Source organism: Cibotium barometz, chromosome 20 (assembly GCF_041138505.1).
Source record: "Cibotium barometz isolate CiBa-2024 chromosome 20, ASM4113850v1, whole genome shotgun sequence".
In the NCBI taxonomy this organism is placed as follows: domain Eukaryota; kingdom Viridiplantae; phylum Streptophyta; class Polypodiopsida; order Cyatheales; family Cibotiaceae; genus Cibotium; species Cibotium barometz.
This window is the reverse complement of record NC_141065.1, coordinates 40,858,135-40,930,223: the sequence shown is the minus strand read 5'-3', so window position 1 is coordinate 40,930,223 and position 72,089 is coordinate 40,858,135. Positions and strand designations below refer to the sequence as shown.

Below are 72,089 nucleotides of genomic sequence, written 5' to 3'. Positions count from 1 at the left end.
TTATTTATAAAAGAGTGATTTTCATTAGATATAAATTCTATGCATGCAAAGATGCATATTGGTTATTTTTTATTATTATAAAAGAGTGATTTTCATTAGATATAAATTCTATGCATAGAAAGATGCATATTGGTTATTTTTTTATTATAAAAGAGTGATTTTCATTAGATATAAATTCTATGCATAGAAAGATGCATAATGGTTAATTTTTCTTTTATTACAAAAGTGTTACTTTGATCAATATTGATTTTTATACATAAAATGATGCATAAAAGAATATTTTTTTATTATTAAAGTATTACTTTCATCAAAATAGATTTTTTTTGCATAAATAGATGCATAAAAGAAATTTTTTTATTATAAAAGTGTTACTTTCATCAAAATGGATTTTTTGCATAAAAGAATATTTTTTTATTATAAAAGTGTTACTTTCATCATTATTTATTTTTATGTATAAAAGAATATTTTTTTAATTATAAAAGTGTTACTTTCATCATTATTGATTTTTATGCACAAATAGATGCATAAAAGACTAATTTTTATTATAAAAGTGTTACTTTCATCAAAATGGATTTTTATGCATAAATAGATGCATAAAAGAATAAATTTTTACTATAAAAGTGTTACTTTCATCAAAATGGATTTTTATGCATAAATAGATGCATAAAAGATTTTTTTATTATAAAAGTGTTACTTTCATCATTATTGATTTTTATGCATAAAATGATGCATAAAAGAATTTTTTTTATTATAAAAGTGTTACTTTCATCAAAATGGAATTTTATGCATAAATAGATGCATACAGAATTTTTATATCAAAATAAGAGTTCTCTTGAATCCTTGTTTAAATCCCATGAATATGGGTAAATGAATTAAGTAAATACTCTGTGAAAGAAAATTTTACCGTTTCATATTCTCTAGCATGGTAATGAGAAAATTCAGAAAAACTATCGAAGTCGAAATTTTAGATAAATGACTAATTTATTCCTCATAGGAATTCATGTTTAGTTTTGAATTCCCCCCTCCCTACACAACACGGATGCGCCAGCCCCCCCAAAAGAAAAACTCATGCGACAAGCCCCCCCTAAAAGCAACACGCTCCTCTCTCCCCCTTTCTAAACCTATAAAATGATAGCGCCCTCTCGCTCTCTCTGACAGACTCTCTCCCTCCCTAAACCCTAAAAGAACAGTCCTCTCCCTCCCTCTCTCTCACAGACTCTCTTTTTCTCTCTCTCACGAAACTCCCCCCCCCCTCTCTCTCTCTCTCTCTCTCTCTCTCTCCAACCCTTCCCCTTAGTTTCAGATTTGGTGGGTGATTTGAGTGTAGATTACTGAACTGGTCACATCGTCTATTCTTGAAAGTGGACGAAGGAGTTATGTCTTGGTCATAGCTTGATTCAGGGTTTGAGTCTGGAAAGGTTGTCCTCCCTTATCTATCTTTCTCGAGGGTAATAATTCAATTACTACTTTACAGAATTCAAAACTAAACACGAATTCCTATGAGGAATAAATTAGTCATTTATCTAAAATTTCGACTTCAATAGTTTTTTTGAATTTTCTCATTTTACCATGCTAGAGAATATGAAACAGTAAAATTTTCTTTCACATAGTATTTACTTAATTCATTTGCCCATATTCATGGGATTTAAACAAGGATTCAAGAGAACTCTTATTTTGATATAAAAATTCTATATGCATCTATTTATGCATAAAAATCAATAATGATGAAAGTAACACTTTTATAATTAAAAAATTATTTTATGCATCTATTTATGCATAAAAATCCATTTTGATGAAAGTAACACTTTTATAATAAAAATTTATTCTTTTATGCATATGCATAAAAATCCATTTTGAAAAGTAACACTTTTATAATAAAAATTATTCTTTTATGCATCTATTTGTGCATAAAAATCAATAATGATGAAAGTAACACTTTTATAATAAAAAAATATTCTTTTATGCATCTATTTATACATAAAAATCAATAATGTTGAAAGTAACACTTTTATAATAAAAAAATATTCTTTTATGCATAAAAATCCATTTTGATGAAAGTAACACTTTTATAATAAAAAAAATTCTTTTATGCATCTATTTATGCAAAAAAATCCATTTTGATGAAAGTAATACTTTTATAATAAAAAAATATTCTTTTATGCATCATTTTATGCATAAAAATCAATATTGATCAAAGTAACACTTTCGTAATAAAAGAAAAATTAACCATTATGCATCTTTCTATGCATAGAATTTATATCTAATGAAAACCACTCTTTTATAATAAAAAAATAACCAATATGCATCTTTCTATGCATAGAATTTATATCTAATGAAAATCACTCTTTTATAATAATAAAAAATAACCAATATGCATCTTTGCATGCATAGAATTTATATCTAATGAAAATCACTCTTTTATAAATAAAAAAATTAACCAATATGCATCTTTCTATGCATAGAATTTAAATCTAATGAAAATAACACTTTTAGATTAAATATATTTCTACTATGCATTTTTCTATCCATAGAATGAAAATGACACTTTTAGAATACACAAACGATAGGGATTATTCTTTTAGAATAATAAAAGATGACACTTATTTCACAAATTTTTAGACAATTTCGCCATAACCTCCTTTGTATGGCTGACCATTTTTCAATTTTTCCTATCTTAAAATTACTTAAAAATTATCCCCAAATGGTTTTAAGCACTCTAAACTAATCAACTTTCACTTTTAAAAAAGAAACAATATGAAAAGTTTAATTCCAACAATTAGATTACTTAACTAGGATAAAGAAGGGCTATCTCCCTCTCTTTCACTCTCCCCCTCTCACTCTCTCTATCCTTGTCTTTAGTCACTCTCTTTGTCCCCCCCCCCCCTTTCTCACTCTCTCTATCCTTGTCTTTAGTCACTCTCTCTGTCCCCCCCCTTTCTCACTCTCTCTATCCTTCTCTTTACTCTCTCTATCCTCTCCCTCTCTCTTTCATTTTCCTCTCCCTCCCTTTCACTGTCCCATGCTTCTCTCTCTCTCTCTCTCACCTCCTATCCTCCTTCCCTCTCTTGCTCTCTCTCTCTCTCACCTCCTATTCTCCTTCCCTCTCTTGCTCTCTATAGCCTCCTCTCCCTCTCTATCCTTCTCATACCTCCGATCCTTCTCATACCTCTTATCCTCTTGCTTAGTTCCTGGAAGAGGTCCTTTGACATCTACTCCACATTTCTCAAAGTGCCCCATAACTCATAACATACTGCATGGGCTCTAGCACCAACATCCTTTTTTGGAAGGCTTGACATTCTGTATAGCTTCTACACCAATGGGTGATGTCCCTATTCATGCTTGGCCACATCAGTTAAGCTCCTAAGACCTTCCTTTTGGTGATATTTGTTCCATAGTATCTTCCACAGCCTTCCTCATTACATGCTGCTAAACATGGCTATATCTCATCTCATGATATAGTACTCTCCTTAGAATCCCATCTAAGCCCTTGTGATATAAATGTTCCCCTATCGGTACATACCTCATGGATCTCTTAGCTACTGCTTGCCTGTTTGAAGCATTCAGACCTCTTCTAGCAAATCCAGTCAACAGGACATGCTATTCTTCAAGTAAAGTCTCTCTCTCCCTTGATATAATAGCTCTTGAAGTTTTATCCCATGTACAACTGGGATCAATACTTCCTCAGCCATGTAAGATTCCTCCTCAGTCCCTAAAAGATGTATAAGTTCTCCTCTCAGTCCCCTGTAATCATCCTTATTTCAAAATGCAAGAAAACATTGTTTTCCTTTGTTTTTGGTCTAGAGAGATAATATTCTAGAGAGAGATAATATTCTAAAGAGAGATAATATAATTTTAAGATATTTTTGGATATAAAGTTACCCCTTTTATTTAAGATGAATTCCCCTGAAATAGAAGTTTAAAAAGAGTTTTCTAATATGCATTAGAAATTAATTGAATATGTGCATTAGACACCTTAGCCTAAGGATACCCATTTTCAGAAAATTATGGATTAAGGTCCAAAGCGTGTTCTAAAGGGCCAATGGGGTTGATTCAAGTGTTGGAATAAGAAAAATATAGGAATAAAAGAAAATCCACCAAAAATGAGTAAATTCTCACATAAGATGAAGAGTTGACTAGTACAGGCACTTAATAGTAAAAAAAAGAGGATTTACTAGTTAAAAAATAAAAATTTGACACCTAAGGAGGGTGAGTGGAGCTCATGAAGGAGGCGCCTAGAATCTCATCACTACCCCCAATTTTTAATTAAAAAAATGCCATATTTCATCTCTCCTCTTTCAACTAGATCAAAAAGGTGGGCCTAATTGGTCCAAAACTTGTCCAAATTAGATCAAACTAAAGCTGGAAGCCTCTAGATCCCAGTTGGACTTGGTTGGTGGTCTCCCTCTCCTAACCCCATTCCTTCGTATTTTCATCTTAGTATATTTACATGCTAATGTAATTTTCAATTTAGTGTATTCCATTATCCCTCTACCCTGCCTCTCCATTGTGAAGCCTTGGAGCTTCACTAATCCTCTTCCTCTCTTGGAGATTACCCTCTTCTTCTTGGTGGCCAAGCTACTTCTTTTTCAGGGCTTCACTTCTCCCTAAAGAATCAAGCCAAAAACCAAGGGTAAGCCTAAAACAATGATATTTTACTCTCTTCTTGAATGGAATCTTTTTCCCAACCTCTCTACATGCTTGGGAAGCTTTTTAATCCATGGTTTCTTCTTTAAAACCGTGCCCTTATTGATTTATGTTGTTTAAATGCATTAATGTTAATATTTTATGCTTAAATGTATTATTTTGATTTTGTAATCTCTCTTTTTGAAAGAATACTCACTTATATGGTTAAATCCTTCTTGGAAGGATAGATATTAGTTCTAAACTCATTTTCTTACCCAAAACTCTAGGCCTAACAAGCTAGAGATGGAGATTAAACATTTTTATAATTTTTAATCTATTTAAAAATGAGGTTGATTCATTTAAGCTTGTTTTTATGTTAAGAAAATTCATATTTATTCATTTTAAGATGGAAGAGAGCTTATAATTATTTTCATATGGAAGATATATTTGGGTATTTTTTTTAATAAATAAGATACTTAGATGCAAATTATGCTTAGGTTTAGGCATAAATAAATTTTATATTAAAAGAGGAAGTTTCACCATATTTTTATGTAATTATGTTATGCATAGATTTGATAATGCAAAAACAGGAATTTTCATCATATTCTATGCATAAACATTTCAATACTAAAAGAAGGATTTTTGTTACATTTTTTAATATACATTTATAGTATGTATGCATAAATGTCCAAGTGTTAAAAAGAGGAATTTTTGTCATATTTTAAATAGGTATATTCATGGTATGTATATACATGGGTATTTTTATTTATCAAAAGAGGAACTTCCATCGTATCTTTAAATAAGAAAATGCATAAATTAATTTTGGTATCAAAAGAGAAAGTTTCATCATATTTCTATGTAGATAATTATGGCATATTGATGCCTAAGTTCAAATGGTGAAGAGAATATTTAAGAATATTTCTATGGGAATATTTTAATTAAATGATGTATGCATATTTATTAAAGGATCATTTAGAAAAAAATAATCCTTGTTAAATTCCATTATTCAAGAGTAGAATTATTTATAGTTCTATTTTGTCCAAGGACGAATGAATTTTCATACTTTTGGATATTTACCCTTACAATTAGAAATCACAATTATTTTATCAGATAAATGGAGAAAAATCTTTAGGAAATAAATCTAGGAATAAATTCAAGTAATTCTGTGTGAGACCATGACCATGTGAGAAAGGTGGGTCAGTAAGATGCCTGCCCATCTCTTGACTCGTAAATTAAGCCAAGACTTGTGACCATTCCCATTTCTTGAGTACGAAGAAGGGATAAATGTCTGATTTAGAGAATTTTTCCTAAGACCCGAAATCGTCTAGAAATTTGTTTGTAATCGATGGATGGATCACCGAGATACGAGATTCATGATTTTCATTAAGAAAGTATGGGTTTTGAAAAAAGGATCTTGTGAAACCAACACTAGAAATGGTTCTCGTGAAATGGCTTTTCGTAATAGGAAATCAAACTCAATGGGAAAATCTTACTTGCATAGAAACTCTGTTTTTGTAAAGGACTGTCTTATGCCAGAATGCTAGAGGAAGCATTTGGCTTATTGTTTAATCTAAGGAGAGCGTACATTGCAACAGCTGGCAGGGAGTCATCGAAGAACATCTCTCGCGCGGCAAAGCCTGCCAAGGTCTTGACCAGCCTTGGTACGGTTAAAAATGGTGCACTTTCAGTACAATGGGCGAGGGCCGACGAAGCGGTCCCTGAGTGAAGTGCTAGGACACCTAAGGAGGATCCTAGAGGGTTTTGACCAGGCAATGCATGAGCTCGCGGCGGCTGCTAGGACACCCATGCATATGGCGAGGAAGATATTCATGGATTGGTGAGAAATTTATTTAAGAGAACTGGAAACTATGAAATTGGATCTTGTTGGTTGAGTAGCTAATCTTCAACTTTGAGCCTGGATGATACTTGTTTGTAAAACAATGGAACTAGAATGTTGAGAATTATGATGGAAACACTATGGTTTTATTGCAGTTATGTCTTGAAAATAGTTGAGTCTAAGAAAAAGGAAAATTTCATATTGGGTGCGTAAGTGGTGTGTCTATTTTATATTTTTGTATGAGTGCCAGGCTAGGGTCCTGGGAACTCTTTTCTCTAGTACCCGGGACAAAACACAACCTAAATCTTATAAAGAGGGATCCTACCAATTCAGTGGCTGGGCGGTTGGCTAACCCATGGGCTAGATCGGTGGATTCCTACAATAAATTTCAATTATGTTCAAGTTACGATAGTTATGGGAAAGAATCAACGGTTGTGCCTCACTTGAGGGGAAAAAAGCGATGATCTCTATGAACCAAGTGCAAGTCCCTTCCTTGATTCGGCCATGTGACCTACGAGTTTAGTCAGAATAGAAAGGATAGTTAAGGCCCTTGACCCCATTAGATAAATTTTTCGTTAGAAGATTTTCCTGGAAGAATCACCAGTGCTTTCTGGGTGAGGAAAGTTTTTTCGGTCTCGGTTTTTCGTAAGAACCACCAGACTAGTCCCTTGCTCGGACATCCGTGGGTGAGGCCTCGAGTGGGAAGCTCTGCCCTACCCGAGAGGTTGCTACTTTCGCTCTGCTAGCACTCTGAGTTCGATGCACAGAGAGGGTAGGGGTCACACAAGCTAGCTGATGAGCTCTTTGATTCTATGTACTAGATACATGCCAAATCTGGGCAGCCTAAAATATCTCAAGAAACTTCCTAACTATGAAGAACAACTGCATCAACTTATCCTTGTTCACTTTCCAAACACCTTGTACTTGTCTGATGACGAACAAGGCATCTCCCTTTATGATTAACCTTATAATTTTCCTCTTCTTACACTCTTCTAATCCCCAACACAAGCTGTTGTATTCAACTTCATTGTTCCTTTTTTACTTGTATTTCAAGGCATTCACACCATGCCTCTTGTCCTTGTGCATTCAGAAACACATATCCAGCCCCACCTCTACCCAAACTACATCCTTGATTGTTTTGGGTCTGAACTGCATCTCCCTGTATGTTAGTAGATCTGCCATGTGTGCCCTCACATTGTCCTCTCTAATGAAGCTCATATCAAACTGTTGTAGAGCAAAGATCCATCTTTGCAATTTGGGGTTTTCTCCTAGGAGTCTCAGCAAATGAGGCAGCAAATTGCAGGAAGTCAACACTAAAAAGGGTATGTATATTAGATAGCTCCTTAGTCTCTTGACTGCATAAACTAGTGTCCATACTAACAGCTCTACCTCATGCTAGGATCTTTCATCTCCCATGGTTATGCTGATGTGGTATACAGGTCTCATATATGATTGCTTCATCCCTTTTTGCATCAAAACTACTCCAACTGCATGCTTACCCACACTAAGACTCAAATAGAATGTGTCCAGTCTGATGGCATCATTATGGGCATGGTGGACAACAAGTCCTTGATGTTGTCAAAAATCTCATCATCTTCGACACTCCAACCAAAGGGATCCTATCGTCTTACCTTCTACACAAGGGATAGAGATATTCAGCTAACATGCATAATGATATGGACAAATACCTTATCTTCTGGATGAAGCTATTGAGGTCTTTATTGGTCTTGGGATTGTCCATCTGTAGTAAACTTTCAACCTTTGATGGGTCAGGGGAAATCCCATTCTCATTGACCTCATGCCCACACAACACTACTCTTTCTCAGCTTACACCCACATGGATTCACCATCCTCATCAAGTCTTTGAAAAACAATATCTAGCTTTTTTACATGAAGCAACCTGTCATTGTAAACACATATGTCATCCATAAAGACCCTCACAAAAGTGCCTAGATAAGGTCCAAGTATCTTGTCCATCTAACTCTGGAAGCTTACATAGGCATTGAAGAGTCCAAAGGTTATCACTTTGTAACATCCTTTGGAGCTATTCTGATTTGAAAGTACCCCCCACTGAATCCATCACATACTGAGTATCCCTCATTTCTTGCAACTTGATCTAAGATCTCATCTTGAAAAGGCAAGGAGTAATGATGTCTTCTTGTGGCTACATTCAGAGGTTTATAGTCAACACATACTTTCCATTTGTTTCCCTTCTTTGGCACTATGACCACAGGGGATATCCAATGTGATTCAGCCACTCTGTAGATAAATCTGATTTAGCCACTCTATAGATAAATCTAGCCTGTAAAAGTTTAGTCACCTCTACTTCTAGTACTTGTCTTTGAATGGTCCCAAGCCTCCAGAGTTTTTGGGCCATGGGCTGTATTTCCTCTTTCAACTTGATCTCATGTACTATACTGGAAGTCCCTATCATCTGGGTATATTCCTTTGCAAAACAGCTTTGGAGAGCAACCCATACTGCTCTTTCTCCTCCACAGTCAGATCCTTATCAACCATTTCCATCAGCTCTTCCTTTGGAACATTGAAGTCCTCATTCTGGGCAACCTGTCCAACCTAATTTCCAGCCCTCCTCTTCTCTTTGATCTCAGTCATCTATAGCCCACACATGTCCATTTCCATCTCCAGCAAGCTTTGGTCTAAACCATCATCATCGGCCTCTTCTGTAGACTTAGAACAGTAAGCATCATAACTATCAAATGAGGTTGAGCTTTCATTTGTTTCTACTTCCAGATCTTCTTCAAGCTCCATTATCTTCCCTGTTGTCATGTCATATCTGATCCTCTTATCCTTTGGCTTATCAATAAACATGTCTATACATCCCCTATACCAATCTTGCCTTGATTTCATTGCTATCAACCATGGCCTTCCCAAGATTATCGGATATGCCCCAAACCCAACTGCAATGACATGCATGTCTATCCTCACCTTCTGGCCAAGCACATTTATTTCCAAATCCTTTATCACCCCCGAACACTTCACCCAGGCACTATTAGCCATCTTCACACTAAACATGGATCTCCTAGTAACCTCCAACTCTAGGGCATGAACTGCTTCCTTAGTCACACACACCTTAGCTCCACCACAATGTAGACTAAACATGGACCTCCTAGTAACCTCCAACTCTAGGGCATGAACTACTTCCTTAGTCACACACACCTTAGCTCCACCACAATGTAGACTAAACATGGAACTCCTAGTAACCTCGAACTCTAGGGCATGAATTGCTTCCTTAATAGTCACACACACCTTAGCTCCACCACACTGTAGACTTTGCTTATCTTTCTGCCATCTTCACACTAAACATGGACCTCCTAGTAACCTCCAACTCTAGGGCATGAACTGCTTCCTTAGTCACACACACCTTAGCTCCACCACAATGTAGACTTTGCTTATCTTTCTGCCATGGATCCAGACATCTACTACAAGTAATACATCTGACTCCTTACTCGGCTGAACCACACTTGCTTCAGGCACTCTAACCTTCACCCTTCTGATGCTAGCAAGCTTATGCCATTGCCTTCTCACAGTGGAATTTAGCTGTAGGGGTAGCATCTATCCATAAAGTAATGTCAGCCTTCTTGTGCTTCACATCTGCCAACAAACTATATAGTGTTTGACCTTCTCCCAGCTAAAAATCTCCCATCCCAATCTTCCTTCTCCTGGCCTTAGCCTTTCCCTATTTGCTAGACTCACCATAATCCATGGGAGCTTTCCTCTTCTTTGATCTCTTCTTGGCTCTTTCTTCCCTATTTGCTACTTCAGACTCTAACCTTTGTATCCTTGTCCTTTTATTGGCCATCAGATCAACCTCATCTGTCTCCTTTGGAATAGCTTCCAAAACGCTCACATTTCCCATGGGACCTTGAGCCTAACCCTGTACTGGCAATTGATCCCATGGGACCTTGAGCCTAACCCTGTACTGGCAACTGATCCCATGGGATCTTAAGCCTAACCCTGTATTGGCAAACTGATCCCATTTCCCCTATTCCTATGGTCCTCAAGTCTATCCCTTTCCTGTCTCTGAATCACTGGATATATCCCACCTGGCTCCCTCCTAGGCTGAAGACACTGTGGTGCTATGTGTCCTCTCTCTCCACAGTTGATGTTCCAACCTATTTCCTGGTTGCCTCCCTCCTTGTGGCCTTCTCACTTGATTTTGAATCCCTTGGATAGCAAGGTTTAGATTACCAATCTACTCATCAGTAAGTCTTTGGATCTCTTGTGCAGTCCCCGTCCTAAGCCCTATTTGATTTTATCAACCTTAAAACTTCATTGGAACTCCCTTTCCAAATGCATGTGAAAAGGTAGAGGATCTACTAAAGGCCCATGTTGTACATGTTCATGTTTTATTTGCATTCCAGCTTCTCTGTCCTTCCTTGCTAGCTGCGGCTTCCTCATCTTCTTTCTCCATTGCTCACTTGCTATCCTTTTAGCTTCAACAAATGTGTTAGGGTCCTTCAACTCTACCTTCAACAAATGTGTTAGGGTCCTTCAACTCTACCTTCTCTTTGATACTCCCATGCATCACATCAATAAATCTATCCTTTTTCAAGAAGTTAGGTGGTACCTGGTTCTCTCCCAAGGCTCTAAGTATCCTTCTCCAAACAACCTCAAATCTGCCCACAAAGGCTGGCAGATATCTCTTCATCCTCTCCTTGGTATAACTTGCTGAGCTCCCTCCATAGGTCTTTAGGACTATCTGCCTTTCCATATTTCATCCTCAATGCCTCTTTCCACCTATCCCAATCCCCTTTTTCATCATCAGTTATACCACATCCTCGTACCATTCCCTGATTGGTCCTTCCAAGAGTAAACTCACCATCCTTAACTTGTATGCATCTTCATCCCCGTTGTTAATACTTAAAGCTATAAGCTTAATCCTCTGGAGAAATCAGTTGACATCCTCAGTCCACTTTATATCCCATACCTACCATGGTCTTGAGTTGATCACCAAGTGGGTTTCAACATGCAAATTAAAGCCTTTAACAAAAGCTCTCCAATCCTCATTGGGGGCACCAAAACATGTGAGGGCTCTAGGTGATGGCCTCTATAACACCATTAGACACCACACAAGTGTGAGATATATAGATACAAGAAGCTACGGCTAATAAACCACCTGCTTCAAAAATACCTATAAACTCAAATGATATCACCTGAGTCCTTGTGAGTCAAAAGAAGCTTAAACCAAATGTTGTTACCTCTTTAGAGAGATAGATGCAACCCCTTGCTCTCCACTATTTCCCTGGACCAATGAACTTCCAACCTCTTTAAACCCCCAAAAAAACCCTATGATCAAAGCTCATACTTTGACCACCTCTTGATTCTAAGTCAAGAAAAAGGACTACCCTGTTTCTCAGTCATCTCAGTCCTAGATTCATCTCAAATTGGCTCCTCTTCTGACAGTCCAAAGGGAGTCCAAAATAACTCATCTCTTAAATTCTTTAGGATACTTAGATCCAAAACATAAAAAATAGAATTCAGACATCTAATGACCATCCTTTGATTCTATACCAAACCCCCTACATAAATAAAAAACTATCATGATCCCTATTTTTTGATTCCCCCATGACTATAATCCCACTACCCACTCCAACTTCACAACATCCTGGACTAGTTGTTCCCCAATTGGACACACCCTGGTCTTGTACAAGTTCTCAACTCTAATCCAGAATTTCTGAGTTCTTAAGGTTACCCTGATCTAAATTACTATCCATCTAGCAAATCCTTGTACCCTCTGCATGGCCTTGTCAGATTAAAGCACATGATTCTCAATTTCAAAGAAACATGTTCACATATAACCCCCTTCAAACTTGTCATACAAATCAAAGTTTTCCTTCAGGTTAACACACTCTATTTAATTATTGTATTTGAATTAAAACCATTCAATTGATGAAACCAAACCTGAACATGCAAGCCTTCACTCGTTATGGTCAAAATTATACTCAAACCCAACCTTAAAGATGCTATGTAAATCGCGCATGTCCCTACTTTGATCTTTCAAACACTGTTTACTTTTGATATTAGTGACAAACTACTATTGAAAGATCAAGAAGAAGCTTGACTTTAATTAAATTTCATAAATATGATAAAAGCTACGACTAATGGACTCACACTTTGATGGTGCTCAATTCTGAGAAAGCATAGAGATGGAGGTATAAAGGATGAATTCCCCAAGCAAAAATAGAAATACTTAGCTGAGATTCACACCAACCATAACTGGATCTTAGGAGGAAGCAAGCTCCAACAACCCTGCTGTGCCAATGGTCTTCAGACAAGCTAACCTCCAATTGGCCCCAAACTAAATCAGTGCTAGTTGCTCTGGCCTTTGATCCTAAGATCCAATATGATTGAGAAGCTTCATTACGTTGCTTACATAGTTCCTGGTTCAATCATCTACTCACCCAATTTAGTCCTATATCCAGCTCCTTGATCATCGAATTCACACCATCCTCCTCTAATTTCATTCTCATTAACTAACACAAGAACTTTGAATCCATTCCTTCTCTACTCCAGCTTCTCTGAACTTGCAGCATCCTATCGGCTCTGCGTGTAACCCCAATTCGATGTTGGTTTTCCATGTTCCCCTACTGTTATGTACCGTGCAGTCCCAATTTAGCAACAACACACACCTACTATTTTCAATTACTAGTTTTTTGTTGTTCGCCGCGACTGGTGGTGTCCTCTCTCCATGCCAAGTGGATTGCCACTTATATGCAAACATGGGATGTGCATACCAATACCTCACCCACATTCACATATCCAGCCATGAGTCATTCTTGCCACCATCATACATACACTCACTTATCTCATCATCCCTACATTATGGACATGCTATGATTATTTATAGCCATGCTCTCTCATACTTGTACTCGCACAAACCCATGTTATCATATGAACAGACTCCATGTGGATGTCAGATGTAGATAATCATGTATCACCATTATGTACATCACCAACCAGCTTATTTTCACCACCCTCTACATGTAACTCAGTCATCCACTATCAAGCACTAAACCATGAAAATCTAAGGGCTACTCATAGCTACTCTTTCTCATATTTACACCTACCCCACGGGCTTCCTATTAGGGCTCTGACCCCTCTTGCAAGCATCACCAAATTTCTCCTCACACTGTCTCATTGGTGTTGATGTTCACCCGCCACCAACAAGGGATGAGACGACAATTAGCAAAGAAATTTTGTATCGAGCAAGAGCTGTGATACCATGTAAGAGGATTCAACATGCAATGCATACAAGAGAATACTCACAAGGGATGAGACGACAATTAGCAAAGAAATTTTGTATCGAGCAAGAGCTGTGATACCATGTAAGAGGATTCAACATGCAATGCATACAAGAGAATACTCACAACAAGTAGGATCTTTCACATCACAAAACTTTAAAACTTAAATTGCACAATAACAGAGATAGAGAAGAATATTGTGTTATTGAAGTGATACAATAAATGGCAAGGCCCCACACCCACGTGCTCAGTGTGAAGGGAGATTTGATAGTTGATTTGGAACTGCTAAGACGGAGACTTTATGCTAGTAGAAGCTGGGGAGTAAACTCATAGTGGATGACTGATGAAGGATGTTCGTGTATCTTTATAGGCCTGTATACGCAAGGTGGCCATGGCACGACGGAGGAGGACTCGGTCCATAAAGGGGTACTAGTAAAGTCTACCTACTGAGATAACGGTCTAGTGTAGCATGTAGCCTATTTGGTAGTGTGCCAAATCTAATCCAAGCTGTCTCTAAACCATCTGGCCTCTTAGCCCACCTTACGGGGATGTTGGGCACCTAGGCTACTCCTCATAATAGGGGCCGTACAAGCATGCACTATGGTGCGTGGGCAATACAATATGAGGGTGGAGCATTGATATCCAACACAAATTTGGCTAGACAAATGATGATGAGTGGGTATAATTCCACCAATATGTTTCTTTTTTTTGGAGAGTTCTCTTGCATTTTTATTTTTGGAAAAGGCTTCACATGAATTGAAGAGTTGTTTGAGAGTTCTAGTGTGTTTGTTCTTCAAGACATTTGTGGGTAGCGGTTTTGGGTATGCAATGATGCACATCACGTGTGCAACAGCGTTAGTGGTGGTTCACACGTTAAGATGGAAATACAAGTGAGTAGAGTGGCACAGCGTCTTCGATTCACACCGGGAGAGGAATTGGGCTGGGGATGTGGCATATGAGCTGGCAGGGTCCAATTGACGCATGCCAAGCTGGCGGGTAAGCCAGCCTATAAATGGTACGCACGCGCACACACAAATAATACCGAGCATTTCATGGATTCATGGACATGGCAAGCAGGTGGCATGTCTTCTTACTGTGTCGCACTATAAGGCCTAGACCCACGCTTCATCGTCGAGTCTTCTTCTGCGCGGCTGCTACTCCTGGCCCCAGTGAGTGGGCAGGTCTGCAAGCATGGCGTGTAAGCCCATTGGACGAGAGGCGCGAGTGGGGCCCCAAGAACAAGGGCCAGGAGCCCAGCAACGCCTTTTCACGTTTTGATGATGATCACATAAATAATCTGAAGGGCAACCCACCTTCTTCTTTGGCAGAATGGGGTGCCCTCGTCCTCAACACCCCTGATCCCCTCGTCAAGGCAGCCATCACCCACCACGCCTTCCGCCTCTGGTCCAGCCACAAGCTGCCACTTGGCGTTGCCTCCGCGCCCAATCGTCCTGCCCGCCCTGACAAGCCTCTGCTGGTTGGTATCCCCATCACGCATTTTTTTTTTCTATATGATCTAAAAAGAGAAGCACCACCTTGTAACATTCTTTAAGAGAGAGTCATAAGAAAGAAAGTTATATTAAAAGTCTTCTAAAGACCCAATGGGTCTAGGAGACCAAAGTGATACAATGCTATCCATGGTATGTCTCATCATGGAAAAGGAAAACAAAACAAGTACACCCAACATAGCTCTCTGAAAGTAGAGGTTGATACAATGATCATCATGTGGGAGTACAAGCACTAGTATAAGAGAATCTCATCATTCTTCAATCCCAATGATCTGATTAGTATTAGGGAAGATTGTGCACATTCTTTTTGATCTTGGTAGTACTCATAACTTCGTTAATGCCAAACTTGTGGAGAAGTTGAGAGTGAAGATGTAGCCAAGTGATCGTGTTTACTGTGTGAACTTGGCAGTGGGGCATGGATAGATTTGGGACGATCGAGTTTCTCAGTTGCCGATCTTCATGCAAGATTATACAGAGGCCCTAGATCTCTTGATTATGGATGTAGAAAGGTTGATGGTATTCTAGAAAAGGAATGGTTTTATAGCTATGATGTTCATGTTGATTGGAAGGGTCGTACTGTTAGAAGTCATCTCCTGTCTATATATATTCACCAGGGCCTCTGTTGTGGGTGTGCCCGCCCTTTGTAGGTGTCTTATCATTTTTCCTCACTCCCCGTATTTTTTTTCCATTTTTTCCTATTTTTCTGTGGCTTGGGTGGCAGCCCCGTGGTGGAAGGTGGACCCCTAAAGCTGGCCGACTGCATCTGACATGTTGGTGCTGGCTGTTTGTGTTGCTTCAGGTCCACGACCCCCCCAGATGCCGGCCGACCCCACCTGCTACTGGCGACTGTGCATTTCAGCAAGTCGTGGGGATTATGGTCCTGTCAGCTGCCCTACAGCAGGCCGACTGTTGTTGGTGGGCCATATAAAATGGCTCCCAGTCCCCTTGTCACATTTGTATCATTCCGGGATTCTTTTGTGTATATAGAGCAGAGTTACACGCCTCTATCTCTCTCTCTCTCTCTCTCGTGCTGTTATTTTTTGCATTACGTTTTGCTCTTGTGTTCCCAGATTTGGTCATCATCTCCGCTGTGTATTCTGACACGTACTCTGTTTTTTGTTGTGGGGGGTCTCCCTATTTGTCTTAAGAGTGATTGTGCGGTCCCACCCTCTGCTTTTGTAAATTCAGGAGAACTTTATAATATTATTGGAAATTTAGATTACGAGGTGTAGCAGTGTGTTCTTGATCCCCTTTCATCTAATGTTAATTGTAGTTTGAATACTGTTAAGTTCGATGCTTGGGAGACTCAAGCTTCAGCAGACATTAAGGCATATTTTGTCGATGTCTTTCCTGCTGTATTACTTTACGGTTTGCCAACCAGTAGGTCGGTCGATCATAAGATTGATTTGATTCCAGGGTCTCAACGTGTGAGTATAGCATGTGACATAGTGAGGAACAGGGACTCAAAGTGACGGGGACTCTTAAGTTTTTTGGACACTTTTGGCAGCTGGTTTTCTAGAAATTGGAGACTACGCTGAGTAGGAGTTCCTTTGATCATCCTAAGTTTGATGGGTAGATGGAGAGGGTGAATTAGGTTTTGGAGGATATGCTTCGTGCATACGTCTCTAGGAGACGATGACCATCCTAAGTTTGATCATTCTAAGTTTGATGGGTAGATGGAGAGGGTGAATTAGGTTTTGGAGGATATGCTTCGTGCATACGTCTCTAGGAGACGATGACCATCCTAAGTTTGATCATTCTAAGTTTGATGGGTAGATGGAGAGGGTGAATTAGGTTTTGGAGGATATGCTTCGTGCATACGTCTCTAGGAGACGATGACCATCTACTTGGGAGAGGTATATCCCAATGGTTGAGTTGCCTACAATAGTGCTTAGCATTCGGCTACTGGTTATAGTCCGTTTATGTTGATGTATGGATACCAACCTAGATCTCCGGTAACCGTATCAGGACTTAAGGGTATAAAGGTTGATGCAGCTAGAGATTTCTTAGTAGATATGCAAGAGCTGCTAGTCAATGCAGGGAAATCTATAAGAGAAGTGCTCAAGATAGAGCACGGTTTTTTGATGGTAGGAAGCATTCGCCAAGGGAGTTTCCAAGGGAATGCTTGTTTATCTATGGATACTCGGGAATTCTGAGACGATGCGGACGAGGAAGGTTGGAAAGTTGTCCCCTAGGTACTTTGGACATCGGATCCTGAAAAGGATTGGTGAGGTGGCTTATAAGTTAGAGTTGCCTCCTAATTTAAAAGTTGATTCAGTTTTTCATGTGAGTAGATTGGGGGTTAGAGGTCGAGGACATGTTCTTTGTTCCACATGAGCCAAGGCTTATATTGGATTTCAGGGAGAGGAAGCTTAGGAATAAGTTGATCCCTAGAGTATAAGATTAAGTGGAAAGAGAGCGGTGGAGGACTCGACTTGGGAGACAGTTGCTAGTTTAGAGCGGAGATTCTCTGATTTTGTTTCCTAGAGAGGAAAGATCTTAGAGGGGAAGTATGTTATGTACCTAACACCAATCCTCAGGATCAGGCATAGTCACAAGGGATGGGGGACGGTAACGGGGGACGGGGACGGGTTCGGGGGACGGCCATATGTAGGGAACGGGGACGGGGGTAGGAACGGCACTTAAAAATTACTTTGTTAATACCACCCACTCGCCTATACGGGCAAAGCTTGTATGTCCATGGCTGTGCACCACCTCCATGAGGGGATGGGGTGTGATTGACCTCATCCCACCATGTCCATCCTGTCGTCCTTCTACGGGTAGTTGGAACTTGAAGAGCCACTGCCACGAGGAGGATGCCATGGATGATGGATGCTTCCTTGTCACTTGATAGCTTGAGAGAGAGAGAGAGAGAGAGAGAGAGTGAGTGAGGCTTGAGCCTTGAAAGTTGAGGGAGAACTTGAGTGTGAGGATGGGTGTGTGTGTGAAGCTTGAGAGTGTGTGTGTGAGGGAGAGAGTGTCTTGAGAGGCTACAGCTTGCTTGTGTGAGAGCTTGAAACTTGAGACCTTGGCCCTTGAGGCTTGCCGCTTGAGGGAGAGAGTGTGTGTGTGTGTGTGAAGCTACAGCTTGAAGTGTGAGGGGGTGTGTGTGTGTGTCTTCTTATAGGGAGGGAGGCAAGAGAGAGGCCAAGGTCTATGGGCCAAGGCTAAAGGCCCATGAAAAGCCCCTCCCAAACGCCCAAAAGAAAAGGTAAAAAATGTGACCATTGCCCAAATAATAACCTGCAGGCGTTCCCGTGCGGTCGTCCCCCACAACCGTCCCCTCTTGGATCCGTCCCCGGAACGCCGTCCCTTGTGAGGGACGCCCAGCTGGGGACGTCCGTCCGTCCCCGTTCGTCCCTGTCCCATAGTGTTCCCGGGACGGCATCCCCCCGTTCCAAGGGTCCGTCCCCTCCGTCCCCCCTGACTATGGGATCAGGGCCTAATCTGGTCAGGGTTGGGGAGCCCTGGGAATAGGGGAAGGCCACAGGCAGGTTACATGTCACGACCCTGTGTTTTTCTCTGGACAGTATGCAGGTGGGCACGAGGACACGGTGGACAGTGTGAATGGCATCAGATTTACTGCCCTGTGTTTTTCTCTGGACAGTATGCAGGTGGGCACGAGGACATGGTGGACAGTGTGAATGGCATCAGTTTGGAGTTAAAAAGGAAACCCATGTGTGGACAACCCCAAGTGTGAAGGGGACAAAGAGATTTTAATTTATAAGGTTTTATAACCTTTCGTGGTTAAAAAAAACCCTAATTTGGGAGACACGCTTTTTGCTATTGCTATTGCTTTTGTTTTTTTAGGAGAAAAAGGGGGGTGGCGGGCTGTTTTTCAGGTGCCTTCCTATTGGTGAAAAAGGAAGAGCTGGCTGAAGACACGCGCAAGAGCTTTCTCTCTCTCTCTTTTTGACGGCAGTCCAGTTGCAGGGAAAGTTGGCTGGACTGCTCACAAGCTAGTCAGAGGGGAAGGGGTTGACAGCAAGTTTGTAGGTGGCGTATAGCTGTGCAAGAGGCGGATGACTGGACTACGCTTGCTACCAAGCCGGAACACAGGCTGTAGAAATGCCGAGCCAACAATATAATCCATATACCTTCGTGTGGGTACTGATTCTTCCCCAAAAACCACGGGTCTTCATGCAATAGAGCTGGTACAGCAAGTACAACTCTCCATTCAGCCGGTACAGTAGGTACAATGGTTGGTACAGCTAGTACAGTGGCTGGTACAGCAGGTACAGTGGTTGGTACAGCCGGTATGGTGGCTGGTACAATAGGTACAAGTAGTACAAATGTTGGTACAGCATGTAGAGTGACTAGTACAGTAGGTACAGTGGTTGGTACAGCAAGTACAAAAGCTGGTACAGTCAGTACAATGGGTGGTACAGCAAGTACAAGAAGTACAAGGACTGGTATAGCCACCCAATACAATGGCTGGTACAATAGGTACAAAGGTTGGTACAACAAGTACAATGGCTAGAAATCATAATAAATGATTAAATTCCCTTGCCTTCAATATTTCTTCGCGATGGAAGCCTCCAAAACAGTCCCCAATAGCCGGTATTCTTCATGGGTAGCCTTCAAGAGAGAGAGAGAAAGAGAGTAGCCATCATTAGGGCAGCCTGTAACGGTGGTAGAGGCTAGTGTGCAGCAAGAGAGCCTCCCATGAGCTAAAATGGCAAGAGAAGGCTACAATGACAAGTGGAGAGCCACACAATAGCTGAAGTGACAAGTGTGAGGCCACTTGTCTCACTTTGATCCACTTTCTAACAAGTGTCAAGCCACTTGTCTCACTTTGGTCCACTTTGCCACATGTCCCAATCTAAGAGATGGGTCCTTCCATAAACTTTATCTCTAAAAATATCCCAACTGGTAGACATTCTGTCATAGGCACTTTGCCAACTCTTGGTATTTGCTCAATTCCAGATGTAATGACGCGAACAGGATTTCCATCGGAGTCGGGCCAAAAATAGCAACTCTCCTAAATTTTAGGAGTGTGGTCCTTTGTATTCTAGGATAATCTCCCATTCCCAAAGCTTGTACTTTCCAAATATTTAGACATCCTTGAGTCCACCAGACCCCTTTCATACTGGAAAATGTCCAAGCTGGTGACATCCTCCCCAACTTCTTAAAAGTTGTCCGTAACTTTAAGCTTCAAGCCATATATTCAAGATATAATCATGTCCCATCGAGTGGGCGAGATGAGACAGTCTCAAAAATCCAATATAACTAATCCATAAACCTGAGGATGGATCCAAATCCCTAGAAAAGAAGTCCAGGAATCCATAGACCTGTATACCATAATCCTTGTATACCATAACTCTTACCACATACTCCATGCTAACCACACACCTTGGAGTAGAGGTGGACTTTATCCATAAAAGCATCATATCTATAAGATATACAAAGATTTCTTCTCTATAAACTCGGACAGATTCGTCCATAGAAATTGCTTGTGAAGCCCAATATCTATATAAATCTCGTCTAAGAAAGAAATCTCCATAGATATAATCCATCCCAATAAAGGGAGCCATAAACAATGTTTCCTTGAAACCATCTCAAGGCAAACAACAACACCTTTCTCCTTGCATGGCTATACAAGGCTTAGTGAACATCAAAAACACTTCATAGTAAATAGCCAAAGCACTAACTTTGCAAACTTAAAGTATACTTAGCTTTTCTTTGCCAGGTTGGTCATGAAGCCAAAAGAAATATCTCGTCACCATATCCTTAAGATATCCTGAGATATATCTCCGTATAGCTTGCCTGTAAGCTTGATAATATAATCCACAATATCCAAATGGAAAGAGTGCTAAACGTATGCACATAAAGACAACTCCATACTTCCAAGATAAAAGTATATGAATTCATAAATCCTTAGATCAAGCTGTCTATTGCTCATGCTCTTGCTTCATAGGCTATGAAGTGGCTGGCCATGCTTAATAGCAATGATGGTAAGTGTGGCCCCCACTTGAGATCTTCTCTTCCTTATTGATAGAAGGAAGCCTCTGCTTCCAAGAAAGCCTATGCTCTGATACCAATGTAACTCGCGGCGGGTGCCCGGGGGACTAGGACCTTTGACACACTTGTTGATACCATCAATGCATATTAAAACATTTAAACATGGCCACAGCCTTAACACATATCCATCATCACTTTGCATAAAACATAAAAGATGGAGAAAACATCCACAAATGATGAAAATGGAGCTTGCACGTGTGACACTGCATAGAGGCCGGAATGGGCCGACACCCGTATTTTATTACCCAAGGAGAAAAATATCATGTGCAAGCTTTGAGGGCATTACTCTCCTCACGGGAGATGCTGGATTATCCATATACAAATGCCATAACACAGCCCAACACGAGGCTACCAAGTCGGAACACAGGCTGTAGAAATGCCGAGCCAACAATATAATCCATATACCTCCGTGTGGGTACTGATTCTTCCCCAAAAACCACGGGTCTTCATGCAATAGAGCTGGTACAGCAAGTACAACTCTCCATTCAGCCGGTACAATAGGTACAATGGCTGGTATAGCGGGTACAGTGGTTGGTACAGCAGGTACAGTGGTTGGTACAGTCGATACGGTGGTTGGTACAAACGCTGGTACAACATATACAATGACTAGTACAGTAGGTACAGTGGTTGGTACAGTAAGTACATAATCTGGTACAGTTGGTACAATGGGTGGTACAGCAAGTATAACAAGTACAAGGATTGGTATAGCCACCCAATAGAATGGCTGGTACAGCAGGTACAAAGGCTGATACAACAAGTACAATGGCTAGAAATCATAATAAATGATTAAATACCCTTGCCTTAAGTATTTCTTCGCGATGGAAGCCTCCAAAACAGTCGCCAATAGCCGGTATTCTTCATGGGCAGCCTTCAAGAGAGAGAGAAAGAGAGTAGCCATCATTAGGTCAGCCTGTAACGGTGGTAGAGGCTAGTGTGCAGCAAGAGAGCCTCCCATGAGCTAAAATGGCAAGAGAAGGCTACAATAACAAGTGGAGAGCCACACAATAGCTGAAGTGACAAGTGTGAGGCCACTTGTCTCACTTTGATCCACTTTCTAACAAGTGTCGGGCCACTTGTCTCACCTTGGTTCACTTTCTTGCCACATGTCCCAATCTAAGAGATGGGTCCTTCCATAAACTTTATCTCTAAAAATATCCCAACTGGTAGACATTCTGTCATAGGCACTTTGCCAACTCTTGGTATCTGCTCAATTCCAGATGTAATAACGCGAACAGAATTTCCATCGGAGTCAGGCCAAAAATAGCAACTCTCCTAAATTTTAGGAGTGTGGTCCTTTGTATTCTAGGATAATCTCCCATTCCCAAAGCTTGTACTTTCCAAATATTTAGACATCCTTGAGTCCACGAGACTCCTTTCATACTGGAAAATGTTTAGGCTGGTGACATCCTCCCCAACTTCTTAAAAGTTGTTCGCAACTTTAAGCTTCAAGCCATATATTCAAGATATAATCATGTCCCATCGAGTGGGCGAGACGAGACAGTCTCAAAACTCCAATATAACTGAAGAATCCATGTCCCAAAGAAATCGGTGAGACTAAATCAGTCTCCATAATAGCAATATAAAAATCATGTCCCAAAATAAATGGGCAAGAATTCCATGGAAGATATGCTAGACACAGGCACAAGAGCCAATTGTGTCTCAATCACCAATATCAATGAGATAATCATATGCCAATGAAAATCACCAACCAGGTGCTAAGACACTTAAATAAGTGCCATGCACAAGAAACTAGTGCCTTGCACAGAAACATGTGCTATGCACACACTGGTGCCATTCAAGAGCACAAACCATGGTGACAGAAAGGATGGTTCTTCATAGTTCTGGCAATCCTTTTTCCTAATCCCAATAGTTTCCATGTTCTCCCATACAATCCCAACTCTGATTAACAAGCATGGTGTGGAAACAATGAAACACTCACTCTACAATCGCAACACGAATCCACGTGTATGGTGGAGTGTTCATTGAATTGTCCTCTCACAATTCCATTATGAATCCACATGCATGGTGAGATGAACAATGAACCTCTTGGCCTCTGTATGGGGAGATAGTGATTCTAATATGGCATAAAGATAAATAAATCCATGTCCCAAATAAATGGGCGAGACAAAACAGTCCCATAAGTCCAGATATCTTAATCATGTCCCAAGTAAATGGGCGAGACAAAATAAGTCTCCTGCCAACAAGACATCGGTCCATATGACCCTTGGCATAGACATAAGTCCCGTGCCAACTAGGCGTCATGTCCACTTTACCACTTGCACTCCGTGTTGGTACTTTGATCACACACCTTGGATGAAAGGTGGGTTCAAGTAACAAGATAAAACAATCACTCTTTGGCATAGATAAGCTGGTGTTCCATAAGCATTTCTGCTACACATAGTTTTTAGGCATTTTGGCCACCAACTCACACTACCCTCTCAAGTGTCCATGTTCCCTTCCAGCTACTCTCTATTGTTTCACCCACACAGTAGAAACAATCTTCAAGAGAGCACGTAGGACAAGAGAACACTACACAAGGTATGTTGTGCTTGTTACTACCCTTTGAAGTGCCCATGTTCCCTTCCATCTGCTCTCTATTGTTCCACCCACACATGGTGGAAACAATCTTCAAGAGAGCACGTAGGACAAAAGAACACTGCACAAGGTATGTGAACCATGAGTTCCATAAGTCCAATGCATCTCAAATAAAGGGAGCCATAAAGAATAATCCATAAACCTGAGGATGGATCCAAATCCTTAGAAAAGAAGTCCAGGAATCCATAGACCTGTATACCATAATCCTTGTATACCATAACTCTTACCACATACTCCGTGCTAACCACACACCTTGGAGTAGAGGTGGACTTTATTCATAAAAGCATCATATCCATGAGATATCCAAAGATTTCTTCTCTATAAACTCGGACAGATTCGTCCATAGAAATTGCTTGTGAAGCCCAATATCTATATAAATCTCGTCCAAGAAATAAATCTCCATAGATATAATCCATCCCAATAAAGGGAGCCATAAACAATGTTTCCTTGAAACCATCTCAAGGCAAACAACAACACCTTTCTCCTTGCATGGCTATACAAGGCTTAGTGAACATCAAAAACACTTCATAGTAAATAGCCAAAGCACTAACTTTGCAAACTTAAAGTATACTTAGCTTTTCTTTGCCAGGTTGGTCATGAAGCCAAAAGAAATATCTCGTCACCATATCCTTAAGATATCCTGAGATATATCTCCGTATAGCTTGCCTGTAAGCTTGATAATATAATCCACAATATCCAAATGGAAAGAGTGCTAAACGTATGCACATAAAGCCAACTCCATACTTCCAAGATAAAAGTATATGAATTCATAAATCCTTAGATCAAGCTGTCTATTGCTCATGCTCTTGCTTCATAGGCTATGAAGTGGTTGGCCATGCTTAATAGCAATGATGGTAAGTGTGGCCCCCACTTGAGATCTTCTCTTCCTTATTGATAGAAGGAAGCCTCTGCTTCCAAGAAAGCCTATGCTCTGATACCAATGTAACTCGCGGCGGGTGCCAGGGGGATTAGGGCCTTTTACACACTTGTTGATACCATCAATGCATATTAAAACATTTAAACATGGCCACAGCCTTAACACATATCCATCATCACTTTGCATAAAATATAAAAGATGGACAAACATCCACAAATGCTGAAAATGGAGCTTGCACGTGTGACACCGCATAGAGGAATGGGCCGATCCCCCCCTTGGATTATTTTATTACCCAAGGAGAAAAATATCATGTACAAGCTTTGAGGGCCTTACTCTCCCCACGGGAGATGCCGGATTATCCATATACAAATGCCATAACACAGCCCAACACGAGGCTACCAGGAGCTGGTACAGCAAGTACAACTCTCCTTTCAGCCGGTACAGTAGGTACAGTTGGTATAGCAGGTACAGTGGTTGGTACAGCTGGTACGATGGTTAGTACAATAGGTACAACAAGTACAAATGTTGGTACAGCATGTACAATGACTAGTGCAGTAGGTACAGTGGTTGGTACAGCAAGTACAGAAGTTGGTACAGTCGGTACAATGGGTGGTACAGCAAGTACAATAAGTACAAGGACTAGTATAGCCACCCAGTACAATGGCTGGTACAACAAGTACAAAGGTTGGTACAACAAGTACAATGGCTAGAAATCATAATAAATGATTAAATACCCTTGCCTCCAGTATTTCTTCGCGATGGAAGCCTCCAAAACAGTCCCCAATAGCCGGTATTCTTCATGGGCAGCCTTCAAGAGAGAGAGAAAGAGAGTAGCCATCATTAGGGCAGCCTGTAACGGTGGTAGAGGCTAGTGTGCAGCAAGAGAGCCTCCCATGAGCTAAAATGGCAAGAGAAGGCTACAATTACAAGTGGAGAGCCACACAATAGCTAAAGTGACAAGTGTGAGGCCACGTGTCTCACTTTGATCCACTTTCTAACAAGTGTCAGGCCACTGGTCTTACTTTGGTCCACTTTCTTGCCTTACGTCCTAGTCTAAGAGATGGGCCTTCCATGAACTTTATCTCTAAAAATATCCCAACTGGTAGACATTCTGTCATAGGCACTTTGCCAACTCTTGGTATCTGCTCAATTCCAGATGTTATGATGCGAACAGAATTTCCATCGGAGTCAGGCCAAAAATAGCAACTCTCCTAAATTTTAGGAGTGTGGTCCTTTGTATTCTAGGATAATCCCCCATTCCCAAAGCTTGTACTTTCCAAATATTTAGACATCCTTGAGTCCACCAGACCCCTTTCATACTGGAAAATGTCCAGGCTGGTGACACAGGCATCACACAGCTGAGTAGAAAGTGCACAGGGGTTGGAGTGCACTTGTTCTCTCTCTCTGTCTCTCTCTCTCAGGCGCCCCAGGATGAGAGGATCAGGACCATACTAGCACGACATAGGAGACGTCCAGTTAGAGCACTCACCATGGAGGACATTGAGGATATCCGCCATCGACTGATGAGAGATATCTTTGGATAGTGATGTATATGATGCTTACCTTTGTTGCTGGAGTTTTCCTCCCAGATGTTATCCATTAGGAGCTCCTAGTACCTTACTTTTCCTCATAGTTGTTTCAGTTTTAGTTAGTTGTTTAGTTGTTTTTAGCTTTTCTTACACAGACATTGTATCAGATCCACCAATTGTTGTAACGTTTTTGGTCTCATAGGTCATTTTGGCCTTTTGAAGACGTTAATATATCATTTCATTTCATTTCATTTCTCTCTCTCTCTCAGAAAGGGGGGGTTGGCAGGATTGGAGGGGATTGCAGGAGGTGTTTCTCACTCCCTCTCTCTTCCTTGGAAGGATGTGGGCTGCTGGAAGCGTACAAGAGCTGACAGCCGGGCAGGTGTTATCATGCACTCTCAGTCTTGGAAAGAGGTGGACTGCAGGATAAACAAGGGCGCACAGGCAGGGACAGCCGCACTGTTCTTTCTCTCTCTCTCTTTCTCTCTCTTTCTCTTGGAAGGAGGCACAGGGCTGTAGGCGGCTGCAGGAAGTGTACAGCCGTGTTGGTTTCTCTCTTTTATGGAAAAAAAAACACGGGGTGTTGCTGTGGAAAACAGCCCTGGTTTTGGCACTGTCACGTGCACACCCATCAGGTGTACAAGTGGCATGGCATCATCAAGCATTAATCAGGACATCTAAGTATTAGTCAGGCATGTATCAGCATACGCATGTATATGGGGGTGTTTCAGCACGAACATCAGTACCTTAGCCTTCATGAGCATATAAGGCATGTAGTTGCATAGGTCGGGGTTGCTAGCACCAGCCGACAGCATTGATGACCAGCTGACAGCACATGATGATCAGCTGACAGCCTCAGAGTATTTATGGCATTTATGTGCAGTCGTGAGCATTCAGGAGCTGGCCGACCGCAGCACACTGGCCGACCAGCATCAGTACCCACATAAATAGAAGCGCATCCTCCATTCAGTCCATCATCGCATCTCAGTTCAGCGCATATCTCCTCAGCGTTCAGTTCAGCAGTAGTATCTCCTCAGCGTTTCCTTCCCAGGCAACAAGGAGAGAATCAGCCCATCAGTGTTTGCAGCAGATAGCATCAGTCCATCAGCGTTTGCAGCAGACAGCATCAGTACATCTGTGTTTCAGCATCAATCCCACATCACATCAGTCCCAAGCCATCCCTTCAGCGTTTCCTTCCCAGGAGACAAGGGAAAGTCAGTGGGACAGCAGTTCATCCATCATAGGCAGCATATAGTTCATCATCCCTATCTCCTACATAGAGGGAAAGCCGGCATCGAAGGGTGGACTTAAGCATTGGAGCAAGGAACAATCCTCAGCACTCATCCCGAGAAGGATATTCATCTAGGATAGCATCATAGATCTCATTGTAACCCATTCATCTAATATAGCTGCAGTGCATTGCATTGACACTATCTGTCTTTTCTTAAGTATCATTAAGTGCAGTTTAGTTACCCTAAGGTTGTGTTTACAACGGTCAATCCCTCACATGTCAGAGGCACCGTGCTTGGATGGTGTATGTGTGGGTTTCTCATGGAAACAGGCCTATGGTTTATGGGATACAGGTGGTTGGTTTTAGGTGGAAACAAGACTTTGGTTTCATGTGGAAACATGTATTTGGATTCATGTGAACAGGTTGTAGGTTTCTAGAGGAGATTAGTTACATGCAAGCTGTGGTTATAGGGAAGGACATGTGGTTTGGTACAGTCCTATTGTTGTTTGGGAAAGGGGTTGAGAGATCCATGGTAGAGATGGAGAAGACCTTTGGAAAGCAGGGATGTGTTGTACAGGTGTGCCTTCTCTATGGTATGCTGTGCTGTAATAACGAGAGTTCTCTTTTGGAAACAGATTAGAGTCTTTGTTGTGAGACAGGAGCACTTGAAGTATTGGGATGTGTGCTGCTCATAGGGTGAGAGACTATGGGTAGTTGTGGCAACCCTGATCACAAGGAGGAAAGCTTCTGAATGCAAGACTCATGTGAGAGAGTCTTTCGATGTATGCCTGGATTTATTTGTGGATGCCGAGTCTAGTTTCCACTTGGTTCTCAGTATATGGGCTCTGCATAGACCGCCTACCTCCCCTTCAGTACAGTTTGGACTCCCCTTTTTTTTGGCTGTCTCACGAGGATACCAACCTTGTTATCCGGTCAGATCTTCTTAGCCTCTACACACATTGCACATGGATCACACCCCCGGAGCTCCCCACGAAGATGCACTTTTACAGAGACCACTTCTCACTCTCACTGAGGATGGATTCATCCAGCAGCCGGGCTACTTGAGTGTTCACATGTCCCATGCCATGCGGATTGCGATTGGCTAGATATGGGTTTCTTCCCACCGCCTCAGAGTGGAGACAGGTAGAGTTGAGCGCATCTTCAGAGCCGGGAAGCTCGTACGGACACCCAGAGAGGAGAGGATCTGCCAACTATGCCACACAGAGGTTGAGACGGAGGAGCAATACATATGCCGCTGCCCAGTATACTATGAGATCAGCGGGAGGTTTCCCTGTCTATTTCGTGAGGGATTCGGTCCACTTTCCAGGATCATTGACTTCCAGGACCAGCGTTGCATGGGCCTCTTCCTGCTTGAGCTCCGCAGACATAGAGACACCTTCTTGAGACATAGGCCCCAGCCACCACGCCCCCTCCCTCGGTAGCCAACCATCACGAGTTTCTTCCGAACCCAGGAGGTGGAGGACACCGACATAGTGGATCTTGTGGACCCTCCATGAGCTGCTCTGGACCTACCTCGCCCGAGAGGAGTTACCTCGGACCGAGCCTTTGCACTCCAGCGTGCCCGACGCCCTTGACCCCCCCGTCGGCCACGATCACCTCATCAGCTCCAGATCCAAGACATGCTCCACCGCCATCGAGCTACCTTTCCACATGACATAGCTGAGGGAGCATACTCGTCAAGCCCATGCTTGACATTTTGGAGAGTGGTATACCATCTACTCGGAGCTGATGTTGCTCCCATGTTTTTATGTTCTTAGTTTTCCATGACGAGTTTCCATGGACAGTTTTGTATCACCCCAGTGAGATAGCTATATTTATGTTCTCATTTTGTTTTATTTTCCATTCCATGATGAGATATGCCATGGACATTATTGTACCACTTTGGTCTCATAGGCCCATTGGGTCTTTAGTAGACGCTTAATATATCTTTCTTTCTTTCTTTCTTTCCTTGGATCACGCGCATCACAAGCCCTAAGTGACCATCCATATGGCAACTTTTGTGGAGGTGGACATAGTTCTCTCTCTCTCTCTCTCTCTCTCTCTCATGTTCCATGTTCTTGGTATTCCATGATGAGATTCCATGGACAGTTTTGTATCACCCTAGTGAGATATCTTTGTTTTGTTTCTCTCACCAGATGGTTTTATCACCTGCCTGGCATACATGGATGTACACCTATCACATGGGATACGTTGTGCCATTGGACAGATCCGGACCTCATCACACCAGTTGTGGATTGAGACAGGGCGATATGTGCATCATATCTTGGATGACCGCATTTGTTAGCTATGCTACCAGGAGGCAGAGTTAGAGGAGCACTACATTTGTCGATGTACATTCTATTATGAGATCTGAGGCAGATATCATTGCCTCTTTCGAGAGGGTTTTGGGTCGTTACGCAGGGTCATGGAGTTTGAGGATCAGAGATGCCTGGGATTGTTCCTACTTGAGCTCAGGAGACAGAGAGATCCTCTTGGCAGACAGGAGACTGAGCCATATTTACCTAGACAGAGGATCATGATAGATTTATTCAGCACCAGCACCAGCACCAGCAGCCCAGCCCACACACCTCCTGATACCTCGTCCATCTGGCCATTAGGACAACAGCCACGCCCCCAGGGAGTCACCATTGATAGAGCAGTCATCTTGTGTCGTGCTCGTTTGCCACGCCCACCAAGATCCTGACCATGGCATCCTCACCATCGCTAGATCATAGCCATTATTGCTCGGCATCGAAGGTGCCTACCTCACTTCTACGACCTCTCCATTCTAGACAGCCCCATGGCGGAGATATTTGATCTGAGGAGAGGGCAACACTTCCACTTCAACTGATCAGCATACATGGATCTACTTGATATACATTTTCCAGTATTTTCTACTCAGTATCATCTAGGAGTCTTACTTACAGTTCTTATAACTCTAAGATAGTTAGTTATTGTACTTTTGAGTTTCATTTGGTTGTTCTCTTTGATGAGACACCAACTTTAGATGTACTCTCAGTTTTGGTCTCATAGGCCATCATGGCCTCTTAGAGACGTTAATACATTTTTTCATTTCATTTCTCTTTCTTCTTTCACCTCAACATGGTGAGAGATGCTATTAACAGGATGCAGACTGGGAGAGCACAGGATCATGATGGACTCCTCACCGAACATTTCTCCCATGCTGGGGACAAGCTAGCCCCTTTACTGGTTCACATGCTTAACATGGCTTTATGTGAGGGCTTCCCTGTCAGCTGGTCATCGAATACTATTGTACCTATCTTGAAAGCAGGTGACCCCATGGACCGCAACAACTACAGGACTATCATGATTGGTCACACCTTGGCCAAGATTTATGGTTCGATTTTGGAGCATGAGCTTAGTAGATGGTCTGAGAGCAGAGACACAGCATTGGGGCAGGCAGGCTTCAAGAGAGGGCACTCCACACTAGATCATATTTTTTACACTACGGTGGATCATTGAGGGGGGGAGAGCTCACGGACATCGGATATACTGTTGCTTTGTGGATTTCCGCAAAGCTTTTGATTACGATATCATATGGTACCATACCGTACGAACCATACGGTACGAATGGGTTCATACCGATACGAGAAACAACTATGGAAGTAGGCAGCAGGGTGGAAGATGGATTGGTCTGCAAAATAGGCGAAGCTAGAGGAAGCATCCCCTGAGGGTAGGTACACATACTCAATACCTCATTAAGCCCTCAGATCATTTCCAAAGGCCTAGCAACAGGCATGATCAGTTCTGACAGGTGACAAGATGTTGTGTCAAGGTTAAGGGAAAGCAAGCATGGGGACACCAGTGAACAGATGCTTAGTTCTTCATCAAAGACTTGGAAGTGGAGATCAAGAGTGAAGGTGTTCAGACCAAAAATATGAGTCAGCAGCAGTCAAAGTCAATAAGCAGTAGCAGTTCAAAGTTAAGTCCAGGGAGGAAGGATGACAAAGTGTCCACCTTGTCATTAAATCTAGCAGAAGGGAATGTCATGTGGAGATCAAGAGTGAAGGTGTTCAGACCAAAAATATCAGTCAGTAGCAGTCAAAGTCAATAAGCAGTAGCAGTTCAAAGTTAAGTCCAGGGAGGAAGGATGACAAAGTGTCCACCTTGTCATTAAATCTAGCAGAAGGGAATGTCACGTGCACGCCCGTGCCAATCTTCGGCGTGAACTAGCTTAATCCCTGATTAGGACAATAGTTAGGACAAGTATTTAGGTCAACATCAGTATCAGAAGCATCTTCATCAGCATTATCATTGTTATCATCATCAGCAGTGCCCGATATCATCATGATAAGCAGCACAGCACCATCATCATCACCATCAGCATTAGCTAAAGCATAAGCATCATCAATAGGGGCTGGGAACCCTGTCAACAGCCAGCAGCACTGCTGTCGGCAGCCATCAGGGGTCCCAATAGCAAGCGACTGATGCCCAAGCAGTGGCCAACAGCAAGGGGCAAATAAAACACAGCATTGAATATACTAAAAAGGTTTTCTTGTCCATCAGAAGTGGCCAACTGCAAGGATGCTGGCTGACTGTAGCCTCAACCTAATACCCATTGAAGGGAAACCCGTAGGTGCTTACAAGCATAAGAGACTGTTGCTACAGCAAGTGACTGATGCCCAGCCAATGGCCAACAGCAAGGGGCAAATGAAACACAGCATTGAATATACTAAAAAGCTTTTCTTGTCCATCAGAAGGGGCCGACTGTAGCCTCAACCTAATACCCACTGAAGGGAAACCCGTAGGTGCTTACAAGCATAAGAGACTCTTGCTACAGCCAATGACCTCCAAGAGAGATGCAAGAATGAGATGAAAAGTGAGGGGAAGGGTGTGCACCCTTATATATCCCTCCTATGAGCTGGTCGGCCAACTGTAGCAGGCCAACAACTATCATGTAGCATAAAAATGCTATAAAATGCCTTAAAAATGATAGAAAAATGTCTAAATAATATCTCCTAAATATGCCAATGCAGGGTCTCATAAAATGACTAGTATGAGCATGAAAAGGTGATGTAGATCCTCTGGAGATGATATATAATCCAACAATGATGGCTGAGCCTAAATGCTCTGATACCAATGCATGCAGAAGCCTTGCTCACTTGATCCTCAGTCTTAAGCCTGATTAAGAAACATTGATGCATATTAACACTCATAGACAACGAGAGGTTGGCCTAACCAAAAAGGGTGACCTCTGGCCTTCTACTAACTTCTAATGACTTATGACCTTCTATGAAAAGGAGATAATTACAATGAATGCTTAATGATCCTATATATAGCAATTCGTAACCAAGTCGGTTTTGCCTATTTTTCCCACAAAACATTGTCCAAAAAGTCATATTTTGTGTCCAAACTATGCCCAAAAGGTGTCCCAACTATTGGGCTACGTCTTGGGCACTTCCAAACGCCTGTGGGGCTGCAAAATAAGCTCCAATCCCGCCTATAAATCTGCCCATATATTTGCTAATTAGGATAAGCATGTCCATGAGCATCGGGATTAACAGATGCACATGACAAGTATCATCCCCCAATAGATGATATACCACTCTCCAAAATATCAAGCATGGGGCTAATAAGTATGGCCGAGAGGTCTCCCTCAGCTACGTCGCTTGGAAAGGTAGCTCGATGGCAATGAAGCATGCCCTAGATCCGGAGATGATGAGGGGATCGCAGCCAATGGTCTATAGAGCTGTGAGAGAAAGAAAGAAAGAAAGTTGTATTAACGTCTTCAAAAGGCCAAAATGACCTATGAGACCAAAAGGTTACATCATATCCATGAGATACATCATCCTGGGTACAAAATAGTAATAAAGAAAGGTAACAAAAATCTAGAACTATAAAATATGATTTAGGTACATGAGCAGAGAGCTCTCATATCACCCTAATACATCCCTCATGGGCCGCTGTGACATTGGTGCTCAAGTGGTAAAAGTGGGCTGGCGCGAGAAGGTCCAGCGATGATGGAAGACGATGGCCCGGATCCTCTTGTGGTGGTGTGGCCGTGGGCAAGGTGTCATGTGCACACCCAGCAGGTGTACAAGTGGCATGGCATCATCAAGCATCCATAAACATCATTATTCAAGCATTTTCAGGATATGCAAACATATGTTTGAGGCTGTTTTCAGCACCAACATCAGTACATTAGCCATCTTCAGCACATAAAGGCATTTAAAGCATTTATGGTATGTAGTCGGGGCTGTTATGATCAGCCGACAGCACCTCTACAGCAGCCGACAGCATCCATGAGCATTTATTGCATTTATTGTAGGTCATGGAGTCCGGATACCTGGCCGACATCAGTTTATCTGCCCGACCAGCAGCACTTACCCATATATAAGCCATCACATCAGTTCAGTCCAAGCATCTCAGCTTCTCTTCAGCGCTTCCTTCCTAGGAGACAAGGGAAGTCAGCAGGACAGCAGTTCACAGTCATTATAGGCAGCACATTCAGTCCACGGTCTCATCTCTCCTCAGCGTTTCTCATCCATGGAGCAAGGGAGAAGCAGATCAGCAGTTTAGCCAGCATATTCAGCACATAGTTCATCATTCCTACCTCCTACATAGAGGGAAGCCGTCAACATCGAAGGGTGGACCTCAACATTGGAGCAAGGAACAGTCCTCATCATCAGCATTCATCATATCCCTCTCATCCCGAGAAGGATCTTCATCTAGGACAGCATCATAGATCTATTTCTAGATCTTCATTGTAACGATTCATTTGAATATAGTTGCATTGCATTGCATTGACACTAATTGTCTATCTCTTAAGCATCATTAACTGAAGTTTAGTTAGCCTAAGGTTGTGATTACTACGATCAATCTCACATGTCACACGAGGGCCATGGGGTCTGGGGCATCGAGCTCTGCATAACTCAATGGCTCTATCGAGTGTCACACCTCTTGACCAAGCTCCTGCACTAGCCTATGGTCTAGGTATGATGGGTGGATCGGCCCTTGGAGTGCTGGTGTGGAAGAAGGTGAGAGCTCTTGTGCCGGTCCTCTAGCAAGAACGGCTGATCTGGATCTCACTAAGGACTCCCTGTGTCTATGGAGCTCTAGAAGAAAAAGTCCTAGGCATCTCTGATCTGAGAAGTCCATGATCTTGGAAAGTGGTCCGAACCCAGCTCGGAAGAGGCAGTGGAATCTCCCCCAAATCTCATAGTATACACGGCATCGACATATGTAATGATCCTCTGTCACGGGCTCTGTGACAGAGCTGGCATATCCTGTCTGCTAGTGTGGCCACCTTAGGCCCATATCTGGTAGTCTCCACTCAGCTGGTGGGACGAGGTGCGGATCTAGCCGATCGCACACCTCACCCCAAAGGATAGGTGTGGTGAACTCCATGTCCTCTGAGTATCTAGTCTAACAATGTCCTTCTTGATAACATTGTTCTGCTCTATGCGGCTGAGAGCAAATGACGGCGCCTCTATGCTGTACTGGAACGTGGGGAGTGCCTCCATATGCATACCGTGCATGCCAAACCAAGTGCCTACCTGTGCATACCAGCACTCTATATCTCCCTCAAGTGTCAACTATCTGGAGGACTCCAGGGCTAGCCGGGGGTATCTATCAAGTGAAAGCTCCCATAGCTTGTGCCAATATGTCACTGTCTCGAATAGAGCCTGTCACTATCGGTGCAGCCCCCATCTCTCCCCGCACAATCTCATGTGGCACTGATGGCTTACTCCTAATCATGCGTGAGATCATCGCCACTAGGGGCCTCTCCATCGGCTTCCACCCATCATATACCTCCTCTCGGCTGGCTCTCCCCTCTATCTCCTCCTGTGGTATAAGCTACGACCCCATATGGGAGCACCATACACTAGTGCAGGTGTAACTAGAGTATCAAATAGCCAAAGCTTCATCCTCGGCTCCTGAAACTGTATCTGTGAGCATTGCCTCTCTAGCAAGCCAAGGGCTGCATATCCCCTCATGAATCTAGCTTCGGCCGCCTTCCGCATCGAGAACTGAGGTCCAGCAAAAGTGATCCCAAGGTATACATATGAGGTAACATACTCCATAGGCTTTCCATTGTATGTAAATTGTACTACAGATCTACTTGTCCACTGTGAGGAGGTGTTAAAGATCATGACCTTGGTCTTTCCAAGGTTCATAGTGAGGTCCCGGTCCTCAAGGCATCCAAATGCCTCTACAGCCCTTCTGGTGAATCAGAAATAAGAACAATATCATCTGCATACAAGAGGATCGGTATCAGGACTCCTGCCAAATGTGCTCTTGGTCCTCCCTATCTGTCTATGTAATCCAAGATCTCGTCAATGTATAGACCAAATAAAGTAGGAGACAAGAGGCAGCCCTGCTTCACCTCGATAGTGCTGTGTATGATCTCTGAGTTACCTCCCAGAGCCCGTACTCTGCCTATGACTGACTCATAGAAAGTAATGATCCCCCAAAGTATCTCTATTGGCACTCCCATATCTTGCAATCTCCTCATCAATCTGCCTGTGGGACGGTCGATTTCGTACGGTACGAGTTTTTTTTTTCCCCCCTTCCCCTTTCCTCCCCCCTCCCCCTTGAGAAAAAAATTCCAAATGCTAAAAAAAATATAGAAATCTTGCTTAACGAAGATCCCAAATGCCCATAATACTTCGCAACTTTCGTGTCCACTCAGTATTCCATATGGGATTGCTGAGAGACCTAAAAAATCTGGCAAGGTAGACTGGTAGGGTACACTTGATTGGTAGGATGAGAGAATCTTGCTACATCACTTGGAGATCCCTGGTATAGGTAGGCGAGACAGTCAAATCCTCAAGTTATGTACGAGGGAGAAGATTTGGACATGGCCATTTTGATCTAGAGAGGAGTCCCTAAATCTATCACCCTAGATGCATTGCTCATATTTGTGCAAGGACGGTCCCTTAGTCATAAACGCTACATTGGGAGACCTTTGGTATTGCACTACCCATGCAGGTTCTTTCTTGGAGACAATTGGGAGATCCAACTGGGAGAGACACATCTCCATGTTCTGGTTCCTCAAGCACTGTAGACTCCTCCCCCCCAACCTTCCCTCACATCCAAGCTTGAAGCTCCATAGTTTGTAAGTGTTAAAAAAAAACCATATTTTATTGTACAGTATCGGAAAATATCATATCGTACCAAAAATTCTTGTATGGTATCGTATTTTCGTACCGTGACAACTATGCCTACTTCCTGCTGGAACTATGCACCTTCCTTGGAACGTAGCTTAGTGTGCACCTTCCTTGGGACATAGCTTAGTGGGTTGAGCCTTAATGCTTTGATACCAATGTTGCATGCACAGAAGCCTTGCTTTACTGATCCACAACCCTAAGCATACTTAAGAACATTGATGCTAATTAACTTAGATTAAGACACAGAGAAGAGAGAGATTAGTATTCAGGGTTTTCTTGTATTACTATGGTACAAAAAGGTAAATGATGCTTGTACATGATTGAGGCTTGTGGTCAGCCCCATAGGGGTTGACCCTAGCCCTTCTACATGATGTTCTACTGAATGCTAGATGACTTATGAATGAACTGAATTACTGAATTATGACTTGTCTTATGCTGAAAATGATTAGATGCTTATATATGTGGGAGATGCTGCAGTCGGCCAGCAGAGCCCCTGTCGGCCTGTTTGTGTGGACAAGTTCTATGCTGAAAGTTTGCATTTAATGCTGTGCTTACATTCCTGTGCTCCCCATGCCTGTTGCTGCCTTCAGTAGCTCTGGCCGCCTACTGTGGGACCCCTGATGGCTGCCGACAGGGTTCTCAACCCCTTCATGGTGATTATGCTGATGGTGCTGCTACTTATGATGATCATGTTGATGACCATGCTGATGATGATGATGTAGATGCTGCTAAAGGTGATGTTCTTGATGCTTGTGGTGATGATGATGGTTCTAATGATAAGGATGTTTTTGCTACTGATGCTGACACTATATGTTGTCCTCACTGCTACACTAATTAGGGATTAAGATCGTTACTGCACAGAGTTAGCCATGGCACGGGCATGCACGTGACAATTTCGCTCATCTAGGTCTTGCTCCCACCCCTACCCATATACCATCCTACAATCCTCCCCAAGTTAGTGACTCCATGAAGCTGCCTTTTTTGCTTCATGAGTTGATGTCACCGTGCTTGGTGTTTCTATCTCCTCAATCATGGCATGCTATCATACATGGTCTTTCTACACTCAGTTATTGCTGGAAGGAGCCGGTGTGTGGATGGCTATCTCCACACCTCACATGGTGGACCCTGCTTTGAGAAGCATATTGGATGCTCGGGCTCGTCTTATCATCATCCATTGCATGACTCCATCTATACAGGCACAGTTTGTCTCTACATGGAGTAATACTGATCAGATGTGGACGGAGATCCAGAGGAGGTGTGGGAGAGTTTCGACAGTGAAGATTGCCAAATCGGAGTGAGATCTAGAGAAGCTTACAATCAACGAGTCAGATAACTTGATTGAGAAGATTGGAGAGTTCACCCAAATCAAGGTGCAGCTTGAGGAGTACGGGAGCACCATCAACAATCCCATCCATAAGCTTCTTGGTAAATTGCGTGCTTCCTTTGATTCTTTTAAGGATACTATTTATTTCCGTGATCCTCTCTCCCCTTTTGAGGAAGTTGTGATTTATCTCCACGACAAGTGCATGCTTTGTGGAAAAGGCAAGTGGGAGTTTGCTTTTGTTGCCTCTGACAAAGGCAAAGGCAGAAAAAGGACCAACAACAACAACAACAACAACAAAAACAAAAACAAAGGCAAAGGCAAGGGTAAACAGGATTCAAAGGAGTCCAAGAACAAAAGCAATGAATGTGATTACTGTGGCAAGATAGGCCATATTGAGGCTTGCTGCTTTGCTCGTCGTAATGACTCTCAAGCAGCCAAAGCCAAGTATAAAGGCCAGGATGCTTCTAAAGCATCTAACAAGGACAATACCAAAGACGAGCAAGGACAAAGTTTCAGAGGAGGGATCTGCTAAAGTTGCATACATGGTAGTCACAGATTCATCCACTTCTTCACAGGATTCACTCCTCGTTATGAGAGAGATGACTTCTCCAGAAGAGGGCAGTGGCACACCTGAAGTGGTGGAATGGGTTGGTGATAGTGGTGCTTCTGTCCACATGACCAATCAAGCCCATATCTTAGAGGACTACCAGACTCTCTCTTCTTTAGTTCATATCGGCGACAACTCTTTCTTTTCTATCATCACCAGTGTGGTAATGTTCTTTGGGTTCCTTTGTGTCACGTGCATCCCGCACTTGGATGCCACGTAGACATATCCTACAGAAGGTGTAGGACCTGGGATGGTAAACTAGTCCCATGTGAACCCAGTCCGGGACGAGTCAGCCAGGGTTTCATCCCAGTCATCCGAGGTCAGGTGTGCATTGTCCTACACATGAAACAGTGCCAGTCCGCGTTGTGAGTCTCCCTCTGGAATGATGTCAGTGACTCTGTGTATCTAGTATGATACCGAATGCTAGAACACTGTGTAGACAGTTAGGGTTTGCATTTAGGAAAAGGGGCCAGCCCATGGGCTACCCCAGGAACTCTTGTGGGCATGGGGAAAGTATAGGACAATCCCCATAAGGGCCAGGAAGGCCCTGGCTATACCCACCAGCCATGGGTAGGTCATGGGAAGGCTGTAGGACAGTCCTAGGGGCTTTGCAAGGATAGCCGACTAGTTATCCAGCCCTAGGAGGGCTGTAGGGCAAGTGTGGGGCAGCCCATACAGGCTGCCCAGCCTCCAGTACAGCAGGCAGTGCCCAGCCCCCCTATATCCATGCGTCTAAGTGCCCAGCCATATTATTAGTCATGCGCAACATTTAATCTGAATTTGTGCTGTATTTTCCAGTCGTGGAGTATTTTGAGACAGCCGACTGCTTTTAGCCACCCGATTGCTGTCTAGAAGGGGTATAAATACCCAGCCCACAAGTCATTCTATTCATCTCATCATTTGCCAAGTGCTGAAGCTGAAGCAAGGGCCAAGACAGCCTAGATCAAGCTAACGCAGAAGGGGTCAAGGATTGAAGGTCAAGGGCAGAGATTCATCTCAGCCAAGAAGGTTCAGTCAGTCTTTTATTTCAGTATTTTACATCATTCTAATAAAAGCAAATACACCATTTGTGGTGGGAGCCCTACAAATGGTATTCGGGACCCAATATTGTGTCCTCTCTCTCTCTCTCTCTCTCTCTCTATTTTTCTGCACATTTTCATTCAGTTTTGTGCGTTAATTTCGTCGCGACAAGTGTGCTGTTTTTTGAGCATTGAAGTTACCGATCTCCCCCGAAGCTTCCGCATATTACACTCTGCCACCTTACATGATGTTTTATATGTACCACGAATTTCCAAAAATCTGTTTTCTATATACAAAGCTTCTCAAAAGGGACTTGGTGTGTACTTTGGTGATGAGGTTATTGAAGTGATCGACAGAAATACTCTCTCGGTTGTTGGCAATGGAGTCCATGATGGGGGTCTTGACAACATCACCAACTTTTCTTCCTAGATTCCTCGCACGGACGACATATTTATCAACTTTTCTCTCCCGTGATGGCTTTGGTTTTTGAGGCAGATACTTCCATGTGGCATTCTCGCCCCGGTCATGTACCCATTGCTACCTTACAGAAGTTCCATTCTCAACAGGTTGTCAACGGACTACCTTAGCTCAGGTCTCTTTCACACATTTGCTCATCCTACATAATGAGCAAGCATCATCGAGATGCATTTCTAGAGGAGGCCACTCATCAAGCAACCCGAAGACTGGAGCTTATACATGCAAGATCTTGCTGGACCCATGGAGGTTGAGTCTCTTGGAGGGGCTCGATATTTTCTTCTTGTGGATGATTTCACTCACAAAGTCTGGGTATGTTTTTTGGCTCGCAAGTCAGATGCTTTTGCCAGTTTCAGGACTTGGATCGCGATGGTGGAAACACGCTACGCATGATAGAGTTGATGAACCTACACCTCATGTTCAGACAGACATTGGAGTTAATGGTTGCACTTTTAAGTTGAAGTCTTTTTAAAGTTTAGCTTAATGTTTGGTTCTGGCTCTTCTTAAGTGCTTTAGGTCTAGAGTTTACAACTCTTTGTTTTGCTATTTTGTGTTGTTGTTTAGTATCTCAGCTCGAAAGGTTTAAGTTCTTATTAAGAAGAAGTGTGTGTATGCTTTTGTGTGTGTGTTTTTTATTTTTTATTTTTTAAAGTTTCATTCATTCATTTTCTTGTTTCTTGTTTCTTGTTTTTTTTTTGGGGGTTTTTTTTTGTTTGTTTGTTTTGTTTTGTTTGTTTTTGTTTTTTTGTTTTTTTTTTTGGTTTTTTTTTGGTTTTTTTTGGTTTTTTTCTTAATTAAAAGTCTTCGTTTGATATTATCTTTTGATTTCCTCTCCATAGTAGCTAGGTTTGTTAGTTTATTTATTTTTGATCTTTCAAATGCTTTATTTTTGTCTTTGTCCTTCTTCACTATTATTTCTTTCTCAAATCTCTCAATTCGTAAGTTCAGATTTTTCTGACCTTATGAAGGTATATATAAGCATTGAAGGTCCCAAAAGGTATATATCAGAATACGTGAAGTTTCCATACCCGGAGCAGTAGTCATGCCTTGACTAGTAGCCACACCCACCCTACCTTCATCGCGCAAGGACCAACCTCCACCCTAGGGGCATCATGCTTGCACCACAAGGGCATTGAAGGAAGGAAAAACACAAGCAATTAAGAAGCAGCATTAGGAAGGTCAAGATCCTCAGCATTTAGCCCATGGAAGTTAGGTCCTCAAAGGAGTGTCTTAGTGGCTTCCCCGAGAACAGGAGTAGCTGCCTTAGTTAGGTGCCTTGATCAACCTCAGTTATCAGGGGTTAAGGGACAAGGGTACGCAAGTATGGGGGCATCATTGGAACAAGATGCATCATTAAGCATTAAGCTGTCCCAAGAGAAGGTGCATAGATCTATAAGAAGAATGCAACAAAGGTAGCATCCGAGGTGGTTTGCAGCAGGCTAAGTTGGAGGAAAGCATTCTCTGGGAGTGTGTGCTCAGAATTAGTACACCAATTAACTCTCAGTTCAGTTCCAATAGCAACGCAACAGGCATGATCGAAGGTTTTTAGAAATAAGGATCTTCAAACAAGGGGTTTTTTGAAATAGATAATGTGCTACACGCACACAAGACTAGCTTCGAGGTTTGGGGAAGCTTGGAGCTAGGTAGGCTGATTGGCGAGCTGAGCTAGGGATAGACTAATGGGCGGGCGCCCAAGTGTGGACGCCTGATGGCCGGCCAAGAGCTTATAAAAGGGTGGCCAAGGTTAGTCATTAGTATATAGAGTCTCGCGTGTCTTTGTGAGAGCTCTATGGTCAAGAGCTTGGATCTAGTGCAGACGTGCACCTGCTGTATGTAGCCGAGGCCGGCAGCAGTCTCGAGGAGGGTAGCTTCATGGCGGTATGGAACGTCACGAGGTAGAGATTGGTCAGTACGTCCATCTAGTTAGCTTAGCTCGTGGCTCGGTGGGGATAACCAAGACTTGTGGGCTTGCCCACGGTTGTCAAGGTTGGGAGGTGAGTTAGGCCTGCACCCCCTTCATGTTTGTTTGGTTTGTTTGCAGGTTTCGAGTCTTGTACCAGGAACGTTCTACGAGGAGATCCTATTGATAGTGGTATCAGAGCAAGCCTCGAGAACGAGCAAGTCGGTAGGTAGAGAAGATGAGGTCTAAGAAAAGGTATGAGTTTATGAAGATTGCCGTTTTTTCTGTTTATACTACTGTTTTTCAAATTGAGCATGTTGCTTTTGCATCATAGGAACCCGTGATGAAGATTGTGGTCTAGTATGGGTTGTTTGCTTTGCAAAGAAGGATTGGATGTCTTTGCAACTGTATGAACAGTTTGAGAGAGGAAAAACAAAAGGCCTGTTGGCTGTTTTTTGTAAGAGAGAGAACGAAAGAAAGAAAGAAAGATATATTAAGCGTCTACTAAAGACCTGTTGGAATTAGGGTTGCAGGAATGCACACACAACTTCAAGAAGATGAGGAAGCTTGAGCACAACACAGTAGTGTATTATGAGTGCCAAAAATAAAAGATAACCAGTCCTAGAAGATAATGGGCGTATATACAATGCACGGGGGAAAAAACCTCCTAGTGAGGGAAAAAGTGCCCCGGCGGTCCTAAGTGTGTTCACACACATCACTACTATAATATGGTAACAAATCCCCCCTGGAGTGATGCGGTGAACAAGAGCTAGCACTCATGTATAGGGAAGTGTCTAGCTATGTGGACGAATCCACAAAAGGGAGTAAGCCCAAAGCTTTGCGAAAAGCTTCGAACTTCTCACGAGGCAGAGCCTTTGTGAAAAGGTCTGCAAGGTTATCCTGTGTTGGCACATAAGCCAAACTGATCTCTCCTGCAGAGAGTCTCTCCCTGACATAATGGTAGTGCACCTCAATGTGCTTCGTACGAGCATGGAACACTGGGTTCCGCGCAACTGCCAATGCGCTCTGACTGTCAGTGAAGATGGTGGTGGCAGATGGCTGCCCAACACCCAAATCAGCCATAAGGCGTCTGAGCCACACACACTCAACCGTAGCTGTGAAAGCTGCCCTGTACTCAGCTTCACAACTAGAAGTGGCCACAGTAGGCTGCTTCTTGCTCAACCATGATATGCATGAGCTTCCAAGCATGAAGCAAAAACCACTCGTGGACACGCGTGTGTCATAACAACCAGCCCAGTCAGAATCTGAAAAAGCATGTAAATCTGGCGGCAATGATCCCCCCTTGGGATAAAACAACCCAAGATGCCGAGTACCACTCAAATAGCGAAAGATACGCTTCACTGCCTGCCAATGCTTAATGCCTGGGCTATGCATAAATCTGCTCACCTGTGAGACTGCAAACTGAATGTCTGGCCTCGTAATGCATACATAAATGAGGCAACCAACAGCTGTCTGATAGAGTGTGACATCAAAGTGATCTCCAGCATCATGAAGACTCAACTTCAAACCTGTCTCCATTGGAGTAGCAATAGGCTTGCAGTCTTCAAGGCCAAATCTCCGCAACAATGTTTCAATATACTTTGTCTGACACAAAGCAATACCTCCATCACACTGCTTAAATTGTATCCCCAAATAATGATGCAAATGCCCCAAATCTGACATCTCAAAAGAGGCATTCAAATCAGCCTTAAAATCAGCAATATGACTCTCATTTGGTCCTGTGAGCAGCATGTCATCGACATAGAGAGCAATGATTAGATGTACACCATCCACACGTTTAACATACAAAGTGCTTTCTGTTGGACTATTCTGAAACCCATGTGCAGTCAAATATGCATGTATTTTTTCATACCAAGCTCGTGGAGCTTGCTTTAAACCATATAAAGCCTTTTTTTAACCTGCACACTTTGTTTTCCTGCCCTCTTTGAACAAAACCACGAGGCTGCGATACATACACCTCCTCATGCAAATCTCCATTTAAGAACGCAGTCTTTATGTCCAGCTGATGTACATTCCAACCATTATGAGCTGCTAATGCACAGATGCTACGAACAGTGGTCATACGACATGTGGGAGCAAAAGTCTCATCAAAATCAATGCCCTTCTCTTGAGCATAACCTTTTGCAACAAGCCTAGCCTTATGGCGATCCACTGTGCCATCAGGCTTACGCTTCAATTTGTATACCCACTTAGTGCCAATGGCCTTCTTGCCAGGGGGCAAGTCACATAAAGACCATGTACCATTCTTCATAATAGCATCGTATTCTGCTTGCATAGCAGCCATCCAATTTTCTGAACTTTGTGCCTCATCAAATGAAACAGGCTCACTTTCATCGCACATACTAGAAACAGCCAATGCATAACAATCTGACGCATAAGAGGCACCATGAGAGCCAGAACGAGTGCGACTAGACAAAGGGGCATCCAACTTGCTGTCACGCAAAGTCTGCACCAGCCATCTAGGCATATTCCTAGAGCCCTCAATCTCTTGTCTCTCATCCTCAAGTGCATCATGCACATCTGCATCAGATATAGGCTGATCTGTGCCATCATTTAAAACCTGCATAGGCTGAAAAACTGCCTCATGAGGTATTGCACTTGACTGTGCACCACTGAAAAGAGGCAACAATGTATCATAGACATCACGTGAGCTGATATCTGTCTCCTTAGTACATGAAACCAAGGGCTGAACTGCATCTTCCACAAATACAACATCACGGCTAACCAAAATGCGCTTTGTCTGTGGATGATACAAACGATAGCCTTTGCTCTCAGCACTATATCCAACAAAAATACATTTGACAGCTTTGTCATCCAATTTTCTGCGATGTTGCACAGGCACTAACGCATATGCCAGGCAACCAAAAACACGTAAATGGCCAACAGATGGCTTGCGGCTATGCCAAGCCTCATATGGAGTGACAACCTGTAATGCTTTGGTGGGACACCTGTTTAGTACATAAGTGGCACACATGACAGCCTCAAGCCAAAAACCATGTGGTAGACTTTGACTCTTAACCATACATCTTGCCATTTCCATGAGAGACCTGTTTTTTCTCTCAGCCACACCATTTTGCTGTGGTGTATACGGCACTGTACATTGGTGTTTTATCCCACGCTCAGCCAGAAATGCATTAAATTCTGAAGACATATACTCCCCCCCTCGATCTGAACGGAGGGTGCCCATCTTACTTTCTGACACATTTTCAGCCATAAGCAAAAACTGTTTGAAGCACAAAAACACTTCGGACTTTGCCTTCAAAGGATATACCCATGCATGCCTGGTAAAATCATCAATGAAAGTCACGAAGTAAAGGTAGTTTCCAAATGATGGAGTTTGCATGGGACCACAAACATCACTGTGAACAAGCTGCAATCTGCGTTCAGCTCTCACTGATCCATCTTTGGGAAAGGAAGCACGCTGCATTTTACCCAATATGCAGCCCTCACAAACATGCTTGACAGGTGCCTCAAGCTTAGGCAAAGAAGACACCATTTCAGATTTCTGCAGGCGCAGCAAACTTGCAAAATTCAGATGACCAAAACGTGCATGCCACAGTTTTGCATCTGAAATAGCCTGCGTATCCATAATAGCACATGCTGAATCCTCTACACATTTGCCATCCATATTGAGCTTATACAGCCCTCGACATAGTGAACCAGATGCTACAATGATGTCACCACAAGAGAGATCATGAACAGTACATCTGTCATCCACAAATTTTACAACCAAACCTGTTTTGGCAAATGCGGAGACTGACAGCAGATTCTTTTTGATCCCTGGCACATACAATGCATCAAAAAGTGTAAAGGTGTTGCCATTTGCAACATTCAGCACAATCTGTCCAACTCCTTCAACGGGATAAGAGGAGTTATTGGCACAAGTGACAGTATTCCCTGTGGGAGCAGACTCAAGGAAAGTGAATAAACTGCGCTGCGAGGTGATATGCTTAGTGGCACCACTGTCAAAGTACCATACATCTGAATCTACTGCAGACATACATGTGTCATGCAAAGATGGGTCATAACTGCACTGCGCATTGAATGCCCATTCTGTATCTAGCACAACATTAGCAGATTCATTGTTAGAAGGAGAGGCATCTGCAACAGCCATACCAGCCTCTTTCTTCTTAGCCTCTTTCGCAGCCAGCTTAGGACACGCTTTGATGACATGATCATTTCCCTTACAGTACTTGCAAAATGTCTTCTGTTTGTCACCCTTCTTCTCATCTTTGTCTTCCTTCTTTGGTTGCGCAGCATTTGCAGATTTCTGCTTACTAGAAGAAAAGCCAGCTTTACCTTTCCCGCTTCTCTGACTAGCAACGAAAGCTTGATCTGCGACACGCATAATATTCCTGTTTTGCCTTGACTGGTCTTCTTGCAGCAAAACAGAAACTAACTCCTCAAATGATAAGGCATTGGGATTGCCTTTCATCATCAAGCGAAGAGTGGAAGCAAAACCCTGATAAGAATCTGGTAGACCATTCAAAACAGTCTGCACAAGTGAACTGTCTGACAGGATTTCATCTGCAGAAATGAGCTGCTTTTTGAAATCCTTGATCTTTGTCAAAAAGCTATCCATAGAATCACCTTCGTTCATATGCTCACTCTCCAACTGTTTTCGGAGATAAGCAACACGAGCCTCATTTCTTGCCTGATACAATGTGGCAAGTACATCCCAAGCATCCTTAGAAGTCCTGCAGGAGCGAATATGTGGGATAATGGTACGTTTGACAGACAGTGCAATCAAGGCATGAGCCTGCGCATCTCTACCATCCCAACGAATCTGCTCTGCTGAAAGTGGTGGTTCTCGAACAGCTGCTACAGCACTTGTGCCTGCACCATCATCAACAGTACCTGTTTCTGATGTGTTTGCAGCATTCCCAGCCACAATAGGACGTGCATCAATACCCTGCACAATGTTCCATAACCCCTTTGCTACCAATACATGTCGCATCATATATGCCCACAATGGATAGTTGGTGCCATCCAACTTATCCTCAGCAGCCAACATGCGGAATACATCATTGTTGTCAGCCATGGCCAATGACTGTACTACTAGATGTAAATGCTGTCTGTAAGAGGTAAACCTGTATAAAATCGACCTGTGCTATGTAGCACAGCCCAAAACAGACGAATGGGCACCTGTCCTGCAGATTTTAATCTTGACAGAAAATCTGCACAGTAGGACGATTTTGCCTGCGCAGTACTTGGAATGCAAAAACGGAGGGCGAAATGACTTCAGATCAAAATTCTGAAACGAACAAGCCCTACGGGCTTTCCCACGGCATATACTAACCTGCAGACGCTCGTGAAACCTCGTTGCAATCGGAGGAGATGAAGCGGCAGGTGCCGGTGATGCTGCCCGGGAGGAGGAAGCCTGCTCTGATACCAATTGTTGGAATTAGGGTTGCAGGAATGCACACACAACTTCAAGAAGATGAGGAAGCTTGAGCACAACACAGTAGTGTATTATGAGTGCCAAAAATAAAAGATAACCAGCCCTAGAAGATAATGGGCGTATATACAATGCACGGGGGAAAAAACCTCCTAGTGAGGGAAAAAGTGCCCCGGCGGTCCTAAGTGTGTTCACACACATCACTACTATAATATGGTAACAAGACCCAATGGGCCTATGAGACCAAAGTGGTACAATAATGTCCATGGCATATCTCATCATGGAATGAAAAATAAAACAGAATGAAAACATAAATATAGCTATCTCACTAGGGTGATACAAAACTGTCCATGGAAACTCGCCATGGAATACTAAGAACATAAAAACATGTGAGAGAGAGAGAGAGAGAGAGAGAGAGAGAGAGCGAAGGCTGTTCATGTCTTTGTAATGCCTGAAAGACTGCGCAGCTAGGCAGGTGGTCATCTGTAATCGGGCTGGTAGTCGTAGCCAAGTAGGCGCATAGAGCTCAAGCGGTCGGTTGTATGCGCAGCCAGGCGTAGGTTGGCACAGGCGCCCATGTGGATGTGCAGGCGGCCAGGTACACGCATAGGTGCCAGCCGAGTGCAGGCGGTTAACCACGCGCGCAGGTGATCCACGCAAGTAGGCGGGCACTAATTACAGGCGTACAGGTGGTAGGAAATCGGGTGCAACAGAAAACTGAATAGCACAAAAGCGTAGTGTGGAGTTTTTAGCTTTTGTTTTTTTAAGAAAAAAAAAACAACCCACGTTTGTCTTTGCTTTCGTGTTTTTTTTTTTTTTGCTGAATCTTAGAAAGGGTTTAAAAAACCCACGTATCGCTTTGTAAGTGTTTTTTTAAGAAAATAGAATATATACATATATATATATATATACATATACATATACATATACATATATATATATACATATATATATACATATACATATACATATACATATATATATATACATATATATACATATACATATACATATACATATATATACATATACATATACATATACATATATACATATACATACACATATATATACATATACATATATATATATATATATATATATATATATATATATATATATATATATATATATATATATATATATATATTACATACATACATACATACATACATCCAAAAAAAAAGGAAAAAACACAAAAGCAAAAGCTAAGTAAGCTTTTGGGAAAGCCTATAAATTTCCCTTAAGCGGGCTTCTTGCCACACATCCCTCAAGCTCTCTAGCACTCTCCTTGTGCAAGATAAATATTTTCTCTCCTCTTGCCCTCTTCAAGATGTCGACTCAAGAATCCGAGTTGGAGCCCATTCCCGAACGTGAAGACCTGCTGGTTACGAAAGCCACCGATGGCAATCTTTTCGACGATTTTGTTTCAAAATCAGATTTCCAAGAGTTTAAAGTTGCTCTCGAAGCTTCTTCCTCGGAACATCAAGCACAAATCGCCACACAGATGCAGGCTTTACAAAGCTCCATCTCTTTGATGACCACTTCCCTATCTACTCTTTCGGATATGGATACTTTGGCATCTGCTTTAGGCCCCAATATTACTCCGGAATAGTTTTGGGGCGAGCAAAAGCAGCGTACCAAAGAGATAGTGGACACTTGGCTACATAAGTGGCAAGTCCATTTTCAGCTTCATCCATATGACGATGGCAAAAAGATCCAGTTAGCAGTAGGTTTCCTCTCAGGCAAAGCTTTGCTTTGGTGGAAAGAACTCAACCCTAAACCAACGACTTGGGCACAGTTCAAAGAACTCTTTAAGAAAGAATTTCTCAAGAAAGAGGATGACTATGATATTGTTGCCCGGTTTGTTACTTTGACCATGACCTCGTAGAACCTCACTTATGAGGTCTATCTCCAGAAATTTAGAGACTTGCAGATGAAAGCTACGAAGATGGATTCCACTACTCTTTTGGGATTCTTTGTAGCCGGTTTACCCGACTCATACCGTTTACAGGTTAAAAACAACAAATGTAAAACTTTGGACGAGGCCATTAATTCCGCTCGTATCTACGATGATATAATGGTATCTTCTAAGTTTAAACCCATTAACGAGCAGGGGAACAAGCACAAAAGAAAGTTCTCCGCACCGATGGCTAGCACGACATAAGGAAAGTCTTTGAAGCTCAAGAAGTAGGGACGTTGCTTTATCTGCGAAGAAAAAGGACATACGTGTAACGAGTGTCCGAAGCAAAAAGATGCAAAGACCAACGCAGGACCCAAGCCAAAGGCAGCTAACCAGTTGTCTTTGACAAGTACGTCAGTTACTGTACTTTCTCGCCCTAGTTCATGTTCTGATTGTCTATTCAACTCTAAAGTTTTTGGCGTGCATGATCTTCTCCGAGTTTGTGGAGAAGTGAATGGCCATAGAATCCACATTCTTCTAGATCCTGGCAGCTCACACAATTTTGTTAATAACAAACTTGTGCAGAAATTGGGTCTTAACACAACACCCAGCGATCATACCTATGAGGTACGCTTACCTGCGGGTCGGCAAGTATGGGATCGAAAGGTGGAGAAGCTATCGATCTGGAGTCAGGACTACGAAGATACTCTGGAGACTGTATGCTAAATTAAGTAAATGTGAGTTTTTCATGAGAGAAATCATTTACTTGGGACACAAGATCACTAGAGATGGATTGAGCATTGACTATGACCGAGTTCAGAAGGTTCTGACCTGGCCTATACCGAAGACAGTAAAACAACTTCGTTCTTTTCTCGGTTTTGTTGTTTTTCTTTGGAAATCTGTGCGGGAGTACTCTCAGCTCACACTACCGATGACCGATTTGCAGAGTTCTCTGAAGAAACGATGGTGTATTTGCGAGTTCCAAAAGATTCTGAGACTTTAGGACAGGTCGATCTCCGAAATTATCCCCCTAGATACTGTGGACCATTTTGTATTACACGACGGATTGGTTCAGTCGCATATGAATTGGATTTTCCTTCTCATGTGAAAGTTCATCCTGTATTTCATCTCAGTAGACTTAAGGAAGTACTTGATGGAACATACCAGTTAGTTACTCCTCAAGAAATTTTAGATGTCGAGGACATGACATTTGTTCCACACGAACAAGAAAAGATTCTTGGATTTCGTGAAAGAAGATTGCATGTCATGGCCCTGTGAAAATGGAACAGTACAAGTGTGGGCATGGTGATTGCAGAGTCAGAATATTTTATGATTCACATGGGGGGTGCCTGGACAGAGTTTAAGATGTGTGGACATCCCTAGGTGTGAAGGGGGGAACTAGAAACATTAAACTTTAATGTTTATTAAAGTTTGCCCCTAGGCCTTAGTGGCCCTAGGGAACTTATTAAAGTTTGGGACCCTAGGGATTATTTTGGGGAAGAGGGCCACTTTTGGAGTGTTTCTCTCTCTTCTCTCTCTCTCTCTTCCCTTTTGGGAGTCGTGGAGCAAAAGGGACACTCAAGCGTGGAAAAGCACAGGGAAGCTGCAGGCGGCTGCTGTACGTGTGTTTCTGCTGTTGTTTTTCTGTGAACTGTGTGTTGAAGAAGGCTGTACAACAGCCGTACACCTCTGTATGACTGCTGTACTGTTGCTGCAGGCGGCGCCGAACTGTGGAACAGAGGCTGCCACAGCAGGCGACTGTCAACAGGTGACAGCAGGTTCAGGTACAGGCCGTACAGCCCTGTACGACAGCCGTACAGTGTACGGACAGGGCTGACGCAAGCTTTTCTGAGTGGAGTTGCTGCAGGCGGCGCTTGTCAGGTTGCTGGACAGACCTGATTACACTGATTCAGGTTGGTACAAGAGTGGACAGCAGGCTGATTGTGCAAGTACAACTCTTGGCGCGTATCCCGAGGTGGTACAGATGGGTACGGGGCTGTTTTTCAGATCTGTACTTTCAAGGACAGCATAAGAGTGAACATAAGGAGGAGGGTACAGGCAAGTACAAGCACATGTATGAAGCAGGGTTGTGGATACAAGTGCCTGCAAGTACAGATTGGTGCTGTTGTTTCCTCCAGTGCTGTTTCACGAGCTGAATTTGGTAAGCTCCGTTTCTGTTCATCTATCTCTCTTTCTACTGCTTGATGTCTGTTGCAGATATGAGTTATCTGGCCTCTTGTGAGAGGAGGGGTATGGCAGATTGACAAGGGTTGAGACAGAGTTTGGACAGCATATGTGTATGAGCTGAGATGATGTATCATGCGCTTGAGTTATGCCAGATGTATGCCCATGGCTGGCCTGCTTAGTGATCTTGGCTGATCAGAGGGAGGCACAGTGTGTTATTTGGAGACACAGATCTGTGTGCATAGATCCTCTGTGCTAAGAAGAATTTGTGGGCCGTCAGATTGGATATACAGGTGTAAACTCTTGGCTGATCTTTGTGTTGTACTCAGCCATTCATATTATTATAATTGAATAAAGAAATACCGCAAGGGGCGCCAAGCTTTGGGCCAACAGGTGTCGCTGTGCTTTCAGATTTGGGCACTCTAGCTCCAATCTGCTTTGTTTTCACATCTAGACTACAAGTGGACGGGTGACTGCTAGTCTACCGCACACTGGTTTCTATCAGAGGCCGGTTTCAAGGTTCCGTTGCCGGGACCAATCATCAACTTTTTGAAGGGGGTGAGCTCGTGGTTGCTTTGAAGAAAGCCATCGCTGAAAATTCAGCAATCATGTCTGATACAGAGGATGAGTACTTCTATCATGAAGAAGAAGAGCAAGAGACTTCTCCTGAAAGAGATGTATCTGAGGATATTTTTGCAGGAGAACAAGCTGCAGATGTTGAGCCTTATGAGGATGTAACACAACCAGAAGATGTGCATGGTAAAGAGGATGATGATGCTCGGTTCAAAGATCGCTTGGCTAGTGTTATGGATACTTTTATGCAGCTCACACAGAGTGAGAGATTTGCTGAATTTATGAGATCTCGCACAGAGCCCCGCACAGAGCCCGAGGAAAAGAAGAAGGTTCGTTCGAAGAATCTTCCTCAGGGTCATAGTGGTGCCATCCCACAGGAACCATCTTTTGGCCAGTTTCCGAATATGCACATGCTTATGGTGCAAACTCTCAGAGTTCCTTCTATGGACAGCCACCTATTCCTTGCAGAATATGCATCCAGGTTGTTTTGGTGGTGGTTCGGTGTTCCTGAAAATGCTATCACAGCTAATGCGTTACTCACAGGTGGTTCATCTGGGTTTAAAGGCAGTAAGAAATTGAGCAAGAAAGCTGAAAAATTTGGGCTAAAGGGTCTTCGGAGACAAAGTATAAGAAGTTGCCAATGCCCAAGAGGACTTCTGAGGAAAGACAGGCTTTGAGAGATGCTCAAAAGTGTTTTTACTGTACTGAAGAGGGGCATATGTCATTCAATTGTCCCAAGAGAAAGTCCCAAAAGGACCCTGATAATAAACGAGAGCCCAAGCCAAAGAAACCAAAGCCTTCTGCAGGCTTAGTTCCTGATCTTGTGGGGGAGCAGCTAGGTGGTGAAGCTACAGAGTTGTGCAGGGCATGGGGCAAAGTGAGAGATCAGAATGCTTTGATCTTCTTTGACACAGGTGCTAGAGCCAACTTCATTTCACCAGATTTGGCTGGCCGATTGGGGATTCGCGCAGAGGAGATGGGGCCGTTACATGAGGCAAATATGGCTTGTCCAGGGTATGCAGAACCCGTTACTCCTATCATTGGGAAGCTTCGGCTTCATTTGCAGGGTTATGTGGACAGCGAGGAGTTCTTCATCATGCCTTTGGATGGCTGTGATGTTTTGTTGGGGATGCCATGGTGCCAGAGGGTACATGCGGTGGTGGATACTTACAATAGGACAATTACTCTGACTCATAGAGGGAAAGAGCATGTATTGGATGTAAAACTCAAAGGGGAATCTGTTCCTATTGTATCCGCTTCGGCGATTTCATCAGTAAATGAAAAAGCATCTTTCTGCGTACTTGATTTATGTAAAGGATGCACAGGATGATGAGTCTAAGTCTAATTTGTCTATGTTAGATAAGGACAGGACTGATTTCTTAAGTGGGTTTCAAGACTGTTTTTCCGAGTCATTGCCAGGAGAATTACCTCTTGAGAGGCTAGAAGATCATGCCATAGATCTGATTCCTGGTAGTACTCCACCGAATAGACCGCCGTACCGAGTTAGCGTAGCCCAATAGGAAGAGATTATGAGTCAGGTGCAGGAGCTTTTGAATAAAGGGTTGATACAGCCTAGCTCATCACCCTTTTGCTCACCTGTGCTCTTGGTGCAGAAGAAGGATGGTTCTTGGCGCATGTGTATTGATTACAGGGCGCTCAATAAGAATACCATCAAGAATCGATTCCCCATACCGAGGATCGATGACATCTTGGACCGCTTACAGGGCTCCACAGTTTTTAGTCGTATTGACTTGAAAAGCGGGTATCATCAGATACGCATTAGATCCGAGGATGTGCATAAGACCGCATTCCGAACCATGTTTGGGTTGTATGAGTTCTTGGTTATGTCCTTTGGTTTGACAAATGCGCCTGCCACATTTAACAGAATGATGGACAGGATTTTCAGACCTCATAGAGAGTTTGTGGGCACATTCTTTGATGATATGGTTGTGCATTCACGAACTGAGGAAGAGCATAGAAGGCATTTGGCCATTGTGTTTGCAGAACTCAAAAACCATAGGTTGGTTGTTAATGGCAAGAAGAGTGAGTTTTTCTTGCAAGAGATACATTTCTTGGGGCATATTGTGTCTGGTCATGGAGTCCGTATGGATCCAGCAAAGGTGGAAGCAATACTTAATTGGCCAGCTTTGAGGACCGTGCATGATGTACGCAGCTTTCTAGGATTGTGTTCCTATTACAGGCGTTACATACGGCACTTTGCTGAAATTGCTTCGCCTCTTCATGCTTTGACGAAGAAAGCAACTCCGTTTAGATGGGCTGATCGGGAAATTACAGCATTCAAAAAGCTCAAAGAAAAGCTTACTTCGGACCCAGTATTGGTGTTACCGGACCTCCGAAAGGCTTTTGTTGTCCAGTGTGATGCATGTGGAAGTAGCATTGGTGCAGTACTCATGCAAGAGGGACATGTCATAGCCTATGAGAGTAGAGTTTTGCAAGATGCTGAGAAGCATTTACAGGTGTATGAGAAAGAGATGTTGGCTGTAATTCACGCTCTTTCTACTTGGAAACACTACTTGCTTGGGGCTGATTTCACTGTACAGATAGATCATCAGACCTTGTGTTATTTCCTCACGCAGACTAAGCTTTCAGAGAAGCATATGCGTTGGGCAAACTTTTTGTCAATGTTTCACTTCCAGATTGTTCATGTGGAAGGCAAAAAGAATGTAGTGGCAGATGCTTTGTCACGCAAGCCACAGGTCTCTGCAGTTTCACTTGCTCATCATCATGAGCTTGATGAAATGAAAGAGCAGTATGCCCATGATGAGGATTTTGAAAGGTTGTATGATCAGATGTCTGAGGGTCAGCGGCATGAGCATTATACTCTCAGAGATGGGTTTTTATTGATGCATGGCAGACTGTGTGTTACCAAGCCATTGCGACTCAAGGTTATGATTGAAAGTCATGCTCCAGCGTATGCAGGTCATAGAGGTATTGACGCCACGGTCAAAGCAGTGGAGACTTTCTTTTATTGGCCAACCTTGAGAAGAGATGTTGATGCCTTTGTGAGGCAATGCATCGTATGTCAGAAGGTAAAGTTTGACCGTCAAAAGACACCAGGGTTATTACAGCCTTTACCTATTCCGGATAGACCTTGGGAGAGCATTGCCATGGATTTTGTATTTGATCTTCCACGGACACAAACGGGAAATGATGGCATCTGGACTATCATATGCAGGTTCAGTAAGCAGGCTCATTTCATTCCCGTGCGGAAGACAATTAAAGTGGATCATATGGTGAAGTTGTTCATGGCGAACATCTTCAAGTATCATGGCTTGCCTACGTCTATCATTAGTGACCGTGATCCACGGATGACGAGTTTGTTTTGGAGAGGGTTGTTTGACAACATGGGTACAACTCTCAAGTTTTCATCGTCATTTCATCCACAGACAGATGGTCAGTCAGAAGAGGCTAACTCGACAGTGTTGGATCTTCTCAAGTGTTATGTGTCGGAGCACAAGCAACAATGGGAAAAGTATCTTCCTTTGGTGGAGTTTGCATATAACAACACTGTACATAGCTCGACAGGCAAGGCGCCTTTTGAGATTGTAGAAGGAGGGAAGAAGGTACCACCCATTTTGCATACAAAGGATAAGATCTTTGAGGCTGATCAGTATGTGGAGAGCTTGGATGAAGCTTATCGGAGAGTTAAGTTGGCCCTCCAGAAAACTCAGCAGAAGCAAAAGAAAGCCGTAGACCGTCACAGACGTGATTTAAAGTTTGCATTGGGTGATTGGGTTCTTTTGCGCTTTGAAAAGGCTAGACTCAAGAAGATGAAGGGTAAAGAGCGCTTATTCCTTAAGTTGAGTATGCGATATTATGGGCCTTTTCAGGTTTTGGAAAAGATTGGTGAGGCAACCTATCGATTGAAGTTACCAGATCACTGGAGGATTCACAATGCTTTTCACGTGAGTCTTCTTAGACCTTTCCGTGGGGATGTGCCTGAGGATGTATCAGATGAGGCTCAGCCGGAAGTTGAGGAACTTGATGAGGTTTTGATTCCAGAGCAGATACTGGCACATAAAGAAAGGAAGGTACGAGGTAAAGTTTCCCGTCGCTATCCTGTGAAGTTCAAGAACTATTCACCGATGGATGCGAAGTGGATGGAGGAAGGCGACTTAATAGATTCACCTCAGGTTTTGCAGCTTTATCTCGATGCCTTTGAGTTAGAGCCGACTCTTATTGTGGCTCATTCAGGTTCAGCAGAGCATGGGTTTGGAGCATTACCTGATGCTCAAGAGGGGGGTAGCACCTCCACTCCCTTGATACAGACAGGCTCAGATGACATCTAGAGGTCGCTTGGTGCAGATTTTCTCTCACCCGAAGGTACTGAGGCTGACAGTACATCTGTTTATGGGACTTCTATGATATATGTGTACTAGTCACATGAGATATTTGTGGATATGTATGGTTCACAGTGGTATACAACTTGAACTATTACTATGCCATTGGTTTGCAGTGAATGTTGATACATGTGTATGGCTTAGAGAGATTGGGACGCTGATCTTGCCATATTGTATATTTCACTTTGGATATTTTGATACATCACCAGAATGCAATCGAGGACGCTTGCCATTTTTCAAGAGGGGGGTATGTCATGGCTGTGTGAAAATGGAACAGTACAAGTGTGGGCATGGTGGTTGCAGAGTCAGAATATTTTATGATTCACATGGGGGGTGCCCGGACAGAGTTTAAGATGTGTGGACATCCCTAGGTGTGAAGGGGGGAACTAGAAACATTAAACTTTAATGTTTATTAAAGTTTGCCCCTAGGCCTTAGTGGCCCTAGGGAACTTATTAAAGTTTGGGGCCCTAGGGATTATTTTGGAGAAGAGGGCCACTTTTGGAGTGTTTCTCTCTCTTCTCTCTCTCTCTCTCTTCCCTTTTGGGAGTCGTGGAGCAAAAGGGACACTCAAGCGTGGAAAAGCACAGGGAAGCTGCAGGCGGCTGCTGTACGTGTGTTTTTGCTGTTGTTTTTCTGTGAACTGTGTGTTGAAGAAGGCTGTACAACAGCCGTACACCTCTGTACGGCTGCTGTACTGTTGCTGCAGGTGGCGCCGAACTGTGGAACAGAGGCTGCCACAGCAGGCGACTGTCAACAGGTGACAGCAGGTTCAGGTACAGGCCGTACAGCCCTGTACGACAGCCGTACAGTGTACGGACAGGGCTGACGCAAGCTTTTCTGAGTGGAGTTGCTGCAGGCGGCGCTTGTCAGGTTGCTGGACAGACCTGATTACACTGATTCAGGTTGGTACAAGAGTGGACAGCAGGCTGATTGTGCAAGTACAACTCCTGGCACGTATCCCGAGGTGGTACAGACGGGTACGGGGCTGTTTTTCAGATCTGTACTTTCAAGGACAGCATGAGAGTGAACATCAGGAGGAGGGTACAGGCAAGTACAAGCACATGTGTGAAGCAAGGTTGTGGATACAAGTGCCTGCAAGTACAGATTGGTGCTGTTGTTTCCTCCAGTGCTGTTTCACGAGCTGAATTTGGTAAGCTCCGTTTCTGTTCATCTCTCTCTCTTTCTACTGCTTGATGTCTGTTGCAGATATGAGTTATCTGGCCCCTTGTGAGAGGAGGGGTATGGCAGATTGACAAGGGTTGAGACAGAGTTTGGACAGCATATGTATGTATGAGCTGAGATGATGTATCATGCGCTTGAGTTATGCTAGATGTATGCCCATGGCTGGCCTGCTTAGTGATCTTGGCTGATCAGAGGGAGGCAGAGTGTGTTATTTGGAGACACAGATCTGTGTGCATAGATCCTCTGTGCTAAGAAGGATTTGTGGGCCGTCAGATTGGATATACAGGTGTAAACTCTTGGCTGATCTTTGTGTTGTACTCAGCCATTCATATTATTATAATTGAATAAAGAAATACCGCAAGGGGTGCCAAGCTTTGGGGCCAACCGGTGTCGCTGTGTTTTCAGATTTGGGCACTCTAGCTCCAATCTGCTTTGTTTTCACATCTAGACTACAAGTGCACGGGTGACTGCTAGTCTACCGCACTCTGGTTTCTATCAGAGGCCGGTTTCATTGCATAATACACTTACCACGGAATACAAGATTAAGTGGAAGGATCGTGTTGAGGAGGACGCTACATGGGAGACGTTGACTACCCTTCAGAGAGATTACCTTGGTTTTTTAGTGAGCTTAGGAGTGAGCTCTTAGAGGAAGGGGAGTATGTCATGCGCACAGTGTGTATCTACTGTGTGCTACACGCACACAAGACTAGCTTCGAGGTTTGGGGAAGCTTGAAGCTAGGCAGGCTGATTGGCGAGCTGAGTTAGGGATAGACTAACGGGCGGGCGTCCAAGTGTGGACGCTCGATGATCGGCCAAGAGTCTATAAAAGGGTGGCCAAGGTTATGTTGGAAGGTTGGCGATTTCGAGCTTGTGATCTATGGCCAGAAGGTGCCTTGGATTATTCCATAAGTGGAAGCATGGGAAGTTGAAGAGCCATATATAGGCTAGAGCGGCACCTTGTCATAGTCATCTCCTCCGGCCGGTGTTTTGGGAGGCAGCTCACTGGGAGACGGGAGCCCGGTGGAGGGATGCTGCAGTGCCCGTTGGGGGTGCTCGTGGAGCTCGATGGTGATGCGTCTTCTACGTGCGTTAGTCTTCCGCTATGCATTCTGACATGGTATCAGAGCCTAGGCGTGTGTGGTCCTGGGCGGCTCAAGCGTGTGTGGTCCTGGGCGACCCCCTCGCGCCTCGATGGCTTGCGGAGCTCGAATCGAGGGAGGGTGTTGGAAGGTTGGTGATTTCGAGCTTGTGATTTATGGCTAGAAGGTGCCTTGGATTATCCCATAAGTGGAAGCATGGGAAGTTGAAGAGCCATATATAGGCTAGAGTGGCACCTTGTCATAGTCATCTAGGCAGCTCACCGGGAGATGGGAGCTCGGTAGAGGGATGCTGCAGTGCCCGTTGGGGGTGTTCGTGGAGCTCGATGGTGATGCATCTCCTACGTGCGTTGGTCTTCCGCTACGCATTCTGATAGGTTAGTCATTAGTATATAGAGTTTCGCGTGTCTTTGTGAGAGCTCTATGGTCAAGAGCCTGGATCTAGTGCAGACGTGCACCTGTTTTATGCAGCCGAGGCCGGCAGCAGTCTCTTGAGGCCCACGAGGTTAGCTTCATGGTGGTATGGGATGTCACGAGGTAGAGATTGGTCGGTACGTCCATCTAGTTAGCTCAACTCGTGGCTCCGTGGGGACAGCCAAGACTTGTGGGCTTGCCCACGGCTGTCAAGGTTGGGAGGTGAGTCAGGCTTGCACCCCCTTCATGTTTGTTTGGTTTGTTTGCAGGTTTCGAGTCTTGTACCAGGAGCGTTCTACGAGGAGATCCTATGGGGATTTGACAAGGCTATAGGAGGCTAGAGCATCACTTTAATGCAAGGTATGCAGGTGATCTTAGCTGTGTTAAGGGAAAGGGACTGTAGGCATGGGGACAACAAGATGCACAAAAGCCAATATTAGACTTGGAGTGAAGTTAGAGCAGTGGTATAGAGTGGATAGTGAAAGTTTTGAAGTCTGTCAGTCCGTGTCCAAAATCAGTAGTCCATGGAGGAAGGAAGACATAGTATCCACCCCGTCATCAAGTTTAGCAAGTGGGAATGTCATGTGCATCCGTTAATCCTGATGCTCATGGACATCCTTATCCTCATTAGCAAATATATGGGCAGATTTAGAGGCAGGATTGGAGCTTATTTTGCAGCCCCACAGGCGTTTAGAAGTGTCCAATACATAGCCCGATGGTTGGGACACCTTTTGGGCATAGTTTGAACAGAAAATATGACTTTTGGGACAATGTTTTGTAGGAAAAATAGGCACAACCGACATGATTGCATTGATGTTTCCTAATCAGGCTTAGGGTTGAGGATCGAGTAAGCAAGGCTTCCGCATGCAACAATACTCCTCTTATGCTATATGTTTCATGCTCCTATTCCATGATGATTTCCATGGACAGTTTTGTATCACTCCAGTGAGATAGTTTTGATTTGTTCTATATTATTTTCCATTTCATGATGAGATATGCCATGGACATTATTGTATCACTTTGGTCTCATAGGCCCATTGGGTATTTAGTAGACGCTCAATATATCTTTCTTTCTTTCTTTCTCTCTCTCATTTTTTATAGACTAGGTTTCGTGATTTAAATCTTAACTTGCTAAGTTTTTGTTTCAGTAGTTACTCTATTAGTTGAATTTTTCCTTTTGCACTTGTTTTCTTTGCAAAACTTTTCCTAGTGTTTTCCTTTTTTCTTGTATGTGTGTGTGTGTGTGTGTGATTAAATAACTACAATTCTCTCAATTTGTAAGGTGGAATATGTTCCAATCTTATGAACACACACACACACACACTTTTTTTTTTGGTAATGTCTAGTGCAGTATATTTATATGTTCACAAATTTACAAAGATGGGAGATCTCCATAAAGGAGAGGAACCCAAATGTCAGAAACATAAACAGAAGAGCTCTATGCAAGAAGCATCCATATCACCCTCATGGCAGGCATCATATAAGGATTGCCGCAATGAGGCTCTGAAGAATTCATATGACTGTTGATTCAGCCTACCCAAGTATGCCATGTTGTGCTCACTCCAAATTGTCCAAAGAGCCCAATATCTCACCCAGAAAAGAAATAGTGAGTATTGGGACAAAGACTGCAATAATCTGCCAAAGAGCCAAAAATGTTTCCCAAATCTGTGACTCGGGAATCGGAGCCGAAGATAGCCTGAAATTCTGGTGAGGAGGGTCTTGGAACAAGGACATTGCCACAGCAGATGAAGAAAGGTTTCTGAGGGAGCTGAACATCTTAGACATGTGGATGGTGCAATGTGACGTTTGGCAAGTGTGACCCCAACTGATAATGTGCCTGTCAAACATCTCCAAAGAAAGAGTCTTTGCTTCAGTGGCATTTTACACTTCCATAACATGCGGAGATTCTTCCGCCACCAAGAGAGAGGCTTTCTCATATGCCACAAAGAATTGGCATGTTGCTGAATCCATGGGGGAGGCTGAAGAATCCTGTAAGCTTTGATGGAGGTCAAGGCTGGAAGGGGAACAGGATGAGTGCTTGCAGTAGATGAGCACAATTGCCAATCCATGAGCCTGTCTGTGTCAGCCATAGTTGGAATAGGTAAAAAAGGAAGCAATATTTCAGCAATTTTCTTCCATATTGGCCTATGATGCATTCCCAATGCATAGGTAGCAGTGGCCCGAGGAAAGGATAAGACATATCCTCGATCATCCACCACATCATGTATGTACCTAATTCCCAGTTTCATAAGATTGTATGCCCGAACAGGTTCCTGCAAGGCAAGTGGAGTGTCAAAAATGGCACTCCAATGAATACTTTCCTTCCTCATGGAGTTCATCCCCAAGCAATTACGAGGAGCCCATTTGACCTTAGAGAGAACTTGTTTCCAGTCAAGTATTAAGGCAGTGGAAAAAGGACAGCCAGGTATCCTGCCTTGAAATCTCCCAATAACAACCTCCCAATGATCCGTAATCCAATGACCATAAGCTAAAGTCCTCATGTTGACACACATGGACGCTAACATACAAGTCCATGGCTGTTGTTGGCAGAAGAAAGTGTGCAACATAGTAGCCTTCCTTGCAAGTACATGATATCTTATATTGAGAATATTGAGTCCACCATGCATCTTTGGGGAACACACCATTTCCATCTTCATCAGTCTCAAAGCTTTAACAGCAGATTTTGTCTTCCATAATATCTCCATAGCTTGAGACATAAAGGCTGAAATATCCCTGGAGGACCAATGCAATAAAGGCAAATAGAACTGAACATAAGACATCACTATGGATTGCACAACTCTGAGCCTGACATGAAGAGGCCAAGTAGATATCTTCCAGTATTCCAGCTTACGATGGAGTTTTTGGAAAATCCATTTTAGTTGCTGCTTTCTTGAGATATGCCATCCAATGGGATATCCCAAATGTCTGACCACTTCTCTGGAATGCACCACCTGCCCCGGCCAAAGAATAGAATGCCAATCACATTCTTTCAGGGGTATCAATTTAGATTTATCAAAATTAATATGCAATCCAGCTGCCTGTCCATATAATGAGAGAGTGGCCATAAGCTTGCAAAGTTCCGTAGGAGAATTCTGTGGCATAAAGAAGGAATCATCTGCATAGGCTTGTGCCAAGAAAGGTTTAGCCCCTGGGATTTTAAGACCAGTCATCTGTCCTGAGTCTGTTAGATGATCAAGATACATCAACAGAGGATGAGTGGCAATTGCATAGAAGAGAGCACTAAGAGGACAGCCCTGTCTATAACCGATCGACCCAATATCCATGATCGAGACAAATGGCCCCCAAGAATGCATTGAGCAGTAGCGTCAAAGTATAGCCAATAAACAGCGTTTGCCATCTTGGGACCAAAGCCCAGCTTTGTCATAATCTGAGAAATGAAATCCCATTGAACATTGTCAAATGCCTTAGCAATATCCACCTGCAATATCAACACATTCTGACGAGAATACTTAGCATATTCAATTGCAGTCAAGGCATTGGATATATTATCATGGATTTGTCTTCGCGGCAGAAACCCATACTGATGAGGGTGAAGACCTGCATGGAGTATACCATGAAGCCTATGCACTAACATTTTGGCAATAAGACACACACACACACACACACACACACACACACACACACACATGTTGAGCTTATAACACAAGTTTGTAAATTGCAGGTTCCTTTAAAGCAGGTTCCGGATGTAAAAAATTCACCTCTTCCAAGAAATGCCCATGCCCTGCATATGCTTGCTCACATCGAACTTAATGCAGTTGATCTAGCTTGGGATACTGTGGTGCGTTTCTCTGGGGCTAGCAAAGTTCTGGGTCAGCAGTTTTTTGCTGACTTTGTACATGTGGCTGATGATGAGAGCCGCCATTTTGGTTGGTGTTCACAACGCTTGTCGGAGCTCGGTTTTAGGTAAGTATCCAACAAACTAAGCCCTGCCAACAGTTTCTTTGTATTTGTGGAGTCGTAACAGTGGTTTTTGGTAGCAGCTACGGAGATATGCCAGCTCATAATATGCTTGTGGATGAAGGCCAAAAGTCCGCAGCTAATGTCATGGCTCGCCTTGCTGTTGTCCCTATGGTGCAGGTGGGCTCTTGAGAATGTAATAACTTCACTAAGAATCTTTCATTAGAAAAGCCTTAGTGAGAAAATTGATGGAAGTGCATGTGCCAGTGCAATCTTTTCTTTTCTGTCTGTCCTCAATGATGGGGATGACTTGGCTTGATGAGACTCTTTAAGTTATCTGGTCCATGTACATGGCAGTGACAGGGTCTGCAGAATGGCCACACTCGGCTCTCTAGATATATTTTGCTGCTTAGCTCCTGCTGCATATCCATGGGGAGTCCGCTGATCAGGTCCAGGATGACCTAGGAATATGTTGTAGCTTTTAAGAGGAAGAGATTTATTAAAACTGTAGGTCTCAAAAATCGAGTTGATTGCTTATTAAGTAGGTCAGTGAGGGACCCATCCAGGGCGGCCGTTAGGGATTACCCATCCAACTTCCTGCCTTTTGAATGGGCAGCCACTTAAGGGCTGTCAGGGATTTCCTGTCCAAGTCCCAACCCCTGCCCGTCTGTGGAGGCTGAGGTTGTTCTTCAAAGTTTAGAATGTCTCAATCTTCTTCATGCTAAGAGGTTGTATGAGGAGTATGCTTGTGTATATGACAATTCATCATGCATGATTGATGCTCATGCAGCTTAATCTTCTTGTTTATGGAGCAGTTCAATTGTTGGAAAATTTGTGGCTTCAATTGTTTGCAGTTTTTGTAATACGGTCCTTTCATGCTCACTGTAGGAGGCACGTGGGTTAGACTCTGGGCCAAGGGTTGCGGCACGCCTAGTTGGGTGGGGTGATGCACGATCTGCAAGTGTTGTGAATCAAATTGCAGAGGAAGAGCTTGCCCATGTTGCTGTGGGTGTATCCTGGTTTTTGGCAGTTTGCAAAATGATGAATAGGGTCCCTGATACAACCTTCAAAGGTACCTTTACTCTTATGTTTGATTCCTTAATTTGTTAAGTTTGCTAGCCAAATCAAAGTGATAATAATAATTCGTGTTATTGGCTCATATATTTAGATGAGTGACTAGTGTTTTTAAAGCACAATTGAAGTACACGTGTCGCTTGAGAAAGCATGGACATTGTAGTCGTGTAACATATTGGTTGGTTATTAAAGGCTGCTGTGTTTTTCCGGACTTCAAGAAGGCCTAGTGCATCGGACCTTTCTGGAGGCATGATGCATTGTCTTGGGTGCAGGGAGTCTCAGCTCTTTACTCCACTGCCCATAGTCAGGTGGTTATCCAGGGGATGGGTGTCTATCTTCCATTCTGTTTGCCAAGGCTACCTGCTCACACCCTATCTGCTCCTGTTTGTGGGGCCATGAACAACATCCTCACAGCTCAGGATTGCAGGGTTTGTGCCTTCCCATCCATAGCCTAGAGGAGCTTTTCAACTTGAATACAGATAATGCAGTGGTGTACCTGACAGGCACTCAGGGTTAACTATGGCCGTTTGCAGCTGCCAGAGTGTTCTTTTAACTGGGGCAAATCCTGTGGCTTTTGGATGAGCAGGGCCCCAGTACATCCAGAGAGGAGACATGTCAGCCACCATGTGAGCATTGACATATTAGCACCCTTCTTGTGAACAATCACAGGAAGCTCATGTACTGGAGCACAGCCTATTCTTCCTTGCCACAATGGGGTTAAGCTGGCACTAAAAGTTATATGAGACGCATAAATCTATGTGTTTATTCAGCTTCAAATAATGATCGTATCTTATAACATATTTGTATATGTCAATGACTAGAGGTGTTGCGGGAGTTTAATGTGGAGCTGAAGGGACCGTTTAATCATCTGGCACGAGCTAAAGCAGGTCTTCCCAGGGATTGGTAAGATATTTTTCGTAACACTATCTAATCCATTCTATTGGAGACTCTGAATAATGCTCTTTAGTTTTCTTTATCTTTGACATTGCCACAAAAGAGAGATTTATTCCCACACCTTGGAGAGGATCATTCAACTTCTTGATGCTTGCATACTTGAAAGAAAAGTCATTCAAGAAAAAAGTTTTGAAAGTGATGTAATGGCATCATTTTATTCCATAGGTATTTTAGGGTAGCCTGTTTATAGTTCCTGCCAAAAATGGAAGTTCTTGATCCTTAGGGAGTAAGCATTCATGTATGAATGTGGATTGCAATCTATACCGTTGTTAAACACTTTGCAAAGTTAACATGGTTTCACTACCTGCCCAACCTACCATAAGGTGCTTTGCCATCTTACCTGCATGTAATAGAAACCCAATTCTATTAAAGATGGCGCTAGACTTTATAAAGTGGCCTTTCAGTCACCAACTTCGTGTACATACTTGCTCAAGACTAGAACTAGCGGCCTTACCTTGAGCCTAATGCCAAATAGGGAACTCACCAACTTTGTGTACATACTTGCTTAAGACTAGAACTAGCGGCCTTATTACTCTGAGCTTAATGCCAAATAGGGAATTGACCAACTTCGTGTATATATTTTCTTAGAGATTAGAACTAGTGAGCCCATACTATTTTTAAGTTTTGTCCCCACTGGCGTAGTGTGAAAGCTAGTCATTTATATATATGTCATTTTTAACATTAAGAAATACACATTCATTCTCTTGCAATAGTATACTTTTGAGCTCTCCCTCTTCTCTAGTCTCTTGCTTGCCAGTATTATGTTGGATTCTTGCATGCTAGATGGTTGCTTGCTTGAATAGGTTTTATTGTAGGTTTCTCCCTCGCATTAGCTTCTTCTCCATCCACCTTTTGTAAGAGAGAATCTTTCCAAGGCTATCTCGTTCTTGCCTCCATCTAGGCAAAGGAAGATCTACTTTCAAACCCCCTTAGCAAAGGAAGCATTTAGGTGTGACAACGGAGTGAGGAAGGGACGAACGAGCTAGCTCACCCGTAGGAAAGTTGCATTTGCGGCTCTATGCCAAGGTACCAAAAGACACTTACCAAATGACACTTGATTCAGTAAGGTTAAGATAAGCTCTTGACTTGAATATACTTGGCGTTGCTGACGGGGAACGGCCTCGGGCTTAGCTCCGTTTTTCCATCCATTCCAAGCTATTGGGATCACCCAATTGCCCGGTGTTGATTAGCAGGTCACACTTCGAAAAGCATACGGTTTTGGAGTTTTGGATGTGTTTGTTTTGTTGCGTTTGTTGCTTTGGAGTTTGTTTTTAAGCTTGTTTTGCATTAGGTTAACATTGTGTTGCAATATTGGAAGGGGAAACCCTACTTTTATTGGTGTTTTGCATTAGATTTGAGTCCAAGAGACTTAAATTTGATTGCATTAATCCAAGAAGTGGCTTAGCTAGTGCGATTAAGAGTAATTATCACTTCATGGTTATGTGGTATGTGACAAGTGGAAAGTATTGGTCAAAACCTAGCCTTAGGAACTAGCATTAATTTATAAGTGAGCGTGTACACACTTTATTAAGTTTTGGGTGACTAAAACTCACTTTATTAATCACACGCTTGTGAACTGTGTATGTGAAATTGTTTGTTTACATGGTTATGTGGTATGTGACAAGTGGTAAGTATTGGTCAAAACCTAGCCTTTGGAACTAGCATTAATTTATAAATGAGTGTGTACACACTTTATTAAGTTTTGGGCGACTAAAACTAACTTATAAATTATAACCAGCTCTATGTTTCCACACATTGGACAAAGCTCAATGCTCGCCACCTAGATCTTATCTCCTTTGTTCAAAGAGAGCAACCACCATTTGTCCATCCTAGCTTGCACCCCAACTCAAGTTTCCTCTTTGCTTGACACCCAAGGTGGACATCTCATCATCTTTCTTTTCTTCCTCTCGCTAGAAGAGAGCGCCTCCCTGCATGAGGCCTTTTGCTTGTATTTTTTGCACTTTCTCCTTTCCAACACCGTATCCAAGCTTGCTAGTGTGTTTTCCAAGCTTCAAGAGTGTTTTCGGGTCGTAATCACTCTCCTATACACTCCCAATGATTGGAACTCAGCAAAACAACTCTTTTAGTTCTTGTAATTTCTGGTCTTTTGGTTGAAAACCCTAATTTCAGCCTTCCTTTCTCAAGCTAAACCATAAAGGAAGCTTTTCAAGGGTTCCTTGCATCCACTTGAAGACTTTTGTCGCGAAGGATTGCGACAGATTGAAGATTTCAATACTCCATACGCTTCCATCCTGAAGACGTTGTCATCAACTCTACTTGCAATTGGTAAGTTTTAATGGTCAATTAGGAGGAGGGAGGAGTAGGACTCTATGTTCACATACCTTGTGTAGTGCGCTCTTGTGCATATTGTTTCTACCATGTGTGGGTGGAACAATAGAGAGCAGATGGTAGGAAACATGGGCATTTGAGAGGGTAGTGTGAGTTGTAGATCCTCCTGACAACCATATTGTTTTCAATACTGTATTTATATGCATTGGTATGGAAATCTGGTCAGAAATGCCCATGACACTATTTACTTCATTCTCCCAAGATCTATAAACATTAATTGAGGGAGGGGCCGGCCGTACCGGCTCATTGTGCGTCTATTGTCAATTCAACAAATTACGTGTTGTATTGTGCTTGTTGTCGGTTAAATCTTGGTGTATTTAAGTGTATTGATTAGCATTTTGTTAAACCAAACATTCCACACCACCCGGTGGAATTACAGAGAGAGGGAGAGAGATACTCAAGCCAAGAGAGCGAAATTGCACCACACAAGAATGATTGTACTATATCTTAGTACTCACACCATTTACAATGCTTTTATAGGCACCAAGGCCTTATCTTTTGACCCTAAATAAGAGGGTGTTCACACCACTAAGCACACTTGACTAGACTCTAGAATAACTCTGAAATACCCAACAAACCCCCCTTCAGAGTGATGGTGGAATTGCATGCATAACCTTCAATAGTCCTGAACACCATCACAAGCAAAGACCAGACATGGACCATGCAACAGGCATAGTGGCTCATGGACATGGCTCAGAGGCTAAAAGCATGGCTTAGAGGTTCATAAAGCATGGCTCAGTGTAAAGGACTTAGAGGTCAAGTCCTGCCTAGGGGACAAAGATAGGCTACATTAGTATACCAAACCACCCCCAACCCCCCCCCCCCCCCCCCCCCCCCCCCCCCCGCGTGCCCCGCGCGTCTAAGCAGGGAAAAAAAGGGAATGATGGAGAGTAGCCTTTATAGAAACAAGGCGTTACAATATCCAAAAGGATCCAAAATATATAACTTAGATTTTGGGGGACTTCTTGAATAGAGAACCCAAGACTCAACATAAAATAGAAACTAAAAATTGAGGAAAATACCTCCTCGATGTCGATGAAGATCCTTTTTCAGTGTCATTTCCAAGATTTTGACACTTGATGGGCAAATGTGGTACGAGTACTTGCAACGAGTAGGAGCTTCTTGATTGTGTTTGCACTACTGATGGCTGAAATCTTTTTTGGCACGATGGTGGCTAGGGCAGAGGACCCAAGGAGAAAGATAGTTCCTCCATGTTTCTTTATCTGAAGAAGATAAGGATATGATCAATGTAAATTGGTTGTTGAACATGTGCTGGCTGTTACGGAGAAGCACGACGGAGCATCCAAAAAATAAGATAAGCTTTAGGGTTTTGATAGCCTTCATACCTTACCTAATGATGTCAGGCTATTGATGAGGAGTAAAGAATGCAACCTCGGGTAAGTGGGGTGGAGCAGGCATTGGTGAAGTTAACGAATTGGAAGCCTGTGGGCCAATGGTTGTGCAACCAGGAGAGTAGTCGCGGCGGAAGCAGAGGTTCAAGGCAGTGGTGACTGCTATAGAGCCGTGTGCAGGGCAGCCACAGTCCACGTAGTGCCCATTGGCCGGGAGGCAGGGGAAGGTTCGGCGGCAGCGCAAAGGTCCCAAAAAATGCACCCCAGTCAGCATGGAGGCGGCTTTGGCCAGTGGGACACCAACTGGGTGGGTGGCTATGGAAGTTTAGTCAGCGTGGCGGCGTTCGATCCGCACTCACGCTGCCAATGGTTGGGTGGCAACGACAGAGCTGGGCTAGTGGGCAGCAATGGTGTTTCTTCTTGGTATTTGGTGGCGTTGTGAGCAGCGTGTGGTGGCAGCGGGTGGCTATCCAGGTGCACAAAAACGTAGATCACTCCTCTCCAAGGAAACACAGATTGTGTGCTTTCCGAGCTTTGATACCATATTGGATATCATAGGAGATCACTCCTATGCAGGATGAAATATCATCATCATGGTGGAGTGTGTAGAAGAGAGAGAAATGAAATGAAATGATATATAAACGTCTCTAAGAGGCCATAGTGGCCTATGAGACCAAAACTGAGAGTACATCTGAAGTTGATGTCTCATCAAAGAGAACAACTAAATGAGACTAATAAGTACAATAAACTGATTGTCCCACAGTTATAAGAACAGAATTGTAAGACTCCGAGATGATATTGAGTAGAAAATACTGAAAAATGTATATGAGGTAGATCCATGTATGCTAATCAGTTGAAGTGTTGCCCTCTCCTTAGATCAAGTATCTCCGCCATGGGGCTGTCTAGAATGGAGAGGTCGTAGAAGCGAGGTAGGCGCCTCCGATGCCGAGCAATAATGGATCTGATCTGGCAATGGGGAGGATGCCGTGGTTGGGATCCTGGTGGGCGTGGCCGACGAGCACGACATAAGATAACTGCTCTATCAGTGGTGACTCCCTGGGAGCGTGGTCGGTGCCCTGATGGCCCAACGGAGGAGGTATCAGGAGGTGTGTGGGCTGGGTTGCTGGTGCTGGTGTCGAAGAAATCTGTTAGGGTCCTCTATCTAGGTACATCATGGCTCGGCCTCCTGTCTGCCAAGAGGGTCTCTCTGTGTCTCCTAAGCTCAAGTAGAAACAATCCCAGGCATCTCTGATCCTCAAACTCCATGACCCTGTGTAACGGCCCAAAACCCTCTCGGAAGAGGCAGTTATATCTCCCTCGGATCTCATAATAGACTGTACATCGGCAAATGTAGTGTTCCTCTGTCTCTACCTCCTGGTAGCATAGCTGACAAATGCGGTCATCCAAGATGTGATGCACATATCGCCCTGTCTCAATCCGCAGTTGGTGTGATGAGGTCCGGATCTGTCCAATGGCACAACATATCCCATGCACGCGGTTTTGCTCTGAGCGGGTGAGATCCAAAAATGGACAATCCAGACTGTACTGGAAGGGTGGTAGTGCCTCTGTCCGCAAACCATGTAGGTCAAACCATGATCTCATCTGAGCGTACCAACAATGAGTATCTCCATCCTTTGCCAACTGTATGGATGAGGTCAATGCCAATCGGGAGTACCTCAGCTGAGGGAGCTCCCATAGTTGCTGTAAAAAGGTAACTGCCTGGAATAGGGCCTCGGTTACTGCTGGTGGGGCACCCAGCTCAGCCCGACCAATCTCATGTGGTACTGATGATTTGCTCTGAATCATGCGAGCAATCATTATAATCAGTGGTCTCTCCATTTGCCTCCATCCCTCATCTGTTCCTCTCTGAGATCTGTGATGTATACTGGGCCCCCAAATTGGAGCTCCGTATAGGAGGGTCAGTGTGACAAGCGTATCAAATAGCCACAATTTGGTGCGTGGCTCCTGAAAGTGTATGTGTGCACACTGCCTCTCAAGTGCCCCCAAGGTTGCATGCCCTCGAGCTAATCTAGCTGCTGTTGCCTCCTTCAGGGAGAAATGCGGTCCTGTGAAAGTAACTCCCAAGTAGACATATGACTTGACGTACTCTACCGGCTCCCCTCGGAAAGTGAACTGAGGCTCTGATCTCGTCACCCATGCCTGTGTGGTGTTAAACACCATAACCTTGGAGAGAGAGAGAGAAATGAAATGAAATGAAATGATATATTAACGTCTTCAAAAGGCCAAAATGACCTATGAGACCAAAAAGGTTACAACAATTGGTGGATCTGATACAATGTCTGTGTAAGGAAAGCTAAAAACAACTAAACAACTAACTGAAACTGAAACTGATACTCAAGGAGAGAGCAAGATTGCACCACACAAGAATGATTGTATTATATCTTAATACTCACACCATCTACAATGCCTTTATAGGCACCAAGGCCTTATCTTTTGACCTCTAAATAAGAGGGTGTTCACACCTCTAAGGACACTTGACTAGACTCGAGACTAACTCCAAAACACCCAGCATGCACGACTCCACTTCGTTGATGAGGTTTCAGACCATGAGGAAGATCATCCTCAAGGGTAAGGGGAACACATGGAGGTGCAGCAGGAGGTCGCTTGTGGAATCAGGTGGTTTTACTTGAGCAGGCGGTGATTAGTGTAGCGACTACGGGACCGGCAACTATAGCTTCTTCTTTTGCACCCAAAGCTTTTGTGGGTGAGAAAAAAGTGAGGACTCAAGAGGTCGTTAATGTCAAAATACGCAGCGGAGATGATGACCAAATCTGGGAACACGAGAGCAAACACAGTGCAAAAAAACAGCACAAGAGAGGGAGAGAGATAGAGGTATGTAACTCTGCTCTATATACACAAGAAGATCCGCAAATACAAAATACGTAATGGCAAGGGGTGTGGGGCCATTTTATATATCCCCAGGCAGCAGTCGGCCTGCTCCAAAGGCAGCCGACAGGCACAAGACTCCATGAGCAGCCCTAAAGACCAATGGGCTAGCAATCAAGAGTCGGCCAGATCTGTACAGAAGTCGGGGTACAGTCGGCCAGATAATGTATGCGCCTGCTAGCTTAGGACTGCCCCCCCAAGCCACAGATAAATGGGAAAAATGGGGGGAAAATACGGGGAGTGAGGAAAAATCAGAAAACACCTACAATGGACGGGCACACCCACAACAGAGGCCCTGGTGTGTAGGTAAAGACAAGAGATGACTTCTAACACCCCCTCTCAGCTCCTAGCTGTGAAACCAACCACAGGGAGCTGGGGTGCCACGTGAGCAAAGCCTGAGATAGCGACTTCGTGAAGAGGTCCACTGTATTGTCCTCCGTCGAACAGAACTCTAGCAAGATG

The 72,089-nt window shown here is 43.4% G+C and overlaps 2 protein-coding genes across 2 annotated transcripts; one reads left to right on the top strand and one right to left on the bottom strand.

Annotated features, from left to right (window-relative positions):
• The first annotated feature begins 14,679 nt into the window (after positions 1–14,679).
• On the top strand, positions 14,680–65,033 carry LOC147627877 (uncharacterized). The gene is made up of 5 exons (XM_086814852.1): positions 14,680–15,199; positions 62,756–62,997; positions 63,075–63,171; positions 63,880–64,063; positions 64,887–65,033. The coding sequence occupies exons 1-5, from the start codon at positions 14,783–14,785 to the stop codon at positions 64,970–64,972; spliced, it is 1,026 nt and encodes a 341-aa protein (XP_086670978.1). The 5' UTR covers positions 14,680–14,782; the 3' UTR covers positions 64,973–65,033.
• LOC147627878 (uncharacterized) lies at positions 31,674–62,186 on the bottom strand. Its single transcript, XM_086815054.1, has 2 exons — positions 60,770–62,186; positions 31,674–31,870 (listed from the first exon to the last, which is right to left on the bottom strand). Exons 1-2 carry the CDS (start codon positions 62,172–62,174, stop codon positions 31,674–31,676), a joined length of 1,602 nt encoding a protein of 533 aa, XP_086671180.1. The 5' UTR covers positions 62,175–62,186.
• Positions 65,034–72,089: the final 7,056 nt, after the last annotated feature.

Bases quoted from the DNA above. Each gene is read 5' to 3' on its own strand.
- LOC147627878 (XM_086815054.1), bottom strand. From the start codon at position 62,174: ATGCCACAGAATTCTCCTACGGAACTTTGCAAGCTTATGGCCACTCTC. The intron at 31,871-60,769 runs GCTATCTTCGGC...GGCTGTTGACAG, and splicing joins CCTCCTCACCAGAATTTCAG to GGTTCCCAGCCCCTATTGAT.
- LOC147627877 (XM_086814852.1), top strand. From the start codon at position 14,783: ATGGACATGGCAAGCAGGTGGCATGTCTTCTTACTGTGTCGCACTATA. The intron at 15,200-62,755 runs GTTGGTATCCCC...TGTAAATTGCAG, and splicing joins GCCCTGACAAGCCTCTGCTG to GTTCCTTTAAAGCAGGTTCC. The intron at 63,172-63,879 runs GTGGGCTCTTGA...TGCTCACTGTAG, and splicing joins CTGTTGTCCCTATGGTGCAG to GAGGCACGTGGGTTAGACTC.